General features: G+C 37.3%; 14 protein-coding genes across 22 annotated transcripts in view; 7 read left to right on the forward strand and 7 right to left on the reverse strand.

The window, feature by feature from the left end:
• LOC126919720 (cytosolic carboxypeptidase 1-like) overlaps window positions 1–10890 on the reverse strand; it is a 32797-nt gene extending 21907 nt beyond the window's left edge. For 3 of the 6 annotated variants that reach the window (XM_050729244.1, XM_050729243.1, XM_050729242.1), the window contains exons 1-10: window positions 10730–10890; window positions 5621–5766; window positions 3342–3424; window positions 2618–2729; window positions 2313–2455; window positions 2079–2223; window positions 1811–1942; window positions 1529–1672; window positions 592–763; window positions 174–240 (exon numbers count right to left, since the gene is read on the reverse strand). In XM_050729244.1, coding sequence (XP_050585201.1) covers window positions 174–240; window positions 592–763; window positions 1529–1672; window positions 1811–1942; window positions 2079–2223; window positions 2313–2455; window positions 2618–2729; window positions 3342–3424; window positions 5621–5766; window positions 10730–10875 — 1290 coding nt within the window. In that variant the 5' untranslated portion in view covers window positions 10876–10890. Of the gene's footprint in view, window positions 1–173; window positions 241–591; window positions 764–1528; window positions 1673–1810; window positions 1943–2078; window positions 2224–2312; window positions 2456–2617; window positions 2730–3341; window positions 3425–5620; window positions 5767–7747; window positions 9881–10729 lie in introns of those variants that run through there. The other 3 variants (XM_050729246.1, XM_050729247.1, XM_050729248.1) reach the window with 3 other exon arrangements.
• Window positions 10891–11950: 1060 nt separating this feature from the next.
• Window positions 11951–13386, forward strand: LOC126919781 (uncharacterized). The gene is made up of 4 exons (XM_050729384.1): window positions 11951–12055; window positions 12609–12773; window positions 12861–12989; window positions 13115–13386. The coding sequence occupies exons 1-4, from the start codon at window positions 12050–12052 to the stop codon at window positions 13319–13321; spliced, it is 507 nt and encodes a 168-aa protein (XP_050585341.1). The 5' UTR covers window positions 11951–12049; the 3' UTR covers window positions 13322–13386.
• A 533-nt stretch (window positions 13387–13919) lies between these two features.
• Window positions 13920–15931, forward strand: LOC126919753 (uncharacterized). The gene is made up of 2 exons (XM_050729332.1): window positions 13920–15029; window positions 15602–15931. Exons 1-2 carry the CDS (start codon window positions 13953–13955, stop codon window positions 15929–15931), a joined length of 1407 nt encoding a protein of 468 aa, XP_050585289.1. The 5' UTR covers window positions 13920–13952.
• Window positions 15913–18793, reverse strand: LOC126919777 (uncharacterized). Its single transcript, XM_050729377.1, has 2 exons — window positions 18321–18793; window positions 15913–17226 (listed from the first exon to the last, which is right to left on the reverse strand). Exon 2 carries the CDS (start codon window positions 17224–17226, stop codon window positions 16540–16542), a length of 687 nt encoding a protein of 228 aa, XP_050585334.1. The 5' UTR covers window positions 18321–18793; the 3' UTR covers window positions 15913–16539.
• Window positions 18794–23420: 4627 nt separating this feature from the next.
• LOC126919784 (histone H2A) lies at window positions 23421–28831 on the reverse strand. The gene is made up of 2 exons (XM_050729387.1): window positions 26955–28831; window positions 23421–24328 (listed from the first exon to the last, which is right to left on the reverse strand). The coding sequence occupies exon 1, from the start codon at window positions 28767–28769 to the stop codon at window positions 28395–28397; it is 375 nt and encodes a 124-aa protein (XP_050585344.1). The 5' UTR covers window positions 28770–28831; the 3' UTR covers window positions 23421–24328; window positions 26955–28394.
• A 2322-nt stretch (window positions 28832–31153) lies between these two features.
• Window positions 31154–31578, reverse strand: LOC126919790 (histone H4). The gene has a single exon (XM_050729394.1). The coding sequence runs from the start codon at window positions 31519–31521 to the stop codon at window positions 31210–31212; it is 312 nt and encodes a 103-aa protein (XP_050585351.1). The 5' UTR covers window positions 31522–31578; the 3' UTR covers window positions 31154–31209.
• A 97-nt stretch (window positions 31579–31675) lies between these two features.
• LOC126919783 (histone H3) lies at window positions 31676–32221 on the forward strand. The gene has a single exon (XM_050729386.1). It carries the CDS (start codon window positions 31758–31760, stop codon window positions 32166–32168), a length of 411 nt encoding a protein of 136 aa, XP_050585343.1. The 5' UTR covers window positions 31676–31757; the 3' UTR covers window positions 32169–32221.
• A 1572-nt stretch (window positions 32222–33793) lies between these two features.
• Window positions 33794–34285, reverse strand: LOC126919785 (histone H2A-like). The gene has a single exon (XM_050729388.1). It carries the CDS (start codon window positions 34207–34209, stop codon window positions 33835–33837), a length of 375 nt encoding a protein of 124 aa, XP_050585345.1. The 5' UTR covers window positions 34210–34285; the 3' UTR covers window positions 33794–33834.
• A 93-nt stretch (window positions 34286–34378) lies between these two features.
• On the forward strand, window positions 34379–34892 carry LOC126919786 (histone H2B). The gene has a single exon (XM_050729390.1). It carries the CDS (start codon window positions 34471–34473, stop codon window positions 34840–34842), a length of 372 nt encoding a protein of 123 aa, XP_050585347.1. The 5' UTR covers window positions 34379–34470; the 3' UTR covers window positions 34843–34892.
• Window positions 34893–37825: 2933 nt separating this feature from the next.
• On the forward strand, window positions 37826–39607 carry LOC126919778 (late histone H1-like). The gene is made up of 2 exons (XM_050729378.1): window positions 37826–39102; window positions 39327–39607. The coding sequence occupies exon 1, from the start codon at window positions 37937–37939 to the stop codon at window positions 38606–38608; it is 672 nt and encodes a 223-aa protein (XP_050585335.1). The 5' UTR covers window positions 37826–37936; the 3' UTR covers window positions 38609–39102; window positions 39327–39607.
• A 1643-nt stretch (window positions 39608–41250) lies between these two features.
• Window positions 41251–41801, reverse strand: LOC126919782 (histone H3). Its single transcript, XM_050729385.1, has one exon. The coding sequence runs from the start codon at window positions 41711–41713 to the stop codon at window positions 41303–41305; it is 411 nt and encodes a 136-aa protein (XP_050585342.1). The 5' UTR covers window positions 41714–41801; the 3' UTR covers window positions 41251–41302.
• A 2536-nt stretch (window positions 41802–44337) lies between these two features.
• LOC126919789 (histone H4) lies at window positions 44338–45248 on the forward strand. Its single transcript, XM_050729393.1, has one exon. It carries the CDS (start codon window positions 44405–44407, stop codon window positions 44714–44716), a length of 312 nt encoding a protein of 103 aa, XP_050585350.1. The 5' UTR covers window positions 44338–44404; the 3' UTR covers window positions 44717–45248.
• A 235-nt stretch (window positions 45249–45483) lies between these two features.
• LOC126919742 (U4/U6 small nuclear ribonucleoprotein Prp4) lies at window positions 45484–47992 on the forward strand. Of its 3 annotated transcripts, none has more exons than XM_050729307.1 (5): window positions 45484–45573; window positions 46127–46681; window positions 46759–47136; window positions 47207–47420; window positions 47492–47992. In XM_050729307.1, the coding sequence occupies exons 2-5, from the start codon at window positions 46156–46158 to the stop codon at window positions 47949–47951; spliced, it is 1578 nt and encodes a 525-aa protein (XP_050585264.1). In that variant the 5' UTR covers window positions 45484–45573; window positions 46127–46155; the 3' UTR covers window positions 47952–47992. The 3 variants fall into 3 exon arrangements, with proteins under 3 accessions (XP_050585264.1, XP_050585265.1, XP_050585262.1); XM_050729308.1 differs by lacking the exon at window positions 45484–45573 and adding an exon at window positions 45805–45942; XM_050729305.1 differs by lacking the exon at window positions 45484–45573 and adding an exon at window positions 45835–46047.
• Window positions 47993–48779: 787 nt separating this feature from the next.
• On the reverse strand, window positions 48780–58891 carry LOC126919729 (delta-1-pyrroline-5-carboxylate synthase). Of its 2 annotated transcripts, none has more exons than XM_050729280.1 (6): window positions 57964–58891; window positions 54558–54894; window positions 51862–52509; window positions 50055–50872; window positions 49691–49981; window positions 48780–49509 (listed from the first exon to the last, which is right to left on the reverse strand). In XM_050729280.1, exons 1-6 carry the CDS (start codon window positions 58060–58062, stop codon window positions 49342–49344), a joined length of 2361 nt encoding a protein of 786 aa, XP_050585237.1. In that variant the 5' UTR covers window positions 58063–58891; the 3' UTR covers window positions 48780–49341. The 2 variants fall into 2 exon arrangements, with proteins under 2 accessions (XP_050585237.1, XP_050585238.1); XM_050729281.1 differs by having other exon boundaries at window positions 54558–54861; window positions 57964–58890.
• Window positions 58892–60948: the final 2057 nt, after the last annotated feature.

Here is a 60948-nt window from a genome sequence, read left to right on the forward strand (position 1 = left end):
TTGTAGATTACAGATGCTCGCTAAGGTTCGGTACTTAACATTTGACCTAAGACAGTTTCTTAGAAACCATTCCGGCGTCAAAGGGCAATTATACGATGTTTTATGATCCCGTGTGGCGCCTCGCAACCTTACGTTCCACTCGTTGCATCATTCTGACCGACAAAAATACGCACCTGGCTGTCGATGTCGCTGCCACTCTCGGCGCTATTCGGTCTAACATTTGCTTCAGGTAGCACGAATCTGCGAAAGAGTTCGACATAGATTTACAAGGTTATTTATAATCATGCTGCCTATTGCCGGAGGATATCTGCGCAGAAATGTACGCACAATGCACATGACACACTGGATATTCAAGATACCCAAAGTAAAATTCTCGTTTTAATATTTGGTAAATCGATACACGAATCTCTACTTCTCTTTCGATCGCTTATCTTCTACCCATTATCGTAACAAACAACATGCTTCTTCTATTATTAATAATGGATAACGTCAGATAGTTGAACCGTTATCCCAGATCAACAATAAGCTACCGTCGTGAAAGAACAATTCGAGCGTTGATCGATTTCGCGCGTCCTTGAATGTTTCGTTCACCTTGCCGGAGACATTTCGGGCACCGGCAGCTCCTTCTTCTCCAGACATTGATTGATTATTCCGCATATACGTGACAGCAACGAATCGTATGCCTTATCCTCCGGACAGTTGCTGCAAAACCGGTACAGTAGTTGCAGACCATTGTTCGTCTTGATAGCCTTTCTGCCGGCTTCTGAAACGGGCAAAAAGAAGTCCCAACGTGTAATGGCGACGTAAAACCACCGCTTGTGGATATAACGTGAACATAAATTTACATGCGATATGTTTGTTCTGCAAGAAATGGCAAATAAGTCGTAAGAAAAGATAACTAGAGCCATTCGATGTCCTAACTAAGCTATAACTAACCGGTTCAAAAATAATTACACAAGAAGAAACGACGTTTGTATACCGTAGAACTGCGTTTATACGAGCTTTTGGTTATTCGGACAATCTTTCAGTTAATACACGATTAAGTTGTTAATTAAGGCTGACATAACTCTATTTTAATTTTTTATTCTTTGCTTGTAAATCTCCCATCTTCTAACGCATAGTGGCATTTCTGTCGAAAACGAATTATATATTTATGCTTGTAAAGAATATAATCGACTTATCTGGAAGTGGTTAACGGATTAAACGAATTCCTGATTAAACAATTGAACCTATTTGTCGTGAACGCAAAATGCTTATATGAACGAGAAAACATAGATAGCGGAGGATAATCAGTGAAGTCCTGTTATTTAAACTTCAATTTGCTCGATGGATTTAAATAAATAAAAATCTAATCTAAATGTTTTGTATTTTTATTTAGGTATAACCCAAGAACACGATGGTCGGTGCTGAAAAGCGAATCATGTTAAACCATCGCACACGACTGTACGTTCTACGCCCTACAGACTCAACTTCCGGCCGGCTGTTCTCGTAATTCGCAACGCTTAAAGGTCGGCACGAATAAACTCACTTATGACGCATAAGTGCTGCAACGTGATCAAGGCGCAATTGCAAATCTTCAGTCTCATCGGGCCGTCGAATCTTTCCCATCTTTCGAAAATCCTCATCAATAGATGCACAAGGCCCACCTTCACGAATTTCGTGCAACAAAGTTCTACGAACAAAACACACGTGCTCGTGTAAGTAAGTTGTATACCGGTACTCGTTTAAATTCCGGCTAATTGCTAAAGTTCAATTCGCTGATGGGATCAGCTCGCGCGTCGCTAACGATAAACGAAAATAGTCTACGTACTGCTCGTTGTGAAATATTTGAAACACTCTAACAGCAGTCTGAGTTTCAGATGCGGCATGTAACCGACGCATACGAACGTTTTCTCCAGCGTGCTGGAGATCCCGTCCTTCACCAACACTTGAAGAGAGATTGCTGAAAACCAGTCGGATTTAAACAACTATAAACACGAAACGTTCGACAAGTTATAGATATTTCTGTGTAGAAAATATAGAAATATCTGTAAACTCTGAATTATAGAAATCTATTCATCCAGAGACAATTTACTCACAGTTTCTGGCCAGACATTTGACAGTCAACAACAACGGTAGTAGCGTTTTGCTGTTGTTGTAATGTTGCTTGAGGAGCGTGTGAAACAATTTTATCGTATTAAGCATCTTTATCTTCGACACGAACTTCTGGTCCCTTTGGGCTATCTATTTAAATAAGTTAAGTTTTATTTAGAAAATTGAAAGAAGTCGAATGAAATTGTAAAGGGAAAGACGTATTGGGAAAGATGTATTACCTGGCCCAAAAGCCAAAGCACCTCCTGCGTGAGCACTTCGCTCGAAATAGTGTCCGCGTGTTGCAGGTTAACTAAAAGCTTAACTAGAACTTGCGTGATTCCTAAATTGATCAGCTGCATCACTGCCATTCGGCTGCTGGATCCTGTAAAGGACAGCCAATTATCGTTTCAATTAACCATACGTCTTCGATGGCAATTATACGATCTAGGTTTCCAAACTTTCTACAAATCTCTACGACGTATGCTGGCAGATTTTCTTCAGAAACAATAACACCAACTCGTCGAAACTTAGAAATTGCAATTACTTGTGGCACTTTTGTTCTTGTTCCCTTTGGTCTTCCCCTTCGCGACACGGGGTGATATGCATTCGTGTAATATGCTGGCGATACTGCAGTTTATCACGTGATCCTTGCAGTTCTGTAACAAACGAACTTTATAATTCTTCCACGATTTATACTTAATGCATCTGGACTCGTTGCAATGGTAAAGGAAACGATCGAGAGATATTCGATACGCGCAGCAGGCCATGCAGATAATTATTCCTGCGATGCGTGCGTGCAATACTTAACAGAAAATGGAACGAACGGATTTCCAGTTTTGCATGCCGCAGGAAGCCCTGTCGACAAGACAGACAATGGGGACCGAGCTGGCTGATGCGACCTAACCACGCCATGTCGTGCAAAATGTTAATCGTGACATGGTTATCCGCACGCTTAATTGGATCCGCAAAGTGTCGATTAAATGTCGGGTTTCGCAAAAGCCAGGCCGTTCGGTCACGCCCCTTGAAAATCAGGAACGCGATTTCAAGTAAAAGTTCGCGCCTTCGTCTTTGATCTAAGTGGTGATCTAACAATGGGGGTTGACAAAGTTTGGCTCTATAAGATAGAAGCTTTGAGACAGCGGTTAATTAATCCTCCGCAGATAGCGTGCGTTGTTTACGCCACAAAAATTCATCGCACGTAAATTCTTTCGAAGCGAATTTTTGCGAGCGAAAATATGTTTGAACGCAGAGTTAAAAAAGCCACCCACCTCCAACGTTGTGATGAATATTTCCATCGCGCCGGAATTCTTGCGCCATAATTTCTCCAACGTGCGCTCACGCACCCGCCGATCTGCAAGATACCGATTCTTTAAACGTTTTAATACAATAGTTATAATTAGAATTTTACGAAATTTCCACGAGGAAAATCGGACCGTCTGTATTCTAAGATTATTAACGAATAGTCATTATAAATAGTCGATTCCCTGATAATGAAACAACAAAGTACGACATACTTAAATCATAGATAAATCAATGTCCGCAACCATGAATAATCGAAGGAACAGATGCGATACCAAGCATACTGGACATTGACAAAATACATGGCTCCTATTTCAGACTTGACACAAGGCCAATTGCGACCAATGCCATGAACACTATCCATAAAAAAGCTGGATGTTACACACTAAGCTGTTGGCCTGAGAAAATATCCAACCATTGGCACAACATCTTCTCCATATAATCGATCGCTATTAAATTTTTCGTGTCTCCTCTAATTGAGAGCATCGCCTGATCAGAGGTTCTTCGATTGACACGTTTATAAAGCACCGTTTACGTATTTAGGAATCGCGGGTCTCGTAAGAATGTAAATAGATACTTACATTAAACACGTGTACGAGCGTTTGGAGGAAAAAGTCAGTTGAACGGGAGCCAGCTGAAAGAACCTAAGCAAACCAACTCGCCTCTCTCACCAAGTCCGTCTCTCCGTGTTATATATTTTCTCAAATAAGAAATTGCCGCAATTCTCTCTATGAAACTACGTATTGAAAGCAACGGTAAAACGACGATGCAGAATGTTGCAATAACAAACGAAACTTTTTCCAATGGAAAGTGTCTCGTTAGCCAAACGATGACTCGGTGCAACGACACCGTTTCCACGAGCTTTCGAACGTAAAGAAATATCGATCAACGAGACAACGAGTCCTTATCAAATTGGCACGACCGCGATTCTCCCGGAGACAGTCTAACATTGTACCGTACGGTTTGGATTACGTCCAAACGATCTATCAGCATTAAAGAAAACTCTTATGTAATCGAAAGCCGGCTTTTCGAAAATAACGAGTGACGGCCAGTGTATGACGCGTGACTCTGCTTGGCACACCTGTTCGCCAATCCGCGGAATCCTTATCGTCACATCGACGCAATCGTAATCGTTTAAAAAAGAAATGGCTGCACATAGACGATGTCGGTCGCGTGTGATGGAAATTCGCATAGGTGAAACTGGGTCTAAATTCATGTACTAATGAAACGCAGCGTTTGATAATATCGTGGCATGCATGGGAATACAATTGCGAACGCAGCGTGTTTATCTGGAATACATCGCGAAAATGCTTCATCATCGTTCCTCACGATATTGTTTTCTATTTTACTCTTCGTTATTTATGACTTTCTGTCAATTTCTAATGTGCTTTAGCAGAGCGATTTACTTGCGATTATAAAAGAAAAGCTTCGGAAACGAGGATGGCAGCTGAAAACAAATTGTTACATTTTTATTTAGGAACTTTTCCTCTTGTTTGATATTAACGTTTATAAGGTAGTTCAAAGTAAATGATTTTTAGTGCGGATAATGAAGGTTCTACCGCGTATTCGAAAGAGGCCTGTATTTAAATTCGACATCCGAGTTCTTTGGTCAAGAATATGCTAATGTTCTTTATACATTTTTCTACTCTTTTTGAGCCGATCTTTTGACACGAAGGTTGTTCGTTTTACCTCGAAAGAGTTCGTGCGAACGGGAATTACCAGGGAGCCGTTTGTTAGCAACGTAAAAAGGAATTGAGAACGAAAATTCGCGAGACGGGAACGTGTCGAGTGTTGCCGCTGCTGACGAAAGGGCGGCCGTGCAAGCACCCCGACACGGTACGAATAATAAATTGTGCAAGTTTCTGGTGATTAGCCCGATGAAATAGAAGCCAACGTTCGCGGTAAAAATAGCAATTTAGCGGCACGAGGCTCCGTCTTAAAGTGTCCAATCTGTTTCGAGTCGTTTAAAACTTTGCTACCGCATTCGAAACTCGTTGCTCGGTGATCGTTCGCAATTCCGAAACGGATAAACTGGTTTACCGGTGAAACGTACTCGTTTCAAAAAAATGTTTCCCTAGAAAAAGAAAGAAAGTGCTGTCCTATTTATAGGTCGTTTAAATCCGCACGAAATCTTATTGTCGGACTTGTTAACGATGCAAAAATGTAATTTCCTGAATTGTGAAAGTCGTGAAATAAGATAAAGAGAAAATAAGAGACAATAGGTACATGTATGTGTAAGCATGGTTACCTGAAGACGTGACACGAGCATGAATCTTAGCTGCAATGTGTCTGAACGTATCGGCCTCCTGCGGCTTGGACACGCAACTTCGCAGCTTCTCCAACAACGCTTCGTTTATAGCCTCGTCCGCGCTTTTGTTGCCCGGTGACATCACACTAAACCACAAACAGCCGACAATCAAAGCTCAATTATCGGTCAGAGTAAGAGAAGAGCTACGAGCGTGAAAGGATTGCAAGTCAAACAGCACGCTTTATCTTGGCAAACCGATGTCGAACATGCAATCTCGTACTACCAAAATGCTACGCATAACAAAGGGGGGATTGCACACAGTGGCAAGCAGAACGATGCAGATCGCACTGATCGTTTCGTTTTGAAAGAAAAATATTTTATAACCATTCGACGAATTTTTATTTTCTCGCGTGTCAATCGATCGAAAAAACTTTCTCTGGGTCTGTCGTCTATTTTTATTCACACGAAATAAAATAAAACGTTGCGTCTGTTGTTCGTCTATCGACGAAAGAAAATAAAAATCATTATTATCATACTTAACTAATAGAACGTAGCGGCCCGTCCTACTGACGTCTACAATGTCCTTCGTATATCTGCGATGTAGAAACAAAAGAATCACGATTCTCTTTTCTATAAGAAAAAGAAAGAAAATGGGACAGGTACGCGAGAAACGTAGAGTCATTCACGGTATCATCAATCGACTGTCCATTGGCGTTGCGCCAATTTCTCGCGCGTAATGCGCATTAGTCTCCTTTCACGTACGCCACGCTGTTAGCCAATGTCACAGAAATGAAAATCGAACGTCGGAAAGCCTCGAATTCAAGGTTAATTAACACGGCCAAATAACAAGCGATGTTCGAAATAAATCGCGTGGATCGCGAAGAAAAAAAAAGAAAAACGTGCGAATCGCCAAAGTCGTTCGTTATCATTATGTATCGATAATTAATTGACGGCGATGGCCAATATCTATTTCCTCTCAGAACTTCCACGATACCTTCGATGACACGAGCTCTGTTCCCCCTTTCTTCTCGAATGTCAATCGCGATAGCAAACGTTGCATGTTTCTCGGGTCAATTACCGACAGTTTTAAAAATGTCAGTTATAGGATGGTAAATTCAAGTTGATCGATAAGGAAGATTCGAAAGTCTGGAATCACGAATGTTTGCATTAGAAGAAAGTCAAAGGTATCGTGGAACTAGCCAGTCTTCTATGATTCTATAAGCAACAGGATTTAAATAAAGCTACGATAAAAAATACAGGTAACGAATGAATCGCGAGTTGTAATTCAATTAATAAATTGTTTGGAAATACCCGTCGACCACCTGTATTTTTTATGACAACTATCCGTCCACGTTCAAGAAGACACATTGTACAGAGTAATTAGTTTCCTACGATATATACGGACCAATTATTGTCAACGATTTTATTGGACATTCGCGACAACATTATAATTTATTTGGCCGGAATCGTATCGCTATCCATGCCAATATTTTGCAATTAACCTTGCGAGACCAGCCAACCGGCAATGAATCGCATTCTACCGGAACGTTTCGCTATTGTTTCTATCAAACAACCATTCCTTCCTCTTTCAATAAGATGATATTTCTCAAGGAAAATTGGAACTTGCTACTAAACGATTCTCCGATGTAGTGGTAGTAGAAATAATACGTACGTGTAACGTACGATGAATGTAGGAAGTATTCGCATAAAGAACAATCTATGAAACTCTGGATTCTCAAGCGACTTTTATAAAATAACGAGCTTCTATATTTTTGGACATCGCTAGAACACATATCGTATAACAAATTTCTGATAACACGTTTTTATTCCTATCCTTCGACTGTAATTTCCAATAACGCTACAATTTGTGCGAAAACTATTTGTTATTAGACCGATAATTTATTTCTCTTGCACGTCGATTTTACAGACTTCTGACAAGACATATACACGTACGAACTGATCCTCTTATACAAATTGACCAAGGAACCATAATTTTACGAAATACTGTTTAAAACCTATCGGTAGACAAGTACTTCCTGTATCCATCGTATACGAACGAAAAGAAGCGTATAGCGAAGTGTGCATCGAAGCGTCTGCAAATGTGCGTTCGGAACGGGAACCGGAAACCTGACGCAGAGCGACGAGCACACGCACGAAACGCGGGGACAGGCGTTTTTGTTAGTGTGATGGCGATTTTTACTCTTCGTCCTGGGCGTCCTGCGCGTCTCCATCAGCCTCGTGGTTTCTCTCCATCGGCCGCTGGTTCTCCTTGTCACACTTCTCCGATGCACTTTTCATTTCTTCCTCTCGACGAAGCTCCCCGCTCTTTTACCTCCCTTTAATCGGAAGGAAAGACAAGAAAAGAGTCGTCGAGACACGACACAACAACCAACGAAATAAAACAGCTGATTTATTTAATCGACGAACGTTCAAAACGATATTGATCGTTTTATTATCGAAACGCGGCTTCGCGATGAAACTCAAACGAGTTTTATTTTACTCGATGTTGTCAGCAAATCTTCTGTTTCTTTGTTTCCTTCTTGATACGAGTTAACGAAGGGGCGTATGATTTTTTAAAAAATAGTAACGCGCAGTCACATTTTATTCTCCAGACTCGAAGATGTCCAGTGATTTGAACCAGGTATTGCAGAAAGAAACAAGGATTCCGGTCAATGTTTTCCGTGAAATTCGCGAAACGATCCACGCGCTTTGCCACTCCGAGGCGGTTTGACGTTTCGCGCTGCCAAAACTATGTTTAAAAGCATAGCACGCACGCACGAGGCGGCTCTATTTATAGTGACGACCGCTTTCCGAAAACCGCGCCCCTTTTCTCATATTTTCGATTCCACCCTCCTCGATCGCACCCTTCGATCATTAAGCGGTGCATCATTGAACCTCGTGTCCTGAGGCGTGGAACAAAACACGTTTCTACACGGTCATCGCAGACAATTGAGCTTCAGTAGATAATAACGTTTTATCGCTGATTCAATAAGATTCGATAGATTCACTTCACTTTCATACACACTTTGCAATTGATAAAAATGCGAAGAATACAAAATTCGCTAAATTGTGTAATTCACTTTGTTATGTAAATTGAAGCGGAGAATATTTTCGGGATTTTTTCAAGCAGATCACAGCGAGCATTGTTTCGAAATTGGCAGATTTCAACGCGCACATAATATGTGGAAAGAGGGTTTGCAGATGACGCGACGATGAAAGATGGCAGGAACGAAATTTGCTTGCCAAAAGATGGATAATGTCTCCAAGCTTCCATCAGTGTTTTGTAAAGATCATCAGTTTATTAAGACGCGAGACAGTAAATTATGAGCAGCAGGTGACTTTGTACTTCGAGAAGCGAAGTATTTATGGCGCAAGTATATCGGAACGATACAAGAAAATTTTCAAACGCCATCGGAGATCCTTAAATAAATCGGTATAATACGCGTTAAGACAAAGTCACCGAAAATAATTATGAACAAGTTTCTCACAATTTCGTGGAGATATTTCCCGGCGAACATAGCGAAGATCTGCTTGTCTGGCGAATTTTCATTTCGGGCTAAAGTCTGTCGAAATCAAGTACATCTATCGTAAATTCTATCACTTAAAATCCAACGATGACAAAACGAATAAAAAGCACGAAGAAGCACAAATACAGTTCGATGATTCGATAGACGATTCATTGACCTAACCTTTTACCCTCTCGGAACTAACCTTTACCTGTTAGAAACAAACCGTTAGAAACTTATTTTTCCCTTTTCACGGTCTCGAATCTAATAAATCTACGACGACACAAAAAGATCGGCACGAAAATTCTCGACAAAATGCCACTGTTCGTCGTCGAGAGCAAAAATCGTTTGAAAAACAGCTGGTCAAGAGCAATATCGTGCAACGACACCGTTGGGTTATTAATAGTATGTAATTCCAGTGAACTCACGCTCGACGAGAAAACCGGGAAAAACCAAGGAAACGAAGGAAACAAAAGCGGAAAACCAGAAGAGGAGACGGAATATCGGAGGAAGTGTCGGCGAGGATAATCTTCGTCAACGAGCAACACGCACGATTTATCACGCAGCAAGGTGGTGGTTGGTCGAGAACACGACTCGGTGCTTTAACCTCGCCTTCGAACACGATTCGAAGAACCACCGGCAACGAAGGGGTTGCCACCGATGATGGTGGTTGCCGAACGACCGTCACGGAAGCTGACGCGAAAGCAGGTGTATGCGGCACTTGTTGATAAACACGATAGCTCCCGCGGATTGATTAGTGCCCGTGCGAACTTTCACGAGCGCAGTCGACGCCTCACGAGCTCTCTTCCTATCGATTTCCGAAAAGGCGCTTTCTTTCAAACTGGTCCATCGGCTGCTCCCTCGTGGTTCGCGCCGACATCTCTTTAATGCTCAAAATATTTCTATATATTTGTTCTTAGTCGTGTATTTTTATAGGATTTCGTTATCGGTTGAGTAATTTAGATGAAACGAAAATTTTCTTAAAGTATTATTAAAAATGTCCGAGTTTTTATGTCACTTTAGGTTCTCGTACTTATTACTTGCGTTCGTATTTATATTTATCTTTCTTAACGATTGCATCGAGGCTAATTTTTATTGCTTAACTGCGGAAATTTATAGAAATTCATATTTCTATAAGCACGCTGAAAATGTAAGATTTAGAAAGAAACTTTTATAACAAATATTTCGACATTTTATATACTTTTACACCATTGAATTATTCGTGAATGCATAAAAATCGACAGTTTATCGCAGTATCGTTCGAATAACATATCAATCTGTCAAATTTTATTTCTGTTTACTTGACGTTGGCGCGATCAAAGCATTCACAAAAATCGCCTAGTCGTTCTCAGCGATATATTAGCCATATCTTTATAATACGTGTTTTAATTACAAAACGTGTCGTTTTTATTGCTACACGGAGTCGTCGCTTTAAGCTGCTCGAATAAATAAAATAAACGCTGTGTGACTGAAGGACGTCTATCGTGCGATAGATTGCATTTAACGATTTCGAATGAACGTTTCGATCGATTGAAACGTATGAAACGCCTGTTTTAAATAATGTAACCTAGCGAAGCATGACTTTTAGATGTACAATACGTACCTCGAAACGTCAGCGTGACATTTATCCTCGTCGTGTTTACTCCCTTGATTGTCAATGCTGCACTTCTCGCTTCTGAGCCTCACCATCGGAAGTTGTCTTTTGCATTTTCGGCTAACCACTCTCGAGAGCCATCCTTCGGGAGCCATACTAGGACCGAGTCACGGTGAAGTTAAGCACTTCCGATTTCGCAAGTTCCGTCGAACGACCATGATTAAGCGATGATGAATCCCAACTCACTCCACGATTTTCCTAACGAAATTGTCACGCGTAATTAAGAAACTAGGTTACTTGCAAACTTTAACGAAAATGTCAAAAATTCTTTCGGCACGAATACCATGAAGTGCATCTCGAATTTCACGTCGACGTATAATTATCGCTTTCTCGCTTTAAATAACGTACCACGTTACGTACATGCTTTCTCAGAGACTTTGATTTTCATTAATTATATTTTTATTTATCCCGTAATTAGTCGAATTTATGCATTGCAAGTATTGAATTCGCGCATAACCTTGGGGAGAAATTCGATGCGATGATCCGAATCGAAGAAACGGAACGGTAACGGACACGGCAACATTAGAAATGTAAATTCGGGTGTCAAAGTCGCCAGGCCACACCCTTCATTCATATTCTAAACGGCAATTTGCCAACGTTAACCGGTTCATGTATGACTATCCTTCCACGATCTCGTCTTAGTCCTTCTAATCGAAACAGTAAATAAACCTCGCGTTATAATACATCCTGTGCTCGATATATGCATGTACTATATAGAAACCTGTTACCAAACGTGATACGTTTCGATGAATTCGCTATTTTCGTTTGTAGCTTTCAGGCATGTTATTCATAAGTTCGTATCTTAACCTCGATAAAACAACGTTGTCATAACTCTACCTACCGTAATGACAAACTCGTGAAACACACGCGAGATCATTTCGTGGAAAACGAGATTTTTTCAAGATTTGGTCAGATCTTGTATTGTCCTGAGTTATTTGGCAGGCTAACTAACAAAGATCGTTGATAGCGTCATATTAATCGATTTATCCTGGATCCTCGGGCAACGTCGAAAATATTTCGATCATTATAGAGCGCTTACGTCGTCGAAAAAAAGAATCACGAGCAAGTATCCCGTTGATCGTGACGAAGGACCGAGGTGAAACGACAGAAGAGCTATGCGTAGGAGCAAAGGAAAAAAACAATCACGGATGATATTCGACAGGGTGGGGGAGTTTGCTCTCCATGAAGAATATATAAATCGTAGGTAGGGCTGAAATTCCGGTTAGTACAGATAGTTTCCCAAGCCTATCGCGAAGCTGTGATCACACTATGCAGGTGAGTCTATTTCTGATCGTTCGTTTAAATATCGTTTCTCCAACTTTCCAACTCGAAGCACGCCTACTTTACTTTTCCAAGTTTCCATTATGAATAGTTTCTTATAATTTGTATTTCGGTAAACGGGCACGACGACAAATAGAATATTTCGTTCGATATATTCTTATTTTTTCGTTCGTATAAAATAAATTTCAGCCCAAAAGGGTTGGAAATGATAATAACACCAGTGGCAGAGAAGATCCACTGTATTTATGAATAATTCTCAAGACGCGACTAACCGTTACATCTGCGGAAAAAAATCAGTTTCCGCGTTGCCTGTGAATCAGAATCATTGATATGCGGGCCACGCGATGCTGCGCATCGAGCCAAAGCTCGTATTATCAAAAGCGTCGGACGAGCTGTTTCTTTATTCGACACAGGATTCGTACGATCAATCTGCAGCTAACTACCGCATTGTTTCTCCTATCACACGATTCGATATATCATTCTATAAATGGGAGAAACAATCGTTCTTTTTGAATTCGTCAGAATCTTTTCACCATCGTTTTTCAAGGTTTACGCCACGTTGCTTGCCTTCGCTGTAATCCTGGTCGTATCGATAGAGTCGAAACCAATCGGACTAAACTTGTACGTCAACGATCATCAAAACCCTTCTGAAGTCATCAGCGTATATCCGCAACTTCTGCAATACCAGAACTCTCCGTTTTACTATCAAAATGTAACGTGCCTCTTAAAACTTTGTAAAATTTCATCATTTTTTCTTTATTTCTACAGATTCTTTTTCATCGCTGCTTTGTTTCTATAGGTTCCCGTAGATGTGAATGGTATCCCAGCCGCTGTCGTCGCTTATGGAAGGCCTTCGGTCTCCCATTTGCCTGCTTATAACATTTATTATAGCACCCCTGTACATGACTTCCGATTTCCATTGAATCCGGTAAAAACTAAAATTGTTCGATCGTCTGATATCTCAATTTCTCTAAAAAATCAATTTTTTCAACAATAACAGCTTTGTGCGTGCGTTGGGCATTGAAATAGTATGATCCATTTGATTTTTCATAGGTGTATCCACTGTTAAAACCTATTCAACCGGGAGAACCGCCTAAACCAAGCCCACCGTCGACAACCACTATGAAACCAGAGGATGAAAGCAACGAGGACGGCATCGAAAAATTGGACACGAAGGTTGAACCAGAAAAAGAAATGAAGAAATCGAACGAGAGCGGGGAAGACATCGACGATGACAGCATTACCATTGAATCGATATAAACTGCCGTGTATTACGTTTCACGCTTCATGCTAATTAAATAAAATATTTACACCTTTACCCGCTACTTCCTTGTACTTACACGTTCACTTAGAAATTTAATGATTCAAGTTTCTGAGCTACGTACACCAGCTATCAAAAATTTGGTATCATTTTTATAATTCTATTTATATCGAATCATCCGCTAAGATTAATATGAAATTAACTCTACAAATATTAATAATAACATTCTTCACTTTCATCAAACTTCGAGCCAACAAGCTACTAACGTAGCAGAATTCTTAGCTAGCTGCTCCTTAAATTCTTCGATTCTATGGAATAGTAATTTTGTGGTAATTTAATAGTAATTTAAATCTGCCGGCCGTGTTTAAGAAAATATGTTCACGTTGAGAGTTGTAATTATGTTACACGATACGATAAAAGCTAACGAACGTTTTGCATCATTGGCGCCACGATCATAGGGTAGTCTCGTCGGAAGATAATCTATTAGTCTGTTTTCATCGGTTTGCGATAAATTTTATAAACATATTGTTATAATTAGATATTATTTTTGAGACATCGAAACAATCGCGCGTCCAGCAACGCTGGGAAAGGTCTCTCACCCCACGAACGGTAGATAAACTGAGGTCAAAGATGCGAAACTCTCTTCGGATTCCTTCATTTGCTTCGTTGGTGCTAGGATCGTTCGCATCGATCGTGAATATGACTCCGAAAACTGTTTGGTTGGTCGGTGCTCTGACGTTGACGCTTTTTGTGATTATCGAGTCGTCTACCTTCAAGGAGACGAAAATTACGGAAGGAGACTATCAGGGATTAAAAACGTACGACGTTAAGGGGAAAGAAAAGAAACTAAAGTTGTGGAGATTCATGCTTATTAGTAGAAAGGACGCTGGCGAAGACCTCGAAACGAAGATTAAACCGATTTTCAAGAAATACAAGATCACTCGGCTGCGAGTGGAACCCTTTGGCAAGGAACAGTCCATCGAGAATGGGCAACATCTTTTAATCGGAGATAAAAGTGACGAAACGCGCAAGGACAGAGTAAAAAGAAACGCGACTGCGTTGAATGAGTTTAAAGGCGCGAAGAAAAGCCATAAAAAGTTGAAGCTGGCTCACGTTCAGGCTGGTTACAAGAATTGGAAGAGTAAAGAACGCTCGAGCGATTCGAACGACGACAAACCCGTGGACAAGACGAAGAAAATCAGTCGACGTTACGTGAATTATTTGCCGAATAATAAAACGAATAGATCGAAACGTTACGCGGTGACTAAGGATTCGAAAGATGATAAATCGGAATATTACGCGAAAAGGAAAGCGGTTATGGACAGATTTCACGCTCGCCAAAAAGAAATAGCGGACAAGTACGCGAAGAAAACGTCCACGACTCCAAAGTATATATATAAATACGATTTGGAGAAGAAAAACAACGTATCTTTGCCCTCATCCGTGAAGATCGCGATAAATAATATCAATAAAAGGGAACACGCAGTCGATAAGGCGAATAACAGTCTCCAGACTAGTACTTCCACTTCTTCTACGACACCGATTCAAGAACAAACCATAGAAACCACGACAACAGCCTATCGTATTTACCGATTAAACCAATTTCAAACTACAGAAAATTCGCTAGATGTCGAGGAGGACTACGACGAAGACTCTGACTATCTGGAAGATAACGATGACTATCAGAAGTCTAATGACTCGAAACTAGTAAGTTATGCGATGCATGTATTTATCAAAATTGTATATATTATGCTACAAAGATTTAACAGACTAAACTTAACATGCTTAACATCCTATGCAAATAAACTATAAAAAAGGGGGATAAAAAATTATAAGTAAACGTCTATGGTATGGTAGAGCTCAATTTATCTGAACTCACAATGAAGGAACAAACAATTGATACAATAGGAATTCACACGTTTTTTCTTATTAATTTTTCTTACCAATTACTTTTCGTTCTCTATGCAACAGAGTTGAGGTTCACGTAAGCGAACTCGGTAGCCAGAAATTTTAGTTAATCTGTCAACTAGATCGTTTCTTAATTACAAATTTCTATAATCACAGAATATAATCAGGAAAACTTGGATTTGCTTTTACTGAATACGAAATTATACATGAACAGGTGAGATTTTGTTAGATAATGAGACTATTATGTCCAAGAAATTGACAATCTCACTTAAACGTTGGTTAAAATGTTGTTCCGACAAATGGGATCCAGGTAAACGGAGTTTTACTGTATTTCTACAAATTCCTAATCAAACAATGATAAATGTGTTTAGGACGATGACAAAAGCGACGCGAAATGGGGTAATTGTATTGGTAATTTAGTATATCAGCATAACATAATCATCAGTGTACGCCAAGCGTCACAAGCTGTCGCGGATATAACTACGTCGGTGGATGGACATCTTTGCATTACATGCATCAGAGTGGAATCATTGAATCGTAACAAGAGCGTCACGGTGAAACTGGAAGTGAATCGTAGAGAGGACGGCAGCCTTATCAACGCGAAGCTCAAGTTCAACGGCTTCCATCTCGAGCAATTATCATATTCCGTGAGGATGTGGGCCGTCAACAAAGTAGAAAACAGTTGCAGCTTCGTACCGTAATTTTATATTAAAACAAATGATCCATATAATACCCTCGTACATCAAATTCATTGTTCCTTCTTAACCCTTTCGCTCCTGATATTGCATTAATATTCCATTAATTAAGCCTGTCAAAAGTCAAACTAATCAACTGCATTCTCTATTAGTGTTTTAATTTTATTCCATTAATATTCGATTCTCAAGAACCAAATGGCTTTCTCTCGTAAGTTCATTCATTGCAAGAAGAGGGCACAGAAAATAATAAATTCGAAGATAAATTGAAAAAAACAGAATTTATAACATCTGTACTTTGCAATTGATAAAGTTGTTCAGTGTGGCTTCTGAGCGGTTCAATTGACTAAACGACGAATGTATTTGTTCTCAGTAAAACTACTCTGTTTCGGTGTGTATGTTCTTTTTACAAAACCACCGGGAAAAAATGTGTTTCTATGGTCAATAAATAATAAAGAGAGCTTCTCTCGCGAGTGAAAAAAAATTCGGTTCCAAAAGGTTTAACGTCATTCATCGTCCGTAAAATACATCGTTTCCTCCAAACACTATGAAATAATCAGTCTGACCATGACGGCGAATAAACGTAATTCGAAGAATCTTGTCGGACGGGTTCCCCTTCAGGAACTTTTGGGCACAGCTGTCGGAAGGGGTGGCGGTGGTACGTCTGGTATTTTCTCTTTTTGTTCCTTTGCAGCGAGCTTCTTCTCTTCGTGGTAAGCTGGAAGCAGATGTTCAGAGAACCCGTTCTTCGGTGTGGTTGCTGGAATAGGCTCTAAAGTGCCATAGGGTTGATAGTCGACGTAGTAGGTCCCTGGGACCAGGTGAGGGTTGAATCCACTGTACGTGTAAAAATAGGGATCGTAGTATAACGATTGATAATTGGGATAGAAGCTTAGAGGTTCTTGTTCCCCGTTCTTGCTCTTAGGTTCCGACTTTAAACCTTTGTTCTCTTCTGCACTTGGGTACGTTGCTTCTATTTTATCCTTCGCGTCAGTTGGTTTCGTCTGTTCGACGGTAGCGGTGGGTTCGGCTTGTACGTCAGGCTGATTGTACGATTTTAGAGGATTTTGAGGAAGATGAACGACTTCTGGTCCAGCAAGATGAGGCGCTACTTGCGTGTAATAAACCGGTGGCACGTATCCAACCGCTGTTCGATGGATTATCGGTTGAATCACTGGATATGCCCTGGACGGGGACAAGTTTTGATTACTTGTAATCACGGCGTTATACACTTTAGGAACCCGAAGGAGTCCTGGATTTCCTGAAGCCACTGTTATCAACGCGAAGACGACCAACAAATTCATCTGAAAATTATTAAATAGAATTAAAAGAACGGGAATTAATGTTTAGTACGATACAACGTGTCAAAAATGACGGTATAATCGAAACAAATATCAAGTCCCGTAAGCTATCGTGTCACGGAGAGAATGATATAGTTCAAAGTCCCTGTTCGAGCACAACGTCGATAAATCTAGCGCAAGCACGCGTGTATACGTACAGTAAAACGACCCCAAAGTGACGTACGTGATAGTTGCAATTATCAACCGCGTTGCGTTGATGCAAGAACAAAGCTATGCGAGAATGTCAGAACGTTATGAGGTGTTGTATTAATTCGCTCGCGATATAATACCACGGTATTCGAATCTATCCTGTTTATATACACACACAGTCTAATAACTTTACGAGTATAAAAAGATATAATATACAAAAAAAAAAGATTGTAATTTATAGATCGTAACTACGAAGAACTAGTTTCGTAAGTGAAAAGTTATACGAACTTGTTAAAATTTATCCAGATTTCTAGAAAGCAAGACTGACGATTTAACCGCGTGTCAACCAGCTGTCCATTGTTTCTCGAGAAATAACAGACATCCATGGATAAGAATCTCGCGTGTGCTTGCTCGAACGATCGCATACAAAAGAGGCGAGCTACACGTGCACGGAATAAAATCTCGACTGTTTTCTTTGTAGGTGTGTGCTAACAGTCGAGTTGTCGCACCTAGCAAAATTCTTGCGTTCCGTGAAGTTCAGATAATCGAGAGAAAAACAGATTTCAACGAGGAAAGCGGTTAATTACGAAAAATTAAAATTAAATCATCCATTAATTTAGTAACTTTTATAATTGCAGTAATTGTATGAAAAATGTAAATTCTATCGGAATTATTGACAGAAGGAAAATGCATAGAACGTCGATACCACATTGTAAACACGCGCTTCGCTACAATGATTCATCTCATTAACATAAGCGAATTTCTTCCTTGCCCGACGCGTTCTTTCGTTCTTCGTCATAAAACGTGACTTTGAAGAGTCATAAAGACAAAGAATCGACAAATTTTTGTCATATAAATTCGAGTGTAACCAAAGATCAGTTGTCGATAATAAAATGAACGACGCTTACCTTTTACTCGATCCGTCTCCCTCTTGGTATACCTTCCCTACAGAGCAGCAAGGATCGTCGAGAAGCTGACACTAAGTAGCAAGAGAACTGCATGGAACCGTAGTATATATGGCCCATAGGGTCTCACAATCAGGGTTCAAGTCCTACCTCCCCCACTACATACCACTTAGCGAAAGTACTCCGCGATCGGTACTGTAATGTTCAACATCAGGCCCGTCTACATCAACCAGCGAACTGCAGAAGGACAAGCATTTACCATGCACAGGACCGCGATGCATGGCGCACGATTGATGGACGAACTGTGAACGTGGACGTGCATCGAACACCAAGCGTTTAAAGATGCTCGAAATGGGGAATATATATGTTTGAGAGATAAAACATTTCAATATTTAAATATTTGAAAATTTGAGAATTTGAAAGTTTGCAAATTTGTATTTTTGAACATTTAAAAATTTGAATGTTTGAATATATGAAAATTTAAATATTCAAATATTTGAAAGCTTGAAAATTTGAATATTTAAATGTTTCAAAGTTTGAACATTTGAATATTTAATGTTTGGAAGTTTGAAAATTTGAAAGTTAGCAAATTTGTATTTTTGAATATTTAAAAATTTGAATGTTTGAATACATGAAAATTTAAATATTCAAATATTTGAAAGCTTGAAAATTTGAATATTTAAATGTTTCAAATTTTGAACATTTGAATATTTAATGTTTGGAAGTTTGAAAATTTGAAAGTTTGAAAGTTCGAATATTTGAAAATCTTATAATTTTCGAATTCGAAAGATTGGAAGAATATTGCACTTGAAACATTCATCAGAGGTTTGGAAGCTTGAAAATTTGAATATTTAAATGTTTCAAAGTTTGTGAATTTGAACATTTAATGTTTGGAAGTTTGAAAATTTGAAAGTTAGCAAATTTGTATTTTTGAATATTTAAAAATTCGAATGTTTGGATATATGAAAATTTAAATATTCAAATATTTGAAAGCTTGAAAATTTGAATATTTAAATGTTTCAAAGTTTGAACATTTGAATATTTAATGTTTGGAAGTTTGAAAATTTGAAAGTTTGAAAGTTCGAATATTTGAAAATCTTATAATTTTCGAATTCGAAAGATTGGAAGAATATTGCACTTGAAACATTCATCAGAGGTTTGGAACCTTGAAAATTTGAATATTTAAATGTTTCAAAGTTTGTAAATTTGAACATTTAATGTTTGGAAGTTTGAAAATCTGAAAGTTTGCGAATTTGTATTTTTGAATATTTAAAAATTTGAATGTTTGAATATATGAAAATTTAAATATTCAAATATTTGAAAGCTTGAAAATTTGAATATTTAAATGTTTCAAAGTTTGAACATTTGAATATTTAATGTTTGGAAGTTTGAAAATTTGAAAGTTTGAAAGTTCGAATATTTGAAAATCTTATAATTTTCGAATTCGAAAGATTGGAAGAATATTGCACTTGAAACATTCATCAGAGGTTTGGAACCTTGAAAATTTGAATATTTAAATGTTTCAAAGTTTGTGAATTTGAACATTTAATGTTTGGAAGTTTGAAAATCTGAAAGTTTGCGAATTTGTATATTTGAATATTTAAAAATTTGAATGTTTGGATATATGAAAATTTAAATATTCAAATATTTGAAAGCTTGAAAATTTGAATATTTAAATGTTTCAAAGTTTGAACATTTGAATATTTAATGTTTGGAAGTTTGAAAATTTGAAAGTTTGAAAGTTCGAATATTTGAAAATCTTATAATTTTCGAATTCGAAAGATTGGAAGAATATTGCACTTGAAACATTCATCAGAGGTTTGGAAGCTTGAAAATTTGAATATTTAAATGTTTCAAAGTTTGTGAATTTGAACATTTAATGTTTGGAAGTTTGAAAATCTGAAAGTTTGCGAATTTGTATTTTTGAATATTTAAAAATTTGAATGTTTGAATATATGAAAATTTAAATATTCAAATATTTGAAAGCTTGAAAATTTGAATATTTAAATGTTTCAAAGTTTGAATATTTGAATATTTAATGTTTGGAAGTTTGAAAATTTGAAAGTTTGAAAGTTCGAATATTTGAAAATTTTCGAATTCGAAAAATTGGAAGAATATTGCACATGAAACATTCATCAAAGGTTTGGAAACTTGAAAATTTGAATATTTAAATGTTTCAAAGTTTGTGAATTTGAACATTTAATGTTTGGAAGTTTGAAAATTTGAAAGTTTGCAAATTTGTATATTTGAATATTTAAAAATTTGAATGTTTGGATATATGAAAATTTAAATATTCAAATATTTGAAAGCTTGAAAATTTGAATATTTAAATGTTTCAAAGTTTGAATATTTGAATATTTAATGTCTGGAAGTTTGAAAATTTGAAAGTTTGAAAGTTCGAATATTTGGAAATTTTCGAATTCGAAAAATTGGAAGAATATTGCACATGAAACATTCATCAAAGGTTTGGAAGCTTGAATATTTGAATATTTAAATGTTTCAAAGTTTGAACATTTGAATATTTAATGTTTGGAAGTTTGAAAATTTGAAAGTTTGCAAATTTGTATTTTTGAATATTTAAAAATTTGAATGTTTGGATATATGAAAATTTAAATATTCAAATATTTGAAAGCTTGAAAATTTGAATATTTAAATGTTTCAAAGTTTGAACATTTGAATATTTAATGTTTGGAAGTTTGAAAATTTGAAAGTTTGAAAGTTCGAATATTTGAAAATTTTCGAATTCGGAAAATTGGAAGAATATTGCACATGAAACATTCATCAAAGGTTTGGAAGCTTGAAAATTTGAATATTTAAATGTTTCAAAGTTTGTGAATTTGAACATTTAATGTTTGGAAGTTTGAAAATTTGAAAGTTTGCGAATTTGTATATTTGAATATTTAAAAATTTGAATGTTTGGATATATGAAAATTTAAATATTCAAATATTTGAAAGCTTGAAAATTTGAATATTTAAATGTTTCAAAGTTTGAATATTTGAATATTTAATGTTTGGAAGTTTGAAAATTTGAAAGTTTGAAAGTTCGAATATTTGGAAATTTTCGAATTCGAAAAATTGGAAGAATATTGCACATGAAACATTCATCAAAGGTTTGGAAGCTTGAATATTTGAATATTTAAATGTTTCAAAGTTTGTGAATTTGAACATTTAATGTTTGGAAGTTTGAAAATTTGAAAGTTTGCAAATTTGTATTTTTGAATATTTAAAAATTTGAATGTTTGAATATATGAAAATTTAAATATTCAAATATTTGAAAGCTTGAAAATTTGAATATTTAAATGTTTCAAAGTTTGAACATTTGAATATTTAATGTTTGAAAGTTTGAAAATTTGAAAGTTTGAAAGTTCGAATATTTCGAAATCTTGTAATTTTCGAATTCGAAAGATTGGAAGAATATTGCACTTGAAACATTCATCAGAGGTTTGGAAGCTTGAAAATTTGAATATTTAAATGTTTCAAAGTTTGAACATTTGAATATTTAATGTTTGAAAGTTTGAAAATTTGAAAGTTTGAAAGTTCGAATATTTCGAAATCTTGTAATTTTCGAATTCGAAAAATTGAAAGAATATTGCACTTGAAACATTCTTCAGAGGTAAATAGATAAGAGTAATACTAAAAAATAGTATTAATATGTTCCATCCTGTAAAAAGTAAAATTTGTATTTTATGGAACAATAAATCGTATTAACGAACGACGATGGTTACTGATAATAAAAATGTCAGCAGTAAAATGTTGACTTTGAACGAGGCAAACGATTTACAGTTTCTGATAAGGATAACCGACGAAGAAGTAATTACTAGAGGGATAATGGCCCAAACACGTCTCATCTAAAGGGTAGGGTCGATCTTTTCGTAACTGCTTGGTTAATGACGTACGTGCGGCTACTTAATTGTAGCTATGAGTATCTGTTCTTTCACGTGGCTATGGCTCGAACGTTTCCTTTCAATAAATACTAACGATAGTTAAAAATAATATTTCACATTTCATAGGTCATTCGTTACGGGACAACCAGCACATTACGAACGAACTAAAATGTTTCAAGAAATAAGAAAAAAGAAATATAAGGACCTCGATCGCTGTTAGACACATGAATTTAATGAGATAGACATATCGATTCGTGACAGTGACCGTACACGCTCGCGTATCACGAAATCAGCAACGAACTAACACGCGCTAATCATTCAATCTCCAATCGATCGCAAATGCCATTTATGACGAATAAAAAAATAATTCGTTCTCAAAGTTTATGAAAAAAAAGAAAGAAACCGAATGACTAACAAGATAAATGGTGAACGTTCAATGACACACATACACGCTCCCTTTTACATAATACTCTCATTAATGAAAGGAAAATTAAAGGACATTCAGGGAAAAATATCCACGCTCGAGAAAATCGAGGTAAAGGCATTGGTTCAAATATCCTATCTATGTGACGTGTTCTCATTTTTCAAAATTTATCGAAACGTTAAGTTATTGAGAAAGTTCATAGCGAAATTTATTATTTAGTAAAATTTATGATAAAATAATCTTCTTCCAATTCTATTAGAATCTGTCGCACGACATATCGGTTGTGAAAAACGCTATGAACTGTCCGAACAACCTTTCCTTTCGCGTTTGCCTAAATGTCTTAAATCGAATAGAGAAAGGCAAAGATGTGGTAAAAAGATAACAAAATTATTAGTCCAGCTTTCTCGAATGTTTCAAAATGATAATTTCGACTAAGAATGGTCAGCACGTGCCTCTGGAGCTCCTCGATTCTCACGTAGGCCAGATGTTTACGTATAAAAATGCTGGCTGTGCACACGAGACGAACGTATAAACCAGCTCAATGACGTAAGAATCAACGACGCTACTGTTACCGGATTCGAAAACGCGTGGATCTCTCGAAATTTTCGTGTTGTTCGCATTTTGCGAAACGTCGTTCCCGTTATATCAGTTTTACATGTCGGTTATACTCGTTCTACACGCGACAGCTATGGCGAAATCTTGGCAACGGCAGCGAAAGAATCATGACAGGAGAAGAACCGAGCGAAGAATCGAATCGTGTTTAAATGTTGATTCAAATAAACAGAAATAACGGTGTTTCGATAGAGAGTGCTTTATAATTCATTTCTAATCAATTGTGCGTATACTTGACAATTCCAAGGTACATCGTAATCGTCGTATAAAAAGGGACTGATAAATCATACGGTACGAATAATGGTCCTAATAATCTGTATACCTAAATAAAGAAGTAGATAGCTAATTAGAACGCTTTAAATTAAGGTACATAATAGAGTATTAACTTTACGACTACTTTTGATTTGATTGAACAATGTACGGAAAATAGATACGTTTGTTCTCAACCGCGACCATTTATTCCATGGTCATTGTCCCAGGTATCGTATCTTTGTGCAGATATCTATTAGGGAACTATAATCTTCTTTTTCAATCTACGATCTCTCATTGCATGCTCGAAATTACAATCATAAAGCTAACTCTGTACTTTCGTAGAATTATCAAAGACTATCGTAACTCTTTCCATGCTTTGAATTTTCGAGCACAATGATGCATTTTTCAACAGTCTTCTGCAATTCAATCATCGACTTACCGAACCGTTAAACCGTAGGAAATATTAACATTGAAACTCAGAATGGTTTAAAGAGGTACGATCTCTAAGAATCGACGATTCGATTTGTCAAATAGACTCGATCGGAATGTAACACATTCTTCTGAGCAACAATATCGGGAAGTTCGGTAGCAATACGATGAAGATCAGCACCAAAGGCGACAGCAGCAGCAGAATACTGGCGTACACCACCAACCACCATACCGTCGATATTCCAAGAACTGGTTCCAACATCGTGAGTCCCAATTGGCGATGTCAGGCACGCAGAAATTCTGAAGCATCTGTGGTTCGTTGAGGTAATTCCATTCCACGAAGACGATACGTATTTGGAATCATAATCGATCGATATTCCTCCATGTACGATCGATTAATCGAAGAACTCCTAAAAAAAAGGAAAATCGTTAGTCATGAATTCAATCGGAGGTTCTATAACATTACGTAGCTTACGTTCTCGCATATACTTCGATATTTTCTTTCCGATTGCGTAAGAATAAACGGCATATAAAATGTAAACGTTAGATAGTGTCCCTTCCGCGTTATACATATGCTATGAAACGAACTACTTTGAAATACACGGATTTAGGTTAATCGTGATCGAAACCTGCAGCGAATTTGAAGGTTTTTGAGAACTTGGTATAGAAAATAAAATGCAGGAAATTTTCGAAAATCTTATTAGATTCAGATAGATCGGATTATCGCGATTTTATTGGTAAAATTTGAAACGAATATGAAAATTTCGTTAAAATAATACCGCAAAATTATGGAACTAACTGATATATAAATATATAATGTATAATTAATAAATAAATAAATAATAATAATAATAATTAACAAATAGCTAATTCGAATTTTGTAACTGTAACACGAAAGACGATCAACTATTCGTCCCAATGATTAGGATGATATTCTAATTTTTCATCCTAGCATATTATCGTTTCAAGCGCCTGTTTCAAGGATACACTTCTTTATCCGTTGCATCATGACAACGACGAGTTTTACTGAAAAGGTGAGCCAGTCTTCCGTACGACATACGGAACAATGGACGCTGAATTGCGCAGTAAACAGTTGACGATAAAATGTTACGAACCAATCGTATCGGTTATTTTTCTGCGCGGTTATCGAACGCGGTGTTTGAGAAATGGAAGAATGGTGTTCGTAGTTGCGTTTAAGCCTTTCCGCGCGATCGAGCTAGTTTATAGATGGTCGTCGATTATGCAATCGAAGTTCGTGACTGTTGTGTAATTCTTTCATTGTGATACCTCGGATTTCATGCATAGTGTTAATGAAACATAGAAAGTGAAGACTTTAGAGCGGAACATTACTTACGATATATACAATTATTTTTGTTAAAGATGGAAAGTTTATTTATTCAAAAATTTTCTGAATAATCATCGACGCCGAAGACTCTGAAAAAGCCATCACAAGCTTTAAAATCTTTTATTAATTTCTTATAATAAATATCCATTAAAATTCTTTTATGTTAGATACTCTTCAAAATAATATCATTTTCTTTCTAAATTGAATAATTTTTCTATTACGGCCTATTATTATTCGTTTCTTGTTTCGCCCATGCGAGTAAAAGAATTTGTAAAATAGAATTGCCAGCCTTGAGCTCGACAGAAGGCGATAAAACTTTCAGGGAAAATAATAATAATATATAATAAAATTATCAAATCGCATTGTTTCAAATATCGAGAAGTATATTCAACTGGAAAATCATTATCCATCGTCTATGGAACACGCGCGCGTCGACATGCTCGTCCTTGTATGGCTAAGTACACGCGCGTTTTGATAGAGAGACCGGTTGGGCAAGCCACGGCGATCAAGTCGGATGGTGTAAAAAAGCTTCGAAAAGAGACAGGAGACGAGAGCACGAACGAACGATAAAAATCTGTGCCGGTATCCAAAGGTAACGCATACGCGACGTGCAAACGGGTTCGCTATCTTCTGGCGATCGTGCGCGCGGCCGTACCGCGGAAAGTGAAATTTTCGCTATTGCGTAATGCTAACATAATACTATTATCCGGTGTAGATCGTGAGGTACGTGGTTACGGACTGTGCTGCCATTAACGAAGATACGATTAACCTCGTTGAGATATTCTAATTTAATGTCGAAACAACTCTGACTTCGTTTTCTGTTTATCAAAAATATTTCTACGATATTTTTATGATTTTCTGTGCCTCGAATAATTATGAAATAATTTATCGAATTAATACATAAATTATGCGACGTACTGTTAGATAATTTACGTAATTAATTTCAACTTAAATAGTTAAATTCAGTTATGTAAATAATTAATTAGTGAAAAGCTTATCGAACGAAATAGGTTTCAAATCAAAGATCGAAAACCTATCTATGTTCAAGGTCTTTCACAATTTGCGCAATATAATGTTGCGATCGATACTTATTCGTTATGTCAGCAAGGTACAATTTGAATGTTTCCATGCTATTTTAACGTGTTCAAATTCTGTACTATTACGAAACAAGAGATTCGATCGTTAGTTAATTCGGGTTGATCATTGGTTTATATTGATTATAGCAACAGTATGGATACGATGCACGAATGACTTTCAGATTTTCGATCTCTTCTCCGATATCGCGGTGTCCTTGCCTCGTAAAAAGTCCACGGAGTGCATGTATATCGAACGAAATGCATTGACCTCGTGCGTTTAACGTTCCTTGAACCTCGTAAACAAATAAAAATGGCCCCCATCGAATTTTTCTCTCTGAATAACCTTTATAAAACATTTCAACAGTCTGACTGTCGTATATCAAGAAAGGATTTAAACTCCACACCAAATTCCAACAAGAATTCAGCACAGAGCACAACTTTAATCCTTTGGAATATTTGATCTTCCACTGTCAAATGCTAACAATCGCAAACTGTTAAACGATCGTAAATACGTGTGTAAATACGTCCTAAATATACGAGAATTCCAAAGAGCAAGATGTCTACCACGCTAAAAAGAATATCAACAAAGATTCATGCACATCGATCGTTCCTTACCATTCCTCGATCCAGTACGATCCGCGTCACAGAAAATCGCCACCGACCGCCACACGAGGATCCAATCAACGATATTCCAACGGTCCACAACGTGTCACCACGAATCTCGATCGCGATCTCCACGAATGCGCGACAGAATTGATGCGAAGAATCGTTTCTCGTATGCGCTCAGTTGCTTTCCGCGGACTGAGAGCACGCCAGGCTCCCATGCTTCGATGTCCCGGGTACTTTCCCTTTCTTTCGGCGCTTTGAAACCGACGTACACGAGTATAGTTGAGTCACCTGGTAACGCTTCGTCTGCATCAGATAGACGCGGTTTGCCGAGGCCCCTCCGCCTTCGAACGTTCACGCGCCGATCGTCCACCATTCTCGATGGCATTGACAACTTCCAACCGTCGACCTCGTCTTTTTTGTCTCACGGACACTACACCAGAGAGAGATTTACTCGAGCAGAATGGAAATATTGCGTCGGGTCAGTGGAGGGATTGAACAACCTTCAAATTTCGTCCCTTTCTATCGTTTGTACATGTTCTCGCAAGGAGACTTGCTTATTTTTCATTCTAATCTTTAATCTTTAACAATATCTTTGAAAGTTAGTTCCATTCAATTATTAAATATTAATTTATTTTTCAGTGATGAAGAGTGATGAATAGAAAGGTGAAAGAAATATTCAAGTCAAACTTTGCTATTTACTTGATTTCTACTATACTTTCAAGTTTTCTTTCTTCTTCTCACTAGTCAAATCGTTTAGATCGAAGAATCGTAACTAATCACAATCAGGCTTTACAGTAGTTTGCACGAAAAATAATGCACATAGAATGTGATATTCGAAATTTTGTTAGTATTATATTTGATTCGATAAGTGCACATGTATACTTTAACTGCGTATTATTCACCGAATAAAGTTCAATGATCTTACACAAAGGAGGTCTTTCAGAGATTATTTTCTTAAGATCTGTTTAGCTCGCCGTAAGCTCTCACGATACACTAGCGCCGTATAGTAAGATCGAATCGAAGCTTTAATCCGCGGTTTTGCTTATCCTTCGAGTAGACGCTATTTTATCGGAGTATTATCGATTTGTCATGCTATTGTAGACATTTGTAAAGAAACGGTAGGATGGGAAAGGTAATGTATGCGTTCAAGACCCGTATGTCGTAAAATCATGAAATGCCCTTAAATTAATTTCCGATTATTGCCACTAATAATTCTATATAGTATTCGATATTATATACCTAACCTCTCCTATACTCTATTGCACTCCATGTCAGCATATCAACCATATTGCTCAAATATTACATAAATTGAGCGATATGATGATAGTTTACTCGAACAAAACCTACGATTTTAAAATGATTGATCTGAATAGTTTAGTTTGAGACTGTTCTTCGTAAGATCGATTGTTGGTCCTGAAAAGGACCGATTTGTAAGGAGAAAGCAGCTTATGCCTTTTTCTCAGTTTTCTTAGGTAACAGGACCGCTTGGATATTTGGCAAAACACCACCTTGGGCGATAGTGACTCCAGACAAGAGTTTGTTTAACTCTTCGTCATTCCTGATGGCAAGTTGCAAGTGTCTTGGAATAATCCTAGTCTTCTTGTTGTCTCTGGCTGCGTTACCAGCCAATTCCAAAACTTCAGCAGCCAAATATTCCATGACGGCCGCCAAGTAAACAGGTGCACCAGCACCAACGCGTTCTGCGTAATTTCCTTTGCGAAGCAGTCTATGAATACGACCAACGGGGAACTGCAAGCCTGCTCTATTCGAACGAGACTTCGCCTTTCCCTTGATTTTTCCACCTTTTCCACGTCCAGACATTTCTTCTTTCAAAGACTGTTTACGGAAAGAAACGAAAACAACGAAGAGTTCTCTTCCACACGTAGGTAGAAAGTGATACCAAGCGTCGGAACAGCAGCGCTTTTATACCCGTCAAACCAGACCAGCGGCGCACCAATCACGAGCCACGCTGCGCTTCTCGTTCTCTGATTGGTGCGCTGCTGCTACTCAACCTATACGTTTACTTGTCCTAAATCATATTATCATTGTTAACAAAAATATAACAATTGAATAAAATGCATCGGTTAAAACGTGATTTCGCTTGTTTGTAAACCATGCGTTGATTGTTAATATAAACATAACAATTGCAAATTTAATAAAAAATATTGATTAAAACATGATGTTGCTCGTTGTAAATCATATTTGGATTGTTAATAGAAATATAACAATTGTAAACTAAATAAAAAGCATTATTTGAAACGTATTTTAACGAATATTTTAAATAAGAAAAAGTAATAATACATATCACATAATACAGTTTAACAGTAAAAAAGAATGGAAAATACACAGCTTGTTTAAGCAAACTCCAAGAACTTCAAATTTCCATTAATGTACATTCATGTAATCAAGAGTCGTTTCATTTAACTGATTAGAATATCTTGTCGAGAATTGAAGAATTCTTTGAGTGGTATTATCGTGAGATCCAAAAAGGTCAATCGAGTCTAGGAATGTACAAGGTTTTCAAGTCTTCATCGTTTTCGGCATTTGAGCAGATGTAAAAACGCAACTGATCTTAACACGCGAGTAAATATCACTAAAATACATTTTATGTTACTAAGACAATATTTTTCTAATTTTTATGAGCATAAGATCATTATTGGTAGTGAGTGCATAATAAGTATGATATAATCTGTGACGTAATAATTTCTGGAATAAGCGGGCATGAATGATTTTGTATTGAATACTATGTAAACCTTTTACTTACTTCCAAAGAAGAACATACGAAATGCAAAAGAAAATGTATGATGAAAAAGAAGATGATAAAGAAAATCGTTTGCATATGTATGACAAGTGCAACACTTACACAAAATATATGCAACATAACTACCTTGAATAATTATGTGAAGAATTCTATTGTTCTCGAGAAAAATTGCTATTGTAGAATAACTATCATGAATGCTAGAAATAAATTTACATATTTTGTTTTGCAGTTTTTTTAATGAATATTTGTAAAAGAATTACTACCTCATTGAAGCATTAATGACAGTGTTTCAAATTGAAAAATGGGAGTGAATATTATTCTCAAATCTTTGATTAACTTAACGGGTATATAACATTGTACATATTTTCTTAAATATTGGAGTAAAATCGGCTCATAATTTATGTTCACGAAGACACAGTGCACTAAATTATATTACATTACTAATAAGATACACATAAACATATATGTATATATACTAACTTTCTATATTTGCCCAGATTTTTATGAGTGTTAATTTAAAAATCTTTACTCAGTGATTTCTTGAGTGGCCTGTTATTTGTTTCAATACTTGTCTTTATCACAACTAATAATAACCATCGTAAGAGTACAAAGCTAGCGTGGGATTTGACAAATTCGTCTTATTTTAAAGTTAAAGGTAAAAAGGATATCCCCATTGAAAATATACTTAACATCAATTGGGAACTTTTCGTGTGCATAGCAATATTAAAAATGCATATTTCTCTGTTAAAGTGTATTTTGTATCCCGTTTCCTCTATTAACGGCACATGCATATATATTACTTATAAACTGATATATAAATATGTTTATATTCTGTAATTGACAATAGTTCAATAGTGTATGAATGAAACAGAAAAGTAATCCCTACACAGTCTGTAAAAAAAACTTTCAATCTTTCCCAAACGTGAAGTAGCGTAAATTTTGGGATTGAAATGTTTTTTTTTATTTGGAAGTAGTTTACAATCAATTCTCATTGAGAATTATAAGTAAATTATTCTGGCGTGGTACTATAACGTGAATAATAAAAGATTATCGTATGTTTGATTCTAGCTGAATTTAATATTTAAATCTAGAGGGTAATGTCTGGGATCTCATTTTTGAATAATTTTTAAATTTTAATAAGCTTAGGAAACTATCGACCTGAGAAGTTGGATGTGTGGAGAAGGTTTATAGGTTAGGTTTTTTATTGCACATATGCAAGTTCAGGGAAATATTTGTATTTTATTCGAAACACAGCACAGAGTCCAGAAGATAATTCAATAAAACTATATATATATCTCGGATACAGCCATTTCAAAAGAGTATTAAAGCTTATGACACATAAAATGGGCGCACAATATGTAAAGGATAAGCGATTGGAAATTCACCAGTGCTTTATCAATTTTTACAGAGTTTTTTGAAACAGAAAATTCCATCGTCGTAAATATTGTTGGCCCTGATAAGGGCCGTTTGATTGTAAGGAAATGAATATAGCAAGAGAAATTAACCACCAAACCCGTAAAGAGTTCTTCCTTGACGTTTCAAGGCGTAGACTACGTCCATAGCTGTCACAGTTTTCCTCTTGGCGTGTTCAGTGTAGGTTACGGCGTCTCGGATAACGTTTTCCAAGAACACCTTCAATACACCACGCGTTTCTTCGTAAATCAATCCAGAAATACGCTTCACACCGCCACGACGAGCAAGACGACGGATGGCTGGCTTGGTGATACCTTGGATGTTATCACGCAAAACCTTCCTATGACGCTTTGCTCCTCCTTTTCCCAATCCTTTTCCTCCCTTACCACGACCAGTCATTTTGCAACTCGATCAGTATCAGTGAAACAGCAACCACTAAGTGGATGTTCCATGCTTCTGGCGCCGTGCTTTTATGCTTATAGTTGCGTATTCCCCTCCAGTACGACGTTCGACCAATCAGAAGCCGGCAGCCGGTAGTCGCATTACATAAAAGTGGGAACTTCCAAGCACGGAGCGTATTCCTTGATTTATCGTAACGGTGAACGCATCGCTGTATTTTCGTACTGTTTGAAAGAATGGCTCGTACCAAGCAGACTGCTCGTAAATCAACTGGTGGAAAGGCTCCACGTAAGCAGTTGGCCACTAAGGCTGCTCGTAAGAGTGCCCCGGCCACCGGTGGAGTGAAGAAACCTCATCGCTACAGACCTGGAACTGTCGCTCTTCGCGAAATCCGAAGATACCAAAAGAGCACCGAACTGTTGATCAGAAAGTTACCATTCCAACGTCTGGTTCGTGAAATCGCTCAAGATTTCAAGACCGATCTAAGATTCCAGAGCTCCGCTGTCATGGCTTTGCAAGAAGCCAGCGAAGCTTACCTCGTTGGTCTTTTCGAAGATACCAACTTGTGCGCAATCCATGCTAAACGTGTTACCATTATGCCAAAAGACATTCAGTTGGCCCGCCGTATTCGAGGAGAGAGAGCCTAAACAGCCTGTCTTTTCTTTTTTTTATAAACAATCGGCCCTTTTTAGGGCCAAAATTCTCTTCGATATAGGAACTCTTCCAGGATACTTGCGATTTTCTACTGTACTCGTGAAATTTTAGAAAATTTAGAAAAAGTTTTTATATTACTATTATAAAATACTATGTCGGACTTTATTATATTATATTCATGAGTTATTGTCGTGAAAGTAGAAAATTTCATACGAATGATTCTTAACAGATACCAAGTCTTATCTTTTCCGTTTACCGCATCAGAAGTACGATTAGATATTAAGAGGAAAAACAATATTCGATTCTGTCCATGGTTGCAATAAGTTAATCAGATAAGTAATATAAAAAGTGATAATGCACTTATATAATTTAAAGTGCAGAAGCATTTAGAATTTAGTTTTTTCAATGGGATATTTCACAACTAGAATTTGGAATAGACATAGTAAATTAATGCTGAAGTATTCTACTATTAGAGTTTGAAATAGGTACGGTTCCTCAAAGAGAACAGAACATCTGCTTATCTGTCCGTCCTTTGTTCACGTGTCAAGGCATTCCTTGCATTTATGACTACTACTCCTTGAGGGACAATTTGTTACTCATTCTAAACTTTCTAAAATTTTTTAAGATTTTACGATTTTCTGTTCCTAAGCTTCGCTTTCAGATGATACACTGTATCTTAAGTTTTTTTTCTTTACCTTTCTCTACGTAATTTACAATTTCTAGAAACGCCTAAGACATGCTTTAAAATGTACAGTATAAAATAGAGAATGTATCAAACATATAGATAGCGATGTAGTAAACCAGAATATTAAATGATAGTACGAAGAACGGTTCTTGAACTAAAGATACTTTAGAATCACGGCTTTTGAATACTAACGCAATAAGAGAAATGAAATCTTTTAAAGTACTATAAGGAGGCACGAAAAGGTTTACAGTGTTCTTTAAAGGTCGTTTGATTTCCAATATTTGTACTATGAGTCTTAGAAAAATAAAATGATATGATTTGCGACTTCAACCTTAACTTAAGGGTGTATTAGATTCAACTAGAATCAAACATACTATAAACTCTTATAATCCAAGTTATAGTACCATGTCAAAAGAATTTACTTATAATTCTCAATGAGAATTGATTGTAAATAGTCTACCAAATAAAAAATAAAAAAAAGTTAAGGGTATTATAAAGTTGTTCTTAGACAGAAAAATTGTTTGTAATTTGTGACTCATTTTCACACGTACAATGACCTCTTATTGATTGCTGAGCCATATTCGATCGGTATTTAGCCAAGTTCAACTATATATGCCAAGTTTTCAAAGTTGACTCCTTCGTAAACGAATTGTCATATGAAAAAATGTTCCTTTTTATATCATTTTATAATGGATCACTTCGTTCCCGCTTGAGCATAATTTTCGAACACATCTTACATAAATATATGTAATATGTATATATATACATGCCATATATATACATACATATATATACATATAGAAAATTTATGGTAAAGTTTCTTCTAAATTATGTACTTTTACTGATTGCTTCATGGCGAGATTAAAAAAATATTAAATATTAGACGCATTTTACTGAATTATGAACGCAAAAGAATTCCTTCGTAATGAAATATTTTGTGGCCCTAAAAAGGACCATTTATAATGATATGTATATTAAGCTTTCTTTTCAGTTTTCTTAGGCAATAGAACTGCTTGGATATTCGGTAAGACACCACCTTGAGCGATGGTAACACCAGAGAGCAATTTATTCAATTCTTCATCATTACGGATGGCGAGCTGAAGATGCCGTGGAATAATTCTAGTCTTCTTGTTATCACGAGCGGCATTTCCCGCCAATTCCAATACTTCAGCCGCCAAGTACTCCATAACGGCCGCCAAGTACACAGGTGCCCCAGCACCGACGCGCTCGGCGTAATTTCCTTTACGAAGAAGCCTATGAATACGACCAACAGGGAATTGCAGGCCAGCTCTGTTCGAACGAGACTTTGCCTTTCCCTTGGCTTTTCCACCTTTGCCGCGGCCAGACATGTTTTACGTTAAACTTGGGGTAAGTATCACAAATGCACTCCAACAGATGCGAGAGAGAAATATTCCGTTTTCTTTACAGCCCTGCCTTTATTAAGCCGACCGTTATGAACTCAAGCGGACCAATGGCGTGCGAGCTCGCACGCTATTGGTGCGCTGCTGTCGGTGCGTTTCTGGATATATAAGAAGCCAGGATCGGAGTTCGACATTCAGTTTCGAATTGTCCCAACGAGTGTACTTCCAGTCTACGAAGAAAGTTCGAAGATGCCACCGAAAGCTAGTGGAAAAGCTGTGAAGAAAGCTGGTAAAGCTCAGAAAAATATCAGCAAGTCTGATAAGAAGAAGAAGAGGAGGAGGAAGGAAAGCTATGCTATCTACATCTATAAAGTGTTGAAGCAGGTCCATCCTGATACTGGTATATCTAGTAAAGCCATGAGCATCATGAACAGCTTTGTAAATGATGTTTTTGAGCGTATCGCTGCCGAAGCTTCACGCTTGGCACATTACAACAAGAGATCTACGATCACGTCTCGGGAAATCCAAACTGCTGTCAGGCTTTTGTTGCCTGGTGAATTGGCTAAGCACGCCGTTTCTGAAGGCACTAAAGCTGTCACTAAGTATACCAGCTCAAAGTAAGCGCTGCAACTCCCTAAAGCATAATCATCGGCCCTTTTCAGGGCCAACAATTTTATAATAACGTTAAGCAACTTGGTTCATAACTGCGTTATTTTGATACACCTTTCATAATAGTTTCTTCTAATCATTGTGTATACTGCAATACAACATAGAATATGAATGCATTAATACATTTTATTTATAAATATTTCTGTTATCCAATAATTTAGCGAGAAACTATTTCACGATTAGTATAGTATTTAACCTAGAATTTTTCAAATGCAAGATTGCGTTCGTATTTCAGGCACATCGCTTTAATAATGGAATGAAAACTTGGTAGAAAATATGCAGGCTATTTTTCTAATTGTTTTCCGCGGTGTTTTGCGATTGTTTGACTTGCGCAGTTCATATTTGAGAAACATTCAATGTGGCGATCAATGATGTAAATTTACTAAATATTTTACATCTGAATACTTTTATGTTTTTAAGAAAAATTAGAAAATTCCGGACAATGGCTATAAGAATATAAGGGAGTTTTTAGAAATATAAAAGTACTAAATTGACTATAACAAAAATAAATTCAATGACAGCATTACTAGTGCAATCAGTATACTATAATCCCGAATTTTAGGTTAGAATTCTATTTTCTTACTCCCAACTATTACATGTTACTTTGATATGCTAAAAATTATAACATACATACATATGCATGCATTTTATTTACATCCGCTAACGGGATCATTACCTATGCTGTACGAAGTTTACAGCAAAAACTTTTTCAAATAATCATACGTAAGAATTATTTTAATGAAGAGAAAAGAGAAACGTTGATTAATTCGCTATTTAAGACAATGTTATAAATTATTAGAAAAGGCTATCTTTTCTGCGCTTTAATCGCAATAGTTATCTTCGGAAGCGAAAGACCGACTATACCGAACGTATTAAAAGTATGAAAATCACATGATATTCGGAATTATTAATTTTATTACAGTTTCCTACGCAGGAAATTGTCATATTCGTAGATAATTCTACTTATTTATAAAAGAGACACGTGTAACAAATTTCTTAGTTAATGGATGACATTTATTTACTATTAATACTTATTTTGAAAACGACATTGATGAACCATTATAGAAATGGCTTCCGTATAGATGGAGTCACAGACGTTTGGCAATACGAAATTTGATTGGTTCACCTAAGAAAAGACTATTACTGAGGGAAGAATATAGCAACGAAATATTTTTAAATAATATATAATGCTTAAGAAATTATACGATAAATATATATTATTTAACCTATATTACTAGTACATTTACAGTTATGCGTTATTTATTTTTCAAAATTTTGGCAACCAAAGTAGAAATTTCTTACACCAGATGTCATAACATGCAACCTTTCGCGTGCCCTCCATACTTAAATTTTTTGATGAACGGGCAAACTGATGTGTAGAAAGATAATGCATAAATAATAAGAAATAATAACACTTAAATATTAAACACTATTATTAATGTTATTTAACGCATGAATAAATACTCAAGTTAGGGTTGTATTATCTTTTCCCAAACGATAGAATACAGAAAATTCTTCATGAAATGCAATAAACGAATCAATGATGACGTGTCTTGTCGTTTATATGTCTCCCTCAAGTTCTGACTCCGATCATAAACTTTCTTATCATGTTTTATAAATAAAATACTTTTGAAAACACCTTTATTGTTGTTCTGGGTTGTTTGTTAACGTAATAACATTCGTTAATGTTCAAAGTAAAACATACCATGATACAAATTGTAGCTGACATACCATATTTTTCTCAATAATATATTAACAGTTGAAAGCATAGAGTAATGGATACCATATGAATATCACATAGTTACTATTCGCTTTTTTAACGAAATGTTAATAGCCAAAAAATCGTTAAGTTTATACAAAAAAAATTCAAGATTTTTGTGTCCTGTGTAATGTACTATGTATAGTACTCTGTGATAGAGCAAGAGACAAGACTTGCTAAGTATGTTTAAAATACACACACACACACATATATATATATATATATATATATATATATATATGTATATGTATGCATAGAGTATACTTGAATAAATATTAATCGAACTATTATATAAGTAGAAACATTTTTGTAGGAGATATATTATATAGAATATACAACATGAAACAATAATACTTATGCTTTTCTATAGGAAAAAAATGTTATTCCATATAGAACCGTTGTGTTTTCGTATAAAATTGTGATTAAATTTCTCAGATGAAACTTAATTTATAGTAAAATGAATTACAAATGGAAAATAAACGATTTCATGAAAATATTTTGATATTAGTATTTTCAACTTACATATTGAATGGTAGATTCCTTATACACGCTATCACGATCCTCATCAAGGAAAGAATACAAAATAAAACAGGTTAAATAAAGACAAATGTCATGAATTCTCATTTGAGGATACTAAAAGTATGAAAGATACAATAAAAATTCATTCTAGGCATATAAACCGAATATTTCACACATCCATGGGAATTGATATTAATCCAACGATAGAACATTCGTGGTTCATGTTGTACATCACTAAGCGATCGAATATCAAGCAAGTTTTTTAACGATCCGTTACAGGTAGGATAAAAATAATTGAATATAAATTAGCAGCAGTCCTTTTTTTATGATTTTCTATATAGGTATTATGCCAATTTTCATGTAAATGTTTAGATTTTTAACTTTTTCTATACGATGTCCTATCGCACCGAAAAGACGGACTTCGTCGAACGGCGCAATATTTCAGTTGAACAAGTAAATACAGCCGAAAATTAATAAACAAATAAAACTACAAACACGTAGCTATATATTCGCGCAACTATTGTTCATTAACATGCGTATAATATGGAGAAACAAAGGTTGAAAGTGAAGGTATATTTACCGCTTCTTCGCTGTCACGGAATCGCGGCATCCGACATATTGGGTGAGACTCTCTCCATGGTCCGCGCTTAAGAAAGAACACGCGCTGCCATGAAAGCTAACTATCATACCAAGAGCAGCATTGTTGGTTTAGATACCTTCAGGCACTTTGTATAACAATTTGATTTGTGTTAAAGTATTTCCACAAAAATGGAAGACAAAGCGAACTCTAATAGTACCGCAGTTGAGGCGGCCGAGAATCCATCTACGCCAGCGAAGAAGTCGTCGAAAAGTAAGTCGAAATCGCAACGTGAAAAGGCGTCTCATCCACCAACTTCAGAAATGGTCAACGCTGCCATTAAAGAGTTGAAGGATCGTAAAGGATCATCTCTCCAAGCTATCAAAAAATACATTGCCTCTACTTACAAAGTCGACGGAGAGAAATTTGCTCCGTTCATTAAGAGGTACTTGAAATCTGCTGTGACATCTGGAACTGTCGTCCAAACAAAAGGCAAAGGAGCGTCTGGATCTTTCAAGTTGTCTACTGGAAAAAGTGAGACTTCTAAGACCAAGAAGGTTCCTCACCCAGCCAAGAAGGCCGCACCAAAGAAGGTACAATCTGTCGAGAAGAAGACCGTCTCGAAGAAAACTGCTCCTGCTAAGAAGCCGGCTTCGCCCAAAAAAGCTGCAGTTGAAAAGAAACCGGCACCAGCGAAGAAGAGTGCATCCAAGGTAGCCGTTGCAAAACCGAAAGCTGCCAGCGAAGCCAAGAGCATGTCGAAAGCTAAGAAGACCGCCAAAGCACCAGCGGCCAAGACTAAAACACCTAAACCCAAGAAAGCAGCTGCACCAAAAGCAGTTAAATCCCCAGCAAAAAAATAATTATTTTCTATCTACATTGCCCTTCAAATCCAAATGGCCCTTTTCAGGGCCACTAAATATTTTTTACAAGGAACAATCACCGGTTTTCTATCCATTAGAAACAAAATACCCATAAATTCAAATCGAGATTTTTATCACAGTTAAAAATAATTTTATTTTGTTTATTGGTATAAATACGAAAAAGTACATAACGGTATGTCTTCATTGATATATATTGATTCTTGAAAACATTGTTGAGATTTCATATACTTCGTATTTCATGAACTTCTATAGATACAATTTATAGACGTAACCATAAGTTATGATTAGACCTTTGTCCAGAAGTACAAAAAAGGCAGTGAATTTTAAACCATTATGTTTCCAACCATGCTGTATGATTGGTCAAGGTACTAGGGAATCTAACAGGGAAGCGCTGCTGCATAACCTCTCTACCCTACACTATCGACCAATTCCCGCCAAAACAGCAGACGTGGACACACCATGTGCATATTAAGGTAGAAGCCAGCAGGTTCTTTCATCAAAAATAACGCGGAACAAATCAAAAGATTATATTACTATAGGACGTTAAGCTTTTATCCATGGACAATGACATTTATAACAATCTAATGTTTTAAAAATTTTCTAATCACGATCATTTAATCATAGAAATTTATATCTTCATTACATATCTAATCCTTAGACATGATTCGGATAAGGCTGATGTCTATATTTTTTTCAGACAAATACAATCAACGCGGTGAATGAGTAAAATGTATCTGCACTCTGAAGCGATGCATTATCTATCCAGATTATGCTACAAAGAATTGTAAAAGTGGACGTTTTAAATTTATACAAATATTTTATTTGTATAATTTTAGTCTTTTTACTGCAATTTCAATGAGGCAAATATAAACGTATTTTCCAAAAATAAATATTTATCAGTGACGTATGTAGATTTTGTCTCTATTTTTTAATTTTTAATATACATTCGATAATAAAGTTGTAGAAGTTGAAAGCTAATTCATAACTTTATAACCTATAATTGCATGTTAGACGTGAATAATATACTGACCATTCTTTTTATATTTATTGATTATAAAAAATCTGAATGCATTTCGGATTGTGTGAACAGGGAATGCTTGCCATATCGTCAAACCTAGAAACTCTCACACGATTTGTGAGTAAAAGAGACTTCCTCCAACTATATCATGAGTATAGCATAAAACACATTTATTGCATTTACAACTTAACATTCGAGTCATTCGTAAATGAATCGCGTACTGAATATAAAGTATTAGGTTTGATTATTTACGTTATACATTAATTGTTAGCACCAAACTTTTCTTTAATTATGAAATGAAAATCGCATTTTGTGAGGTTATTTGAATTCTATGACATTTCTTATCAATTATAATATACATGTTTTTTGCTACCGTCACGGGTTTCATAAGTAATGCAGAATACCTTTTCTCAATGGTGTCTTGGTTTGTTTAGTCTAATGCAGTGATACCTCAAGCCAAGACCTTATCGCGAACATTATTTAAGAAGAGAGTCTTATCTATTGTATTTCTTTTTATAAATATTTTTTGATTATAATCTAATTTTCTTGTGATGTTAAGCAGTGGAGCTAATGTTTAGGAATTGGAATGGGCATTTACATTGTCTTCGATAATGTACTAAAATTGAAAGTCTATAAGTAAAAAAAAGCATTCTACAGATACATTTTGGAATTGAACTTGGGAGTTTAATTCTTCGATATTTTCCTTGCATGTTCATTTGACAGTTTGATGTCGTTCAGGTTATATAGTTGAAGTTTGGTTAGCCAGCCTAGACATTAAATTTTTTTCTATTATCGTATCCCTTACCAATCTCAAACCGTATCAAATATGATGACTCATACTTAATCCTGGTCTATATCATGAAAACCAGTCTTCGTTTCCGAGAACAAGTACTTACATATTCAAAATTCAATCTGTTCAAAACTTTCTAGTTTAAAAATGCTTTCAAATGGGTAGCTAAATATCGAAGCAAACTCATTGAAAAACATCAAGGAACATCTATGCAAATAGTCTTTTTACAGATTACAAAACATTTTCAAAAGTACTTCGTAGCTGTTCATGATACAAATTGAAATCGATATAATACATTAAATATTTCCGAGCCTAACATTACAATCCCAGATAAAAAAACAAACCATGGAAGTAATGCATAGCAAAACTCAGTGTTTTTATTCATTTTATTTCATCTGAATTCATAAAAATTTCAGGAATCTATAAAAAGGATAAAAGGTTATGTTAGATAGAGAAGGTATAGACGAACATCGACGGAGGGTCATGTTACCTAACGCAAAAGGGGGCAGCCGCCCGACAGATGTTCCCCACTCTGCGTGGGAAAAAGTAGCATGTCCGCCTGAAACATTTACTAGAAAATTTCATTAAATAATAAATATTCATAAGTCCGGAATTTTAATTTAAAAAAAAAGCAGGAGTAAACGTCCGAATTATAGAAATCTTAAGCCACGTGTATCATATTTTATACCGTTAATTTTAAGAACTGGTCAAAGTATCAGGGGAATTGCACGTGGACCTTTTTTCACGATGTAATAAAATAATGATTATCTTAAGATAGCAGTCGAAAACCTGAAGTTCCTATATCGAAGAGAATTTTGGCCCTAAAAAGGGCCGATTGTTTATAAAAAAAGAAAAGACAGGCTGTTTAGGCTCTCTCTCCTCGAATACGGCGGGCCAACTGAATGTCTTTTGGCATAATGGTAACACGTTTAGCATGGATTGCGCACAAGTTGGTATCTTCGAAAAGACCAACGAGGTAAGCTTCGCTGGCTTCTTGCAAAGCCATGACAGCGGAGCTCTGGAATCTTAGATCGGTCTTGAAATCTTGAGCGATTTCACGAACCAGACGTTGGAATGGTAACTTTCTGATCAACAGTTCGGTGCTCTTTTGGTATCTTCGGATTTCACGAAGAGCGACAGTTCCAGGTCTGTAGCGATGAGGTTTCTTCACTCCACCGGTGGCCGGGGCACTCTTACGAGCAGCCTTAGTGGCCAACTGCTTACGTGGAGCCTTTCCACCAGTTGATTTACGTGCAGTCTGCTTGGTACGAGCCATTCTTTCAAACAGTACGAAAATACAGCGATGCGTTCAGCGTTACGATAAATCAAGGAATACGCTCCGTGCTTGGAAGTTCCCACTTTTATGTAATGCGACTACCGGCTGCCGGCTTCTGATTGGTCGAGCATGGGACTGGAAGGGGAACTGTGCGACCGTTAGCACAACAAAGCTTCTATTCTATTTCTACCTGTTTTATTTTTTTTTATATTAAGGAAAATGTACTTGCAGCTGTGATGGATTTGAAATTTTTGCAACAAATGAGTTCAAGTTTGAAAATATTTAAGAATAGATAATACCATTAAGGGTTGGTATAAGATCGGTATAAATACCTAGTACAAAAGGAAATCGTGTGACTTAATCAAAATAGTTATATCCATTAATGGAAGAAGGTAGTCCAATTTCAATAAGACATAAAAATCTATGTATTTACATATACATATAAAATATATGTATAAAAATAATTACGCGTGATTACAGCATCTGCAATTATATATATAAAGAGGCAGATGGCAGCATCGTAAATATTAAGACATACGTACAGGAATTAACTAGAAATACTCTAACTAGAAATCAGGATAAACTGATCCACTGATAAACTCCATAGCAAATTATAATGTTCTAATTATCGTTTGAGATCAACAAACATATTCCCCATCATAATCATTTTCATTTGATTCAGGCACACAGGTTTTTGAAACATTTTCTTGTCTTTACTCGTGATAAATTTAAAAACGTACTGGACAAGCAATATTTAAACAATAATCTTCCAGGCATAATGTGAGGTTTAAGGGTAATTGCAAATATCCCATGCACCGCGTTAATAGTAATTAGGAGAAAAAGCACAAAAAGAAAAAAAAGGGTGACTGATACATGCACATTGTATACATTCACATATTCATAGAATTCATTCGATGCAGTGCAGTAATTCGCAAGGGACATTTGGTTCTCAGTAGAATGGCAAACGGTGTGTTCATTGAACACACACTCGGTACTGTTTCGGCATTACCGTATAAATACAGTGAATACAAAATGTTTGGTGGCCTCTGCAGCCATTAAAAAACAGAAAATCAGGTATGTGAGTTTCAAAAAACCATATCTTCAAGAAGCCCCTCTCCTACAACAAAACGGAAATGCCATAACCAAGTAAGATCTTACAGACAACGTAGCAGACAAGATGGAGAGCCATATAGAAAAAATTCAAAAAGCGTTCTACATCCTTGAGTAATTCAACAAAAACTAATATCATTTAGTCTTAATGCTTAAACTTATGATTATGAAGTTAGATTATGAAGTTAGTATCCTTCTAATCCATTCCAGCTATTCAGCAATTGTTTTAATATGCAAAATAACGTTTAGTTCAAAGATATAAAACCCACGATCAACGATCACAGACAGAAGTCACAGCCTGTTCACTTTTTATTTATTGTTTTAAACTTAAATATTTTTTCTTTTACACGGTACATTTCTGCAATTGGCGATAAAGCAATGTTTTAAGTTTCGTTAAAAATTAAATCTAATTTCGAGACAAAAATTTTACCAGGGTTAGGATAAAAGTAAAGGATGATTTTTTAGGAAAGGGTAACCATCAAATTCAGTGAAAGCCGGATTTTGCATACAAAGGACGTGGAGCAGATGTTTTGTTCTCTGTAGGGGAACGAAGTACAATGTTTACTTCAAATCCTAATTACAATATATTGCAGCAAAATCATAAATTCTAAATATTTCAGTGTACTTTAAATTATGTAAAATAGATGACATAAAAAATAAAAATGAATCATAAAACATAATTGATCTGAACTATCTGAATTTAGATTTTTAAACAGAAATTTTAAATTACTTATTACTATATTATTACATTCTATATCGTCCAACCGATTTATTACGCCAATAGGCACTATTGATCTCTTTTTTAAGAAATTTAATCACACTTCTAATATGGTAAATGAACGAGATAAGGGGAGATATCTATTAGGAGTTTGGACACATTCATATAGAATTTTCTGGTTTCACGACGATAATTTTGAATAAAACATGATGAAGATTTAGATTGTATTTTATGGCAACAATAGAATAGTAATTTCACGAGTATAGTCGAAAACTTGAGAAGAATTTTAGCCTTAAAAAAGCCTGATTTTGACACTGACCCGGGAAACTTCTTGACGCATGTTTCTCACAAGATGATATTGTATGTGTACTATATTTACCGAGCCTCTCTAAGGAGGGTATATTTTTCAACCAGTTGGGATGCCACGACAGTCATTCCGATCCCGATGCCAAGTAAAGATAGACTCCTTCCTGGTAATTACAGGTCTATCAATTACAGTCTTCTGTCTGTCCTATTAAAAGTATTTGAAAACAGTGTTCGTAATTCTCATGGATCGTATGAGTGCGTATTCTCTGATGTCTCCATTCTAGAGTTTCATAATTTTAGAGTGGTCACATTACAACAGATCAAGAAATTGAGGAGAAGTTTAATTCTAAAAAAAATTCACATTCAATATAATATATGCGGCTTTCGATCGAAGTAGCTCCCCCTTGTGTGCGATGCTGTTACCAGAAAAAGTTTTTTGATTGGCCGAGCGCGGACTGGAGGGGGAATGCGCAACTGTAAGCATAAAAGCACGGTGCCAGGAGCATCGAGCATCCACTTAGTGGTCGCTGTTTCACTGATACTGATCGAGTTGCAAAATGACTGGCCGTGGTAAGGGAGGAAAAGGATTGGGAAAAGGAGGAGCAAAGCGTCATAGAAAGGTTTTGCGTGATAACATCCAAGGTATCACCAAGCCAGCCATCCGTCGTCTTGCTCGTCGTGGCGGTGTGAAGCGTATTTCTGGATTGATTTACGAAGAAACGCGTGGTGTATTGAAGGTGTTCTTGGAAAACGTTATCCGAGACGCCGTAACCTACACTGAACACGCCAAGAGGAAAACTGTGACGGCTATGGATGTAGTCTACGCTTTGAAACGTCAAGGAAGAACTCTTTATGGTTTTGGTGGTTAATTTCCCTTGATGCATTCTTCTACAAACAAACGGCCCTTTTCAGGGCCAACAACATTTTCGACGATGGAATTTTCTGTTCCAAAGAACTTCCTAATAAGATATGTAAATCGATAAAGTAATCGTGAAAGGCAACACCCATCATATAAATCTATATTTACACCAAGTCTTAGATGTGTTATCAATCCTTCATGGAGTTGGCTTTTTAGATATGAAATGCTTGTTCTTTTGTCCGAAGTTATACATAATGCATAGTGAAAACGGTTGAATGGAGGTTATAAAGTTGAATTTGTAGTTATTTCAAAAGACTAATTAGTATCTATAGAGAAATACGAATCTCGAATCATATCAAAATCCATGCGATGTCAATTCCAAATTGTATCCTTTATAATACATTGAAAAAGGCTTTTGTGTTATCTAGTTTAAAAACTATAATAGGTTCTAGAACAATATAATTATTAGGAACCCTTCTAATAATCTTATAATTTACTATAGAATAGATATATAATAAAATTTCATATATTAGCTAATTTTATATATTTTATGTACTAAATATTCATATATTTATAAATTAATGCCAATTCACAAATGTTCGTTATGAGATTCGAAGTGCATGAATGTGGTTTTGATTGATTGTTTTTGATAGATTCTATACAATCGTAAGTATCACGAATACAAATAAAACATATAAACGCCTGTCGGTGAGCGATACGAGCAATACTTCCCGCGGTTCCATCTTTTGTCCCCATGCTTTCCCGAAAGACTTCTTTATGTCTCCATTTATGTGTTCATTAGTTTGTGTCATTTAATACATATGTACTTTAATTTACGATCTCATTATACTACACAGAATTACTTAGGTAAGTATAAATATTTATAAATTAAGTATTCTTATAATTTTATACCCTACGCGCTCAACCAATCAGAATATATGTTCTTAAATTTTAGGTTAGTTCAAAGATTCTCATTTATGTGTCACGTCCCGCTTATATTTCCATTATTCTCCACTAAGATTTTACATAAATTTATGACTATGTGTGTATAAATTATATGTATATATTTATAACTAAAAACATAAAATGAGAAAGCTGCAGTCATTTGAATATCGATATCTCGATACAAGTCGATTTGAGCGAAAAGAAAGGTTATCGATTGTTGTTTCCTATGTTGAATGTGTTCGTGTTTGAATCATTTGAAGTATATAGTGTCGCTTGCTTGACAGTTAATAGGTGCTAATAAGTTCTAGTTATTATTACATTTATTCTGGTGTATAATTTCTGTTTAACCCACATAGAACATCATACCTTAGAAGCGCAATTTCGTACATCTTCTATGTAATATAAATTATGTTTAAATTATTTTACGAGGTTAAGAAACCATATAGTATTATTAATTTTGTATTGTTTTCTACAGCTTCTGCCTATAATAAGTAATTGCCTAAAATGTCAGATGACGAAGATTTGGTTTATGTTAAGAAGCAAAAGACTGTTCATTATGGATCCCTCGAAGAAGCAGAGCGTGCTAGATTGGTTGCTGTGGCTGAATCTTCTGAAGAAGAAAAAAATATCACAAATTTGGGAGATAATGCCAATGCTACAGCTACTTTGGGAAACATTCATATATCAAATGAATATATGGAACTTGAAGATGAGATGTCTAAAGATAGACAAGCTCTCTTAGAAGAATTTGAACGTAGAAAGAAAGCTCGTCAAATCAATGTGTCCACTGATGATTCTGAAGTAAAGAAAAATTTGAGACAATTGGACGAGCCTATTTGTCTCTTTGGTGAAGGACCTGCGGATAGGAGAACAAGACTGAGGGAATTATTGGCTAATTTGGGTGAAGATGCAATTAAAAAGAAACACGAAGAGGAGGAAAAACCATCCCATCCAATTGAGAGAGACACAGAAACAACATGGTATCATGAAGGGCCAGACTCACTTCAAATAGCACGTTCTTGGATTGCTAGTGAGCCTAAAATATACTGTTTCTAGTCTTTTTGTCTTTTATTGTTTATCTGTGTGATATTTTTATTTATTCAATAGCGTATTCATTGCCCAGAGCAAAGGCAAGATTGGGTAAGGCAAGGCAGGATTTGGAGTTGCCAACAGCTACGCGTACAGCACGTCGTCAAGAGCTTCTAAAAAAGTTACAGGCTTTGACAATTTACTGTTCTCAAATTGGAGATACTAGGCCAATCTCTTTCTGTCAGTTCAGTCCAAATTCCAAATTGCTCGCTACAGCTTCATGGTCAGGCTTGTGTAAAATATGGTCTGTACCTGACTGTACTTTGTTAAGAACACTTAAGGGACACACTTGTAATGTTGGCTGCATTGTTTTTCATCCAAAAGCTACTATTACTGAAGAGGTGGTAGGAGAAAAATCTGGACAGACTTGTGTGTTAGCATCTTGCGCTTCGGATGGTATATTTATTGTACCAAAATTTTATGATATACATAGTAAATACTATTCTAATATTCACTGTGTATGTAGGAACAGTAAAGTTGTGGAGTGGTGGATCTGGGGAGGAACCCTTAGCCGAAGTCGAAGGACATGAACCACACAGAGTTTCAAGGCTAGCATTTCATCCATCGGGTAGATTTCTTGGGACATGTTGCTATGATGCATCTTGGAGACTTTGGGACTTGGAACAGCAAGCAGAAGTCTTACATCAGGAAGGTCATGCCAGAGCTGTGCATTGTATTAGGTAACATACCTAAAATTGTATATATTTTCAATGACAAAAAACAACGTGTTCAAAACAATGTTGGTCTATAGTTTTCAGGGTGATGGTAGTGTCAGCGCCACAGGTGGTCATGACTCTTTCGGTCGAGTGTGGGACCTTCGCACAGGACGGTGCATTATGTTTATGGAGGGTCATTTGAAATCTATCTTTGGTATCGATTTCTCCCCGAATGGATTTCACATAGCAACAGCGAGCGAAGATAATACTTCTAAGATATGGGATTTACGAAAAAGATCTTGCGTGTATACGATACCTGCGCACACAAATTTACTATCAGACGTGAAATACCAAAGGATAGAAGGACAATACCTAGTCACAGCATCGTACGATAATACTGCGAAAATATGGTCAAATAAAACCTGGCAACCACTTAAAACGTTACCAGGTCACGATGGGAAAGTTATGTCCGTCGATATTTCTCCCGATCATAAATTCATCGGGACTAGTTCGTACGATCGAACGTTCAAATTGTGGGCTCCAGAAAACATGTAAAAAGACTTGATGGAATAAAGAATAATTAAAAAACAAACGAATTCAGGAAGACTACTTTATCGTCGCATACAGGAAGACTTCATTTTTGTACTATAAGAGAAGTAATAAACATATATTTTTATTATTTGTTCTTCAAGTAGTATCGTATGATAATCACATTTAGAAAGTATTATTATAGTGGTCATCTAAATTAGTCTAAATCTAAAGTATAATTTTACAAAATATTTACTGCTGACAACAGAATACAAATTTATAGGTTCTTCAACTGCTCGTAAAATTGTTCTTGTAATTATTTAGATTGGACTTTGTACTTAGTTTGATGTGCGATTGTAGTTTACGTCATTGTCGATAAACACAATCATACGCAATTACTGAAAGATATTTCTCCGTATTTATATAGAACGTTATATTCGAGAACGATTTTGTTTTACATGTTTTTATCGATTGAAATGTTTAAATCTCGGAAGTTGAAGAATTCTTAATTGGTGTCCTACGGTTATTAATGGTTGAGGTAACTTAAAACGAATAAATACAAATTTACCAGTTGATAGTCGGTCGAGGAGTTTCGAATATAACCGGACGACTTCACTTTCGCAAACACCGAAGTAACTGAGAACAAGAGAGTCTCTCTTGAGATTTTATTTTATTTAATAAGTTTCACGATAACTTCCCAGAGTAATCAAGTGGATGTTTCTTTTCCGATAAGAATTGATTTTGTATTTCCTTTCCTTTTTTGTACCTTTTAATTCTTTAATTTGTACCTTAATTCAGAAGGAAGAGTTACGAGGTAATAAAATGTAGAATATAAATACAAATTGATTGACGATATTAGTTGTATATGATACATTGCTTTTATTTGTCGCCAGGTATTAATATTCTTTGGTTCGTTGAGAAAAGGGACGAAAGCTATATTGTGACGGACAGTAATATATTTTGTTACGGCAATAACTTTTGCGAATGATACTTGCTCCAAGACGAAACTAGACATTCATCTAATAAAAGCAGTACTTTATAACGACTATTCTATAAAGATCGTCGTATTTTTATTCATTTTAATTATTTTGGCAGCGTTGTAATTATGTTAAAATAACAATGATCTAACAATAATGATACTTTTATCAAATAGGAAAATCTTCGTGGAAGACAGATGCCATTATGACTTGTGGAACTTTCTACGTTTCCACTTCGTTAAATTTTTAACTATCTGTGAACATTTAGCGACGAGTGATTGAAGAGAGGAGAAAAAGATGTTAGTTGGTCGCAATTTAAATTGTTTTGTGAATAAAGATATGCCGGTCCTCTGATCTTTCCCTGGCATTTCTCCTTGATGTAAAATCCTCCGTGTCGCAGAAGCGAAGATTCCGACATCTTCAGATTGTTCGGATTTAATTCATGCAGATTCGTTGATGGGTAAAGATTGATGCAACCAAACTTTGTCGCCACCCTCTGCAAAATCAGCAGCTGCGTGGCCATCACCGTGTAACACCCACTTTGTGGTCAACAGCCCGTCCACTCCCACCGGGCCACGTGCATGAATTCGCGCGGTGGAAATACCGACCTTAAAATAGTAAGAAATTGATATTTTGTTGAAATTTCAAAGTTGAATTTTAAGGATTTTGAATTTTTTAAATGTTTGAATTATTAAATTTTTGTATATGTAAGCTTTTAATTTTTATAATTGTAAAATTTTTCCACGCGTAAATTTTTTAATTCCTGAAGTTTCAATGTCAACGGCTCACCTCGGCACCCAAGCCGAATCTGTACCCATCGGAGAATCGGGTACTGGCATTGTGGAAAACGCAGGCACTGTCGACTTCCCTTCCGAAGTGAGTGGCACTTTGGCTATTCTCGGTAACGATGACATCTGTGTGCCCGCTGCCGTATTTGTGAATATGATTTATAGCATCGTCGACGTCCGTCACGACCTCGATCGCGCATTCAAGGGCTCCATACTCGGTCTTCATGCTTTTCGCAGCTGGCGGCCCGAACGTCAGTTGTTCCCTCAGTCTCGGTCCGGAATTCACTTTCACCTAAAATGTCAAGTACTTAGGTAAATCCAATAACAACAATTCCTACGTTCCAGCATCACACTAATCTCCTTACTCCTTCTTTCTGTAGCATGTTGCATACATCCGTGAAGAAACTACTTTTCATGTGACTTTCATGAATAAGCAACGTCTCCATAGCGTTACAAGCGGCAGGGTAATCGCATTTCGAGTCCCTAATAATCTTCATAGCTTTCATCAAATCCGCATCCTTGTCCACGTACACGTGGCATATACCTTCCGCGTGACCTAACACGGGGATATGCTTCGATTGTTCCTGAATGCTACGTACGAGGTCAGAGCTGCCTCGAGGAATCACCAAGTCTATGTGCTTGCCCATCGACAGTAGATCACCAACGTCCTCTCTGGTTGAGATGAGGGATATCGCGTTTGCAGCGCCGACGGTACTCAGTGCCTCCTTTACCAGCTCCATTAAATACCGATTGCTGTTGGCTGCTTCCTTGCCTCCTTTCAGAAGAAGACCATTGGCGCTGGACATTGCCAATGCCGCCACCTGAGGTAGACTGTCGGGTCTCGATTCGAATATCACTAGCAATACACCGATGGGAACAGTGATTTGCTTCAGTTCGAGACCTTCAGCCAGTCTCGTCCTCCTGAGCACGCGACCGACGTTCGTTAAGGAGTCGTTGGCAATTTGCCGCAAACCACAGCTCAGAGACTTCAATTTGGCAGGCGTCAAGGAAAGTCGAGAGAGCAAAGCTTTCGCCAAGCCACTCTTCTCCGCTGCCTCGAGGTCCTTCGCGTTAGCACTTAGAATTTCTCTTTGACGGGATTCCAGGAGATCAGCCAACGTGTTGATACAGCTTGCTCGTTCCTCTGGTTGAAGGGCTTGCAGAATTCGACTCCCGGCGCGAGCTGGAAATTGTTATTTTTGGGTTTGAGGAAGATTTTCTTCCATAAATTGGGGTTAATATCACAGATCCTAAGTTGAGAATCTTTTAGATGCAATTGCGTCTTAAGTGGATCTGATTTATAGACGAAGTTTGGCGTCATAAAGTATTTGACGTAGTTTGGTAATTTCTCCTTTTCAAATACCTCGATTCTCTGCACGTTTTGTTTTCCGAGATTTCTTTTTAAATGTCTTTTACATCCTTCGTAATTCCCTTTTTCCCTTAATTCAATATTGCAAGGGAAAAGAAAGAAAGTACATAACTACGTCCGTTGAATGGATAAAATTGATTATTCTCGAAAGAAATACAAGGGTGAAACGCGTTGGCTATTCGCAATCGAACGGTCGAACCGCAAAGGATATATTAAATAAGTTTTAATGGAATCCGACGCTGGTAAAAATTACCCCAACTAGTAACGAGGATAGAAGAGACTTTGCTCGGAAAAGCTCTCGAGTTAAAGGAATATTTAACTACTTTTCTTTTCACTTACTTTTTCAATGGCCGGCCATGTTAACTAAAAGTTGTTCGGTTTGAATATACTTCCCCGAATAATGTGATATTTTTCTATATCTTAGGGGAGTGCGGTACGTGTCGCGGATAATTGTACAATGGCCACGATACCAGCAGCCGTAAGCCGTTTCATTTCTACATTCGATAATCGATGACCTATATTGCTATAGTCGGTAGAACAAAATGACGCTACTAACCGATCTCTCCACGAAAAAGCTATTGCGTACATAAACGTAACGATCTTTCTCGAATTATTTTTCCTTGAAACAGACAAACACTTTTTCATGTTTGATGCTTCGCCGAATAAATATGTTAAAATTGCTTAAGCAAATTCGAAAGTAACATTTACGGCAGTTATCTAAGCTACCTAGACGACCTGTTCCTTTTATTTCATAAAGCACTCGAAAGGTATAAAAGTTCGCTGGAAAGTAAAAAAGCTTTTACCTTCTTCGGCAACAACCTCTACAGGTGCGAAAGTTTCGGTCGTCTGTGTGAAGAATGTACCGATCTTTCTTCCGGACAGAATATTCTTTATAGCCTTCTCTTGAGTTCCGTTACAGATCACTACGGAGACACCTCGATCCAGAGCCCAAAGCGCTGCGTTAACTTTCGCGTCCATGCCACCGGTACCGACCTTCGACTTTTGTCCAAACTTGATGGTGTCCCTAAGGTCCATGCTAAATGTATGCAGCATCTTAGCGCCATCATGCCACGGAGGCAGATTGTAAATGCCATCGACGTCGCTCATTAAGATTAATAAGTCTGCCTGAATTTCAGCGGCCAGCATAGCGGCCAAGGAATCGTTGTCTTTGATGGAAATACCTCTTCTTCCTCCACTACCGGCTACTTCCTCGTCAACATGTGGCGGAGGTGAGACAGCGTCGTTGGTATTGATTATGGGAACGATGTTCAAGCTAAGTAATTCGCTCAGGGTGCTGAACAAATTCTTACGAGTTTCCTCGTTGTAGAAATCCGGCTTGGTGACTAATACCTGGGCCAGTTTCACTCCATATTGGGCGAACATGGCGTCGTACAACGACATCAGGCCTGACTGTCCCACTGCGGCTGCTGCTCTAGGTTCCAGAGGGGTGCCTGCGTGAACATTAGATCGAAATTACAATGTGCGGTCAGTAGATCGCGCGTGTTACAACAAACGGCACTGTTAGGTGAACGGTTTTTGCTCGTTCTCTTGTAGCTCTCTGGAGTCCGTCCAAAATCAGTTAACCGCTCATTCTCGCCTATCGATACATTACGATTCGAGTGCGGCAATCTTTCTCTTTTCAGAATTTGATATACTATACGATAAATCCTTTTTGGTGAGTTGTTAATTGGTACGAAACGGTTAATTGATTTTGGGCGAACCGCGGTATTATTATGAATTTAGAAGCGGGATAAAATACGAGCGATATCTTGATAATTTACGATGCTTTTGCAATTATTTTTTAACGTGTTTTTCTTGCCAAAACGAGTTAGAAATGCCAGAGAAGGTGGACGACTATTGGATACTCAAACGTTTCCGTAGAAGTAACAAGAAACAAGGCGGCGTTATTTTCAAAGCAATTTCTGTCTATCGCGTTCGATCGTTGCTTTCCTCAAAAGGAGGAATTACCGCGAATGTTTTCCCGAGCAAATAGAATCTCGAAGGTATTACCAGTAAAAGAATTGGGCGGCTCGCGGTTGTTAGTTTAACCTACATAGGAAGACCGGACATTGTCAAGTTGCCGAGGAGCCCCTGTATATCCGGAAGTACCTCGGGGATGTTCCGACGGGTCCCCATCGTCAATGGTCTACAATTCGTATTTGCTACGAAATTTACGATCCCCTGTATCGACCTCTTTCACACGGCAGTCACGTGAATGCTGGCGAAAAAAAGAAATATCTCTACTACACCGTTAATACAAGCAAATAACAAGCGGAATGTTTCCTTCTAATGTACATTGCAAACACGTCGTTCGTCCTCTAGAGGAAAGAAGGAAATAAGCTCGTTCTCGGGCAACGTAATTTATTTAGCATTTTATTCCTTTTGTTCGCAAAGTTCTTAACGTTCGTATGATAACCGTGTAATTTGCTTTAAACGTCCTTTATATTCTTTTTCAATTTCTGTTCTTATACGCGCGTGCGTCTGTACGATCCTTACCGGATTAATTATCACGACTGTGCTCGCGTGGAAAAGCATTCCGCAATTCTTACCAAGCAAGGAGATTGTACGTTTTCACTCGAAGCAGAGAATTTGCATTCAGGCAATTTAATCGTCATAACTCGTCGGTATTATTCGGTCGATCGATTCACCGTGGACGACTAAAACACGAGAGGGCATTATTATTCTCGCGTTTCGTGTGACTCACATCGGCGACTCGCGTAATTGGGATTAATTAATAAAGAACGAATTAAGTACGGGGATGAGCTCGCGAGATATACGAGCGAAAAAATATGGTAACTTAACCAAATCCGAATACATTTTTTCTATACTCGAGACTCATTAGCGCGCGAGATATAAAGGATTACGAATGGAGGAAAGTACAATCGCGGTGAACGTATACCACCCTCATTTGTAGTTGGCTGATAATATTCCGAGAAGAAAATTCACGTTGAAACGATCGGTCTCGGCGTGAATTACGGCCGGATATCCGATTTGTGGTATAATATTATCGTCGAACGGCATATATTGCCCTTTAGTGTAACGAATCGTTCATGAAGTTTCTCCGTTTTGTGCAATTGTACAGTGAATTAGAATGGTCGATGAATTCCACGATCGAACAAAAGTTAGTATCGATTTACTACGTCTGAGAAACATCCAACGAGTCCATTACGTAGAAAAGCGTACTAAATTTACTATTGGGAAAAAAGTGCCTCTAACTTAAACTCCCGTTAGTATATATATTAGTATATTATGTACAGAGAAAGATGAAAGATTGTCTCTCAATATGTGACCATGTCTTCGCTTTCACATGCAACTCGATATTTCATTTCGCGGCAGATACGAACGCTTAAAGACAAACACGTGCGAGAGAAAGATTCTTATCAAACTGTAAATATATTTTTCTCCGAAAAGAGATTTTTTGTCACAAGCGTTCTTCCTTCGAGCATCATCACACGTTTATAAGTGCAAACGATCTACGTATTATTATGTAGAATTATACCTGAGCGTTTTCTCATGTGTCCGCCAGGACTCAGCGTTTCCCTCATCGATAAGGACATCAACAGTTCCTGGGCCAGTTTCTGTTTGCCGAATGCAACCGCACCGCTAGTTACCATAATACATTCACGACCTCCGTTTTGGCACTCGGCTACCTGTTCCACTATGGACGCTAAGCGTCCCAGCGCCAGTCCGTGCTCATCCTCCCTCGTGATCACGGCGCTGCCCAATTTCACCACCAAACGTCTTGTATACGTCAGCTGGCTGCGTTCGTTGAACATCGTTGGTTTACGAGGTCCCTCTACCGCCTGCAACTCCGTGTGTAAGTCTACTCGATTTCCCTTACGACGTTGATTAATTTTTTTCAATCTTTTTAACGATAAGATTTCGTTTACGTCGGTCGTATCCGTTTCATTTGGTTACGCGTAACGCGTCAGAGGAGATTTCAAGCAACAAGAATCTAACCGTTTTTACGTATCGTTCTTTTCGAAGCATACGATGTCATACGTGTATCTCAAGACGCGATATTCATCAAGGATAGTCATTAAAATCTAAAGCAGAGATCTGTCCATTTGCAAATGAAAAGCCTCGAACGATTTCTATACCTTTCCCCAGGTTCGTAGCTACGACGCGGCATCGAGTTAATTTGCATCTATACTTTACCTAATTCCTCGTTGCATGAAACGCACTTTATTTTATTCTTTTTTACGCGTAACCAGATGAAATCTACGTAATTATATAAAAGACCCCGACGATCTTTCAATTTTTTCTTTAAGCTGTCCGCGTCATCTACGTATTTAAAATCGTTCGAGTTCTTGGCTGTTATCTTTGTGTGCAACACTTCAATCGAGAACGAAAAATTCCCGGCTACCAATTTCTATTCGATTGCCACTCGACACACTTCCACGCGTACACGTGTAACCTCTTCCTGGACCGATTTCTATCTGTTACATAAAATTACAGTTCTGATTAAGTAATCACACACAAGCGTGTACGACCGCATTAAACGTCGAAAGAATTTTTGCGCGCCTGCTCGGGGATTTGTTCCAATTACGATAGAAAATACGCAAACGAAAAATGCAAAGATTAAAAAAAAAAAAAAAACCGGGAAATATCTGTAGATAAATATGCAGTTTTTTCTTTTTACATATGTGTACATTTATTCGGCCAATCTGCGTTTCGTTTTGAGATCCTATTTCCAATTGGACATTTAAATTCTCAGAGAATACGCAAATTTTTCTTCTTTTCTTCAGTGACGCATTGTCGATTCCGGATTCGTTCTGACGCAGATTCCGTTGGTTTCGCAAGTCAGAGATTGCCGATTGTGCGTTATAAATCACATCGTGCTCTCTTATCTTCGCTTTCCAAGACGCAATTCATTTTCTAAACTATAATCAATTCGTAATTCCTTACGTCGAACGGGATCTATGATACTACGTGATCTAATAAAATTACTACGTTCTTTATTCGCTTCGTTTCAATATATTAAATGGGATCGTAATTTGTAGGGCTATGTACGATAATAAGGACTCTTGCGATTAAAACAGTTTCATCTTAGTTTAAAATGTATATGTGTCCTAGACGTTGATCAAAATCGACGACTTTCGAGCTAAACTAAATTAAAACGATATTAATTGTTCTAGTCAATGTACATGTCTAGTAAATGTATAATACATTTCTTAAACATTCATTAGGATCAATCACTTCGCAAAGGGTGCCTATTCTCTGCGTCTCAGTCGCAAGACATTTCATGATTCGAGCTCATTGTCGAAACCACCGTCTCTACCCTAATTTACGACACCCTGAAGCGCTGGTCGTTTTTTTCTCCAGTCGTTTTTCCCATAGTAGGGATTTTTCCTGAATAGAAAGCCGAACGACCGTTCCATATTCGCCGAGTTTTACGTTCTTTCAGAAATGTCGTTGGATTTTGACGAATCGTCATCTTGCTCGACTTGTTGATTTAACGGTCCACTGAAAACATCGATTCTCGTCGTGGGCGACGATGGAATCGATCTTGTCCTTGAAATACGAAAGAATGTACACGCCATCCGAATTATCGACGATCGTTTCCCATTACCAGGCTGTTCGCATCGTGGCTGTATCGTGATTCAGTGACAATTGATAAAACACGATTCTTATCGGCTCCTAGATGTTGTAGAGGAGGAAAGGTGGATCACGATTCCCTTGGAAAATCCACTCGAAGTATCTTCTTATCTTTACTGTTTTGATGAGAAGTAAACACACGGTACATGCGATAATTACTATAGTTGATGGTTGGCTGGTTTTTCGATATATCGGTTCGATATGACGATCCATCGTTTCTAAAAACGTTTGGCGAAATTTCGATGGACAAGAGAACGTGAAAATATTCCACGATCGAACCGTATATTGGATACATAAGTCAGACAGGAAGAACGGGATGTTGGAACTCGTAGAACGAGCGCAAATGTGAACGATATTTATAATCCGGTGATTGCGTGGCATGCATGTGTATACGGAGATATCATTCGTATTATGTATTTGTGATAACGTTGCCGTTACATTTATGGCACTATAGGCAATTAAACTGGTGATCTTTACAATCGAACAATGCATTTTGCATTTAAAAGCTCGTTTAACAGGTCCGTTGCTATTTGCCGTCAAAAAATTATCGAAATGCGGTTTCCACGGTATATACGGCATTGCGTAGCATCTAAACGCGTTATTTATGGCTCTGTTTCGATTTTATACGCGGTAAATAATTTTCGTTATTATCTCGTCGCGAAAATTATTACCGAATGACATAACACAGTGGAAAGTTTTGATGCGAGCTGGTGATTTCTCAATAAGAATATTACATATAAAATTAACGAATAACTTTTAAAGCTACCACTAACTTCTGAAAATATTTGAACGTTCACCAGTGAGCTTGTATTTTCAGATTTGTTTCAAACTTTATCCATACAATAGTTGTAGTCGAGCTTCGTAACAATGCTAATGAAATTTCAAGTTTCGTATAACGAACACAATACGTATATTTCTAGAAGCTTTTCATAAGTTTGCGAAATATTTTCATCAGATTGTGTACATCAATACATATATATTTTATTATCGTTCCGATTACACGAGCGTTGCACGTGTCTCTTTCCTCTTTTCTGCAACTTTTTCAAGATTTCGAAAAACAATTGCCGACGCGCACGCCAGGTAACTTCAGATTGGTTGTTTTATTAATTACACCGGCAGACGACACAAAAGCTTTCCTCGAGTGGCAACGTTCGATTAAAAACACGGACGGCCGAGCGCGTTAAAAATTGAATCGACGGCATAGAAGTTGGCCAATCGTTCTTCTGGTCGGTCCCGGCTCCGATCGATCGATGCCGTCGACTCGCCGCGAAGAAACGAAAGGTGAAAATAAGAAAAATTGCACGTACTGCTTGCTTGGGCACCCTCGGCCCCGAAGAGGACGATGCCAATCTCCTTGGAATACATCCAAGTTTACTGGATCTCGATAGTAACAATCTCGCGTACATGGTTGCCTCTTCAACTTCTTCGTCCTTTTGCTCACCTTCTCACTAACGCGACGCTATTACGATATCTCTAATCCGACGAACGTCACCTGATCACCCGTGCGCCGTTTTCTCGACCGAAGAAAGGAAGCTTACCGATATAAAGAGAGAGGAATAGAAAAGAAGCGTGGATTCGTATTAAATATCAATCGGAAGATCGTGTCTCAGAACGGGAAATCTGATAATCCGTGAAGGGAAAATCTCGCGAGCAGTTCTTTCAGCGAGTTTCGCTTCGGAGAATTTTTATGGCAAAAGAAGAAGATGAGAAGAGAAAGAAAAAAAGGAAAGAGAGAAGTCGACGGGAGAGGACTACACTCGAGCATAGATAGACCTCGGTAGCGTGGTGGAGCGGTCGTCACGATGGTCAACGACACACTACTACTTGCCGTTGTTGGAAATCGCGGTAGAAAACGACGTCGACGTTATCGCGACCGAAGATTAGAAGCCTATCCTCGTACAAAAATGTGACGCGGTGAGCCGGTGGGAGGTGGAGTTTCTTCCGCGGAGAACTTGACGTTTCAGACGATGATCGACGTGGTTGTATCTTGCTTCGGAAAACCTCGACTCAATGGTGGCTAGCGAAGGCCACGCAAAGTCCGCCTGTTCGCGCACCCTTTGTCCAACGAATTCGTATATGTAAAATATGTAAGATGTGCAGCGATGGTAGCGCGAGTCGGCGAACTTTGACCTGGGAATCGGAGCAAACAGAATCGCTATCTAACTGGCGTTCGACTCGTACTTTTCAGCGTCGCGTCGCGGCATCGTATGCGCGCGATAGATTCGTATACGATAAACCGAGGTTCGTGGATCGCGGTACATATGTATACGCGTAAACGAGAAAGACCGATTGCGAGTTCGACGTTTGTTTTCGTAGCCGTGGTAGATAGCTTATTTGCATTTGCTATTCGATAGAAACTCGTAACTCGTGGAGGAGCAGGTTATCAGCGTGGCGAGAGATCGCGTCCACTAGGGAATTACAGTTTCTTTTCGAGATGGATGATGCGTTTTTATCCGATGTGAAATATGAGTGGTTAAGGTTGGAAAAAGTATACGAGTACGGAATGGGTGGATATGAAAAGCCAGCGGCGCGACGCGGCGTGGCGTTAACTCCATCTGTCCCTTCGATCATGCTGGGTTATACGTCTTCGCGCGTATATACGCGTGTTACGTGAACGCGAGACGAAACGAAACACGTTCGATAAGGAGATATTTTTCAAGTACTCTCGTCGCGGTATCGTCAGATAGTGGATGAAACGTCAAGCTGCTCGTTTTCAAGAAAAACGCGTACTAAAACGCGAACGAAAAATATCGCGCTGGCTGTTTGCCTTCTTTTATCTGCGGTGCATTTAAAATTCGCTGCTACATCCATCTCGATGACGGAAGAGAGGTATCGGTTTTGATGGTGCGAGGAAAAGTATACGAGGCAACGTAATTATGAGAATCGTATCGGAAATGCGAGCCACGGTGGGTCGGTTTCGAGCGGAACAGCATGAAATATTCCGTAGCTGTTTACGCGAAGGTATACAGTTTCAGTCGGTTGTACAACACGTAATTAAAATTTGCGCGAACAGTTGGAACGTTAGCTCGAAGACAATCGTATTCGCTGAGTTTCTAACTGTTCGTAATCCAACGTGATCGTTACCGCGACATCGAACAGATCTGCGAGAGAAAGTGCACAAAGTAAACGGCTGATCCTACAGGTTTTCCTACAAAAAAAAAAGGGGGGAAAAAAAGAAAAAGAAAGGAGACAGATCCGTGAGATCGAAATTCATTTTATTTGTTCCGATACCTCTGTCCTCTTTTTGTTCTCGCAACCCGAGCTTCAGGGTTTACCCGAAGCTGATAGAAAAATGTTTCATGAGAAATAAAAGATTCATCAGAGCTCTCGAATTCCGTATATTTGTATGTCGTGGAATTTGAAGCTTTTTGTTCGCGTAGGATTCGTTTATAGATTTCCAGCGAACGAGAAACGATGGTTTATCGATATTCGTCGCGAACTTCGAGGTTGCCATGGAATACGAAGATTTCCCTTCGAAAATAAGTTTCACCCAATGTCTGAGACACGATCGTACAATAGTGTTATTCGTTGGCAGCCGGGTCGCGGAATCCTTTCATGGAAAACGTGGCTCTGAAAGATTCTCGGGACGGCGATGAAGTGGGGTTGCGGGCTGGTGAAAAGGGGCGGGAATGGATGACGAGACACGTCGTTGGATACCGTCGCTCGGCGAAGAATATATCTCCTTACAATTTGTCGATATATACATAGTTAAAGTTTATTTTCCACGCTACGATAAGAGATTTCGTGTACCTATATAGGTTTTCCATGGTTGCAAACAATTTCCGGTCCAACGATGTTTCAACGACCAAAGATATATATTTTCCACGCCATTTGATACGTTTCGATCACTGATATCTTCCACGTTTCCAACTCTTTAAAATACTTATTGCTTCCATCTGAATGCGTGCTTTTAATATTAATAAAACTCGAATTTAAAACGTCCGACATATTGAATATTCATCGCGTCGTCCGAACGTTAATTCGATCGACATAATTCTTGTGTACATATATTAAAACAGAGAAATATCGTTATAGAGGCAATTTGCACATCGACCCAGACAAATTTAATCTTCGATTTTCATCGATACCGAATCGTTTAATTTCGGTAAAAATGTCAAAACTGAATGGAATTACGGATATGCAAGGAGACGATAAATATGTATAGAGATTTGCGTTCTCACATATAATGCTGCAACGACGTGATATCGCTATAGGTGGTACGTTTTAACAGAACGTTCGGCTCGTGTTCTCTTTCGATTGTCGCTCGTAAGGATCGCCGGCAGCCCTAAATC

The sequence above is a fragment of the Bombus affinis genome, chromosome 8, assembly GCF_024516045.1.
Source record: "Bombus affinis isolate iyBomAffi1 chromosome 8, iyBomAffi1.2, whole genome shotgun sequence".
In the NCBI taxonomy this organism is placed as follows: domain Eukaryota; kingdom Metazoa; phylum Arthropoda; class Insecta; order Hymenoptera; family Apidae; genus Bombus; species Bombus affinis.

Coding starts and splice junctions, on each gene's coding strand:
- LOC126919781 (XM_050729384.1), top strand. Junction 12,774..12,860: donor CTCCGTTTTACTATCAAAAT/GTAACGTGCCTC, acceptor TTGTTTCTATAG/GTTCCCGTAGATGTGAATGG. Junction 12,990..13,114: donor TCCGATTTCCATTGAATCCG/GTAAAAACTAAA, acceptor GATTTTTCATAG/GTGTATCCACTGTTAAAACC.
- LOC126919753 (XM_050729332.1), top strand. CDS start 13,953: ATGCGAAACTCTCTTCGGATTCCTTCATTTGCTTCGTTGGTGCTAGGA. Junction 15,030..15,601: donor AGTCTAATGACTCGAAACTA/GTAAGTTATGCG, acceptor AAATGTGTTTAG/GACGATGACAAAAGCGACGC.
- LOC126919777 (XM_050729377.1), bottom strand. CDS start 17,226: ATGAATTTGTTGGTCGTCTTCGCGTTGATAACAGTGGCTTCAGGAAAT.
- LOC126919784 (XM_050729387.1), bottom strand. CDS start 28,769: ATGTCTGGACGTGGAAAAGGTGGAAAAATCAAGGGAAAGGCGAAGTCT.
- LOC126919790 (XM_050729394.1), bottom strand. CDS start 31,521: ATGACTGGTCGTGGTAAGGGAGGAAAAGGATTGGGAAAAGGAGGAGCA.
- LOC126919783 (XM_050729386.1), top strand. CDS start 31,758: ATGGCTCGTACCAAGCAGACTGCTCGTAAATCAACTGGTGGAAAGGCT.
- LOC126919785 (XM_050729388.1), bottom strand. CDS start 34,209: ATGTCTGGCCGCGGCAAAGGTGGAAAAGCCAAGGGAAAGGCAAAGTCT.
- LOC126919786 (XM_050729390.1), top strand. CDS start 34,471: ATGCCACCGAAAGCTAGTGGAAAAGCTGTGAAGAAAGCTGGTAAAGCT.
- LOC126919778 (XM_050729378.1), top strand. CDS start 37,937: ATGGAAGACAAAGCGAACTCTAATAGTACCGCAGTTGAGGCGGCCGAG.
- LOC126919782 (XM_050729385.1), bottom strand. CDS start 41,713: ATGGCTCGTACCAAGCAGACTGCACGTAAATCAACTGGTGGAAAGGCT.
- LOC126919789 (XM_050729393.1), top strand. CDS start 44,405: ATGACTGGCCGTGGTAAGGGAGGAAAAGGATTGGGAAAAGGAGGAGCA.
- LOC126919742 (XM_050729307.1), top strand. CDS start 46,156: ATGTCAGATGACGAAGATTTGGTTTATGTTAAGAAGCAAAAGACTGTT. Junction 47,137..47,206: donor AGCATCTTGCGCTTCGGATG/GTATATTTATTG, acceptor CTGTGTATGTAG/GAACAGTAAAGTTGTGGAGT. Junction 47,421..47,491: donor AGAGCTGTGCATTGTATTAG/GTAACATACCTA, acceptor GTTGGTCTATAG/TTTTCAGGGTGATGGTAGTG.
- LOC126919729 (XM_050729280.1), bottom strand. CDS start 58,062: ATGTACGCGAGATTGTTACTATCGAGATCCAGTAAACTTGGATGTATT. Junction 54,895..57,963: donor CGAGGGTGCCCAAGCAAGCA/GTACGTGCAATT, acceptor CAACGTCGTAAG/GGAAATCGAGTAGACTTACA. Junction 49,982..50,054: donor ACATGCTACAGAAAGAAGGA/GTAAGGAGATTA, acceptor TTGACATTTTAG/GTGAAAGTGAATTCCGGACC.